The 72,089-nt window shown below is 40.4% G+C and overlaps 1 protein-coding gene and 3 long non-coding RNA genes across 12 annotated transcripts; 2 read left to right on the forward strand and 2 right to left on the reverse strand.

The window, feature by feature from the left end:
- Nucleotides 1-5,396: 5,396 nt before the first annotated feature.
- On the reverse strand, nucleotides 5,397-30,691 carry LOC136261120 (adhesion G-protein coupled receptor V1-like). The gene is made up of 61 exons (XM_066055089.1): nucleotides 30,349-30,691; nucleotides 29,803-30,189; nucleotides 29,594-29,737; nucleotides 29,332-29,538; nucleotides 29,127-29,264; nucleotides 28,454-28,660; nucleotides 27,798-28,187; nucleotides 27,252-27,638; nucleotides 27,043-27,186; nucleotides 26,781-26,987; nucleotides 26,576-26,713; nucleotides 25,905-26,111; nucleotides 25,249-25,638; nucleotides 24,703-25,089; nucleotides 24,494-24,637; nucleotides 24,232-24,438; nucleotides 24,027-24,164; nucleotides 23,356-23,562; nucleotides 22,700-23,089; nucleotides 22,154-22,540; nucleotides 21,945-22,088; nucleotides 21,683-21,889; nucleotides 21,478-21,615; nucleotides 20,807-21,013; nucleotides 20,151-20,540; nucleotides 19,605-19,991; nucleotides 19,396-19,539; nucleotides 19,134-19,340; nucleotides 18,929-19,066; nucleotides 18,258-18,464; nucleotides 17,606-17,995; nucleotides 17,060-17,446; nucleotides 16,851-16,994; nucleotides 16,589-16,795; nucleotides 16,384-16,521; nucleotides 15,719-15,925; nucleotides 15,063-15,452; nucleotides 14,517-14,903; nucleotides 14,308-14,451; nucleotides 14,046-14,252; nucleotides 13,841-13,978; nucleotides 13,170-13,376; nucleotides 12,514-12,903; nucleotides 11,968-12,354; nucleotides 11,759-11,902; nucleotides 11,497-11,703; nucleotides 11,292-11,429; nucleotides 10,621-10,827; nucleotides 9,975-10,364; nucleotides 9,429-9,815; nucleotides 9,220-9,363; nucleotides 8,958-9,164; nucleotides 8,753-8,890; nucleotides 8,082-8,288; nucleotides 7,426-7,815; nucleotides 6,880-7,266; nucleotides 6,671-6,814; nucleotides 6,409-6,615; nucleotides 6,204-6,341; nucleotides 5,484-5,739; nucleotides 5,397-5,409 (listed from the first exon to the last, which is right to left on the reverse strand). The coding sequence occupies exons 1-61, from the start codon at nucleotides 30,689-30,691 to the stop codon at nucleotides 5,397-5,399; spliced, it is 14,745 nt and encodes a 4,914-aa protein (XP_065911161.1).
- Nucleotides 30,692-37,712: 7,021 nt separating this feature from the next.
- LOC136261289 (uncharacterized) lies at nucleotides 37,713-38,249 on the forward strand. The gene is made up of 2 exons (XR_010703847.1): nucleotides 37,713-37,915; nucleotides 37,965-38,249. It is a non-coding gene; the product is annotated as an uncharacterized lncRNA (long non-coding RNA).
- A 19,215-nt stretch (nucleotides 38,250-57,464) lies between these two features.
- Nucleotides 57,465-69,861, forward strand: LOC136262160 (uncharacterized). 9 transcript variants are annotated; one of them, XR_010704145.1, is made up of 4 exons: nucleotides 61,531-62,122; nucleotides 65,371-65,483; nucleotides 66,109-66,282; nucleotides 67,715-69,861. It is a non-coding gene; the product is annotated as an uncharacterized lncRNA (long non-coding RNA). The 9 variants fall into 9 exon arrangements; XR_010704147.1 differs by lacking the exons at nucleotides 61,531-62,122; nucleotides 65,371-65,483 and adding an exon at nucleotides 57,465-57,686; XR_010704139.1 differs by having other exon boundaries at nucleotides 62,023-62,122; nucleotides 65,371-66,282.
- LOC136262162 (uncharacterized) lies at nucleotides 60,604-64,151 on the reverse strand. Its single transcript, XR_010704148.1, has 3 exons — nucleotides 63,819-64,151; nucleotides 62,633-63,046; nucleotides 60,604-61,158 (listed from the first exon to the last, which is right to left on the reverse strand). It is a non-coding gene; the product is annotated as an uncharacterized lncRNA (long non-coding RNA).
- Nucleotides 69,862-72,089: the final 2,228 nt, after the last annotated feature.

Below are 72,089 nucleotides of genomic sequence, written 5' to 3' on the forward strand. Positions count from 1 at the left end.
CACTGCTATTCACACCCGTTGCAGTGATATCATCAGTCATCACAAACACAATGACATCAAACGATGATGGGTTGCTAAACGTTAGTTCAACTTGTGCATATCCACTACCCTCATCTTCCATACCCTCACCAAGACTGTATTGAACTTGACTGAACCTCACAGTGATTGCTAGAGTAAAATAAGACCCCTTCACTCAACAACACATAATAAATGTTCAGTTGTGTTACCACCCACCCACCCACCCACGCACATCCACACCCACACCCACACATGCACTAGACAGGTTGTGTATAGTGTACTATCGTAATATTCTAATAGAACAGTGATACTTGTATGCATAGGATTTATAAGCAGGTCCAAGGTCATCGAGATGATCTCGACTTACATATAGGTGACCGAGTAGTGTGAATACCATCCGACCCCTGAAAACTCACCATCATTGTCCAGTATGGTGACCGCTGCTTCACCAAGTTCACCGATTGTCACATTATTGGGTAGTGACGATGAATTTATGTTGAGGTTGAAAGTTTCGGTTCCTTCTAAGATGTCATCGTCGGTTAACAAGACATTGAAGACTGCTTGTGTCATTCCGGCAGGGAACACGATGAAATATGGTCCACTAAAGTAGTCCTCATTTGCACCTACAATAAAGAAAATCATAAAAGTATGCTTCAGAGTCCTATTCACATCAGGTATGCACGATACAGTCCATGTTGTGTATCGTGTATCAACACATCGAGTAGACCGTTCGATACGATACAGTATCACGATATCATATTGACATGTTCATCACCATTTAGAATTACAAGCACCACAGTGCTTGCATTGTAACAAATAATGCTTGCTACTAGCCAGCCTAAACAACTGCATCTGTGCAATGGTACATGTGTAACGATGAAGAACCAATTGAGGATTCCTACACAAATTCTTTTATTCCATTAAAAGGGGCACTCTATCAGAACAATGGCTGACTGCACTATTAGATTATTTTTTGATGTGGTTATTGACCGGATACCGTATGGTATCGTAGTGTGTGTGTGTGTGTGCGTGTGTGCTTAATGAATTACTACGGAATCATTTAATCCTGGATAAGTCAATGCCTCACCAATAGCTTCTCCATCACTGGTGTCTACACGTACGATGATATCAGTGGATGACGGATTGCTCAGAACTAGCATCGGTTGTACCCGTCCGTCATTTTCTCCGACATCGTAAATTGACTTGCTGAAGTTAACAGTGATTGCTAGAAAAGTGGCGATGGTGACACACGTACGCAAACTTTAAAACTTATATGTGTAATTAACACTTACCGTTATTATCCACTATTGTCACTGTTGCGTCACTGACGCTACCCACTGTGACGCCATCGGGCAGTGAAGATGGATCGATGCTCAGCAAAAATTGTTCATTTGTTTCCAGTACGTTGTCATTCGTTATGAAAATGTTGAAGGAAGCTCCGATATCTCCACTTGACAACGTGATGTTGTATGGTCCCGGACTATAATCGTTGTCGGTACCTGTGTTTAGAACAAATACGTATGAATGATGTCTTCTTGCAGCACCACAGAATACCTTCACTGCTGGCGCCGGCATCGTTGCTGTCGACCTGAAGTGTGATGTCCACGGATGATGGGTTACTGATGAGTAGATCGATCTGTACTAATCCATTTGTTTCTCGACCAAGATAGGAAGAGCGACTAAAGTTCACTGTGATGTCTACGAAAACAAATTGTGGGGAAACAAATTGACAATCGTGTAATTTGCATTGGGCCAACTCTTACCATCATTGTCCACGATAGTAACGGTGACATGATCGGGACTGCCAATTTTCACGTCATCGGGATGCGAAATGGAAACGAGACTGATGTTGAATGTCTCATCTTCCTCAAGCACAATGTCATTGCATATCGGTATGTCCACAAATGTCACAGTTAAGCCGGCTGGAAACTGGCCAGTGTATATTCCGTGTTGGTAATCATTTTCACTGTCAGCCTCCGTACATTCACTGTTGTTCACACCAGTTGCAGTGATGTTGTTCGTCATCACGTATACAATAATTTCAATTGCTGATGGGTTGCTGAGCATTAGTAGAACTTGTGCTGCTCCACTACCCTCGTCCACATCCTCATCGAAACTATATGCAGCTTGACTGAAGTTCACTGTTAGAACTAAAACAAAAAGATTTCATGCCATGCATACTACTATTTTGATGTGTGTGCTCTGCTTGCTATGGCCAATATACGCCACTGTGAGCGTATGTAGCGGTTATCACAAATTTATCACAACACGTGTACAAAATGGTGCCTACTACACCAACAAACACTTACCATCGTTATCCACAATGGCAACGGTGACACTATCAGGGCTGCCGTTTGTCACATTGTCGGGGTGGGAATTTGAAACAATGGTAAGACTAAATGTCTCGTCTTCTTCAAGTACACTGTCATCACATATCGGAATATCCACAATCCGTACGGTAACATTAGCTGAAAAAGTGACAGCGTATACTCCATAAAGGTAATCACTTGCACCGCCGGCTTCCAAACATTCACTGCTATTCACACCCGTTGCAGTGATATCATCAGTCATCACAAACACAATGACATCAAACGATGATGGGTTGCTAAACGTTAGTTCAACTTGTGCATATCCACTACCCTCATCTTCCATACCATCACCAAGACTGTATTGAACTTGACTGAACCTCACAGTGATTGCTAGAGTAAAATAAGACCCCTTCACTCAACAACACATAATAAATGTTCAGTTGTGTTACCACCCACCCACCCACCCACGCACATCCACACCCACACCCACACATGCACTAGACAGGTTGTGTATAGTGTACTATCGTAATATTCTAATAGAACAGTGATACTTGTATGCATAGGATTTATAAGCAGGTCCAAGGTCATCGAGATGATCTCGACTTACATATAGGTGACCGAGTAGTGTGAATACCATCCGACCCCTGAAAACTCACCATCATTGTCCAGTATGGTGACCGCTGCTTCACCAAGTTCACCGATTGTCACATTATTGGGTAGTGACGATGAATTTATGTTGAGGTTGAAAGTTTCGGTTCCTTCTAAGATGTCATCGTCGGTTAACAAGACATTGAAGACTGCTTGTGTCATTCCGGCAGGGAACACGATGAAATATGGTCCACTAAAGTAGTCCTCATTTGCACCTACAATAAAGAAAATCATAAAAGTATGCTTCAGAGTCCTATTCACATCAGGTATGCACGATACAGTCCATGTTGTGTATCGTGTATCAACACATCGAGTAGACCGTTCGATACGATACAGTATCACGATATCATATTGACATGTTCATCACCATTTAGAATTACAAGCACCACAGTGCTTGCATTGTAACAAATAATGCTTGCTACTAGCCAGCCTAAACAACTGCATCTGTGCAATGGTACATGTGTAACGATGAAGAACCAATTGAGGATTCCTACACAAATTCTTTTATTCCATTAAAAGGGGCACTCTATCAGAACAATGGCTGACTGCACTATTAGATTATTTTTTGATGTGGTTATTGACCGGATACCGTATGGTATCGTAGTGTGTGTGTGTGTGTGCGTGTGTGCTTAATGAATTACTACGGAATCATTTAATCCTGGATAAGTCAATGCCTCACCAATAGCTTCTCCATCACTGGTGTCTACACGTACGATGATATCAGTGGATGACGGATTGCTCAGAACTAGCATCGGTTGTACCCGTCCGTCATTTTCTCCGACATCGTAAATTGACTTGCTGAAGTTAACAGTGATTGCTAGAAAAGTGGCGATGGTGACACACGTACGCAAACTTTAAAACTTATATGTGTAATTAACACTTACCGTTATTATCCACTATTGTCACTGTTGCGTCACTGACGCTACCCACTGTGACGCCATCGGGCAGTGAAGATGGATCGATGCTCAGCAAAAATTGTTCATTTGTTTCCAGTACGTTGTCATTCGTTATGAAAATGTTGAAGGAAGCTCCGATATCTCCACTTGACAACGTGATGTTGTATGGTCCCGGACTATAATCGTTGTCGGTACCTGTGTTTAGAACAAATACGTATGAATGATGTCTTCTTGCAGCACCACAGAATACCTTCACTGCTGGCGCCGGCATCGTTGCTGTCGACCTGAAGTGTGATGTCCACGGATGATGGGTTACTGATGAGTAGATCGATCTGTACTAATCCATTTGTTTCTCGACCAAGATAGGAAGAGCGACTAAAGTTCACTGTGATGTCTACGAAAACAAATTGTGGGGAAACAAATTGACAATCGTGTAATTTGCATTGGGCCAACTCTTACCATCATTGTCCACGATAGTAACGGTGACATGATCGGGACTGCCAATTTTCACGTCATCGGGATGCGAAATGGAAACGAGACTGATGTTGAATGTCTCATCTTCCTCAAGCACAATGTCATTGCATATCGGTATGTCCACAAATGTCACAGTTAAGCCGGCTGGAAACTGGCCAGTGTATATTCCGTGTTGGTAATCATTTTCACTGTCAGCCTCCGTACATTCACTGTTGTTCACACCAGTTGCAGTGATGTTGTTCGTCATCACGTATACAATAATTTCAATTGCTGATGGGTTGCTGAGCATTAGTAGAACTTGTGCTGCTCCACTACCCTCGTCCACATCCTCATCGAAACTATATGCAGCTTGACTGAAGTTCACTGTTAGAACTAAAACAAAAAGATTTCATGCCATGCATACTACTATTTTGATGTGTGTGCTCTGCTTGCTATGGCCAATATACGCCACTGTGAGCGTATGTAGCGGTTATCACAAATTTATCACAACACGTGTACAAAATGGTGCCTACTACACCAACAAACACTTACCATCGTTATCCACAATGGCAACGGTGACACTATCAGGGCTGCCGTTTGTCACATTGTCGGGGTGGGAATTTGAAACAATGGTAAGACTAAATGTCTCGTCTTCTTCAAGTACACTGTCATCACATATCGGAATATCCACAATCCGTACGGTAACATTAGCTGAAAAAGTGACAGCGTATACTCCATAAAGGTAATCACTTGCACCGCCGGCTTCCAAACATTCACTGCTATTCACACCCGTTGCAGTGATATCATCAGTCATCACAAACACAATGACATCAAACGATGATGGGTTGCTAAACGTTAGTTCAACTTGTGCATATCCACTACCCTCATCTTCCATACCCTCACCAAGACTGTATTGAACTTGACTGAACCTCACAGTGATTGCTAGAGTAAAATAAGACCCCTTCACTCAACAACACATAATAAATGTTCAGCTGTGTTACCACCCACCCACCCACCCACGCACATCCACACCCACACCCACACATGCACTAGACAGGTTGTGTATAGTGTACTATCGTAATATTCTAATAGAACAGTGATACTTGTATGCATAGGATTTATAAGCAGGTCCAAGGTCATCGAGATGATCTCGACTTACATATAGGTGACCGAGTAGTGTGAATACCATCCGACCCCTGAAAACTCACCATCATTGTCCAGTATGGTGACCGCTGCTTCACCAAGTTCACCGATTGTCACATTATTGGGTAGTGACGATGAATTTATGTTGAGGTTGAAAGTTTCGGTTCCTTCTAAGATGTCATCGTCGGTTAACAAGACATTGAAGACTGCTTGTGTCATTCCGGCAGGGAACACGATGAAATATGGTCCACTAAAGTAGTCCTCATTTGCACCTACAATAAAGAAAATCATAAAAGTATGCTTCAGAGTCCTATTCACATCAGGTATGCACGATACAGTCCATGTTGTGTATCGTGTATCAACACATCGAGTAGACCGTTCGATACGATACAGTATCACGATATCATATTGACATGTTCATCACCATTTAGAATTACAAGCACCACAGTGCTTGCATTGTAACAAATAATGCTTGCTACTAGCCAGCCTAAACAACTGCATCTGTGCAATGGTACATGTGTAACGATGAAGAACCAATTGAGGATTCCTACACAAATTCTTTTATTCCATTAAAAGGGGCACTCTATCAGAACAATGGCTGACTGCACTATTAGATTATTTTTTGATGTGGTTATTGACCGGATACCGTATGGTATCGTAGTGTGTGTGTGTGTGTGCGTGTGTGCTTAATGAATTACTACGGAATCATTTAATCCTGGATAAGTCAATGCCTCACCAATAGCTTCTCCATCACTGGTGTCTACACGTACGATGATATCAGTGGATGACGGATTGCTCAGAACTAGCATCGGTTGTACCCGTCCGTCATTTTCTCCGACATCGTAAATTGACTTGCTGAAGTTAACAGTGATTGCTAGAAAAGTGGCGATGGTGACACACGTACGCAAACTTTAAAACTTATATGTGTAATTAACACTTACCGTTATTATCCACTATTGTCACTGTTGCGTCACTGACGCTACCCACTGTGACGCCATCGGGCAGTGAAGATGGATCGATGCTCAGCAAAAATTGTTCATTTGTTTCCAGTACGTTGTCATTCGTTATGAAAATGTTGAAGGAAGCTCCGATATCTCCACTTGACAACGTGATGTTGTATGGTCCCGGACTATAATCGTTGTCGGTACCTGTGTTTAGAACAAATACGTATGAATGATGTCTTCTTGCAGCACCACAGAATACCTTCACTGCTGGCGCCGGCATCGTTGCTGTCGACCTGAAGTGTGATGTCCACGGATGATGGGTTACTGATGAGTAGATCGATCTGTACTAATCCATTTGTTTCTCGACCAAGATAGGAAGAGCGACTAAAGTTCACTGTGATGTCTACGAAAACAAATTGTGGGGAAACAAATTGACAATCGTGTAATTTGCATTGGGCCAACTCTTACCATCATTGTCCACGATAGTAACGGTGACATGATCGGGACTGCCAATTTTCACGTCATCGGGATGCGAAATGGAAACGAGACTGATGTTGAATGTCTCATCTTCCTCAAGCACAATGTCATTGCATATCGGTATGTCCACAAATGTCACAGTTAAGCCGGCTGGAAACTGGCCAGTGTATATTCCGTGTTGGTAATCATTTTCACTGTCAGCCTCCGTACATTCACTGTTGTTCACACCAGTTGCAGTGATGTTGTTCGTCATCACGTATACAATAATTTCAATTGCTGATGGGTTGCTGAGCATTAGTAGAACTTGTGCTGCTCCACTACCCTCGTCCACATCCTCATCGAAACTATATGCAGCTTGACTGAAGTTCACTGTTAGAACTAAAACAAAAAGATTTCATGCCATGCATACTACTATTTTGATGTGTGTGCTCTGCTTGCTATGGCCAATATACGCCACTGTGAGCGTATGTAGCGGTTATCACAAATTTATCACAACACGTGTACAAAATGGTGCCTACTACACCAACAAACACTTACCATCGTTATCCACAATGGCAACGGTGACACTATCAGGGCTGCCGTTTGTCACATTGTCGGGGTGGGAATTTGAAACAATGGTAAGACTAAATGTCTCGTCTTCTTCATGTACACTGTCATCACATATCGGAATATCCACAATCCGTACGGTAACATTAGCTGAAAAAGTGACAGCGTATACTCCATAAAGGTAATCACTTGCACCGCCGGCTTCCAAACATTCACTGCTATTCACACCCGTTGCAGTGATATCATCAGTCATCACAAACACAATGACATCAAACGATGATGGGTTGCTAAACGTTAGTTCAACTTGTGCATATCCACTACCCTCATCTTCCATACCCTCACCAAGACTGTATTGAACTTGACTGAACCTCACAGTGATTGCTAGAGTAAAATAAGACCCCTTCACTCAACAACACATAATAAATGTTCAGTTGTGTTACCACCCACCCACCCACCCACGCACATCCACACCCACACCCACACATGCACTAGACAGGTTGTGTATAGTGTACTATCGTAATATTCTAATAGAACAGTGATACTTGTATGCATAGGATTTATAAGCAGGTCCAAGGTCATCGAGATGATCTCGACTTACATATAGGTGACCGAGTAGTGTGAATACCATCCGACCCCTGAAAACTCACCATCATTGTCCAGTATGGTGACCGCTGCTTCACCAAGTTCACCGATTGTCACATTATTGGGTAGTGACGATGAATTTATGTTGAGGTTGAAAGTTTCGGTTCCTTCTAAGATGTCATCGTCGGTTAACAAGATATTGAAGACTGCTTGTGTCATTCCGGCAGGGAACACGATGAAATATGGTCCACTAAAGTAGTCCTCATTTGCACCTACAATAAAGAAAATCATAAAAGTATGCTTCAGAGTCCTATTCACATCAGGTATGCACGATACAGTCCATGTTGTGTATCGTGTATCAACACATCGAGTAGACCGTTCGATACGATACAGTATCACGATATCATATTGACATGTTCATCACCATTTAGAATTACAAGCACCACAGTGCTTGCATTGTAACAAATAATGCTTGCTACTAGCCAGCCTAAACAACTGCATCTGTGCAATGGTACATGTGTAACGATGAAGAACCAATTGAGGATTCCTACACAAATTCTTTTATTCCATTAAAAGGGGCACTCTATCAGAACAATGGCTGACTGCACTATTAGATTATTTTTTGATGTGGTTATTGACCGGATACCGTATGGTATCGTAGTGTGTGTGTGTGTGTGCGTGTGTGCTTAATGAATTACTACGGAATCATTTAATCCTGGATAAGTCAATGCCTCACCAATAGCTTCTCCATCACTGGTGTCTACACGTACGATGATATCAGTGGATGACGGATTGCTCAGAACTAGCATCGGTTGTACCCGTCCGTCATTTTCTCCGACATCGTAAATTGACTTGCTGAAGTTAACAGTGATTGCTAGAAAAGTGGCGATGGTGACACACGTACGCAAACTTTAAAACTTATATGTGTAATTAACACTTACCGTTATTATCCACTATTGTCACTGTTGCGTCACTGACGCTACCCACTGTGACGCCATCGGGCAGTGAAGATGGATCGATGCTCAGCAAAAATTGTTCATTTGTTTCCAGTACGTTGTCATTCGTTATGAAAATGTTGAAGGAAGCTCCGATATCTCCACTTGACAACGTGATGTTGTATGGTCCCGGACTATAATCGTTGTCGGTACCTGTGTTTAGAACAAATACGTATGAATGATGTCTTCTTGCAGCACCACAGAATACCTTCACTGCTGGCGCCGGCATCGTTGCTGTCGACCTGAAGTGTGATGTCCACGGATGATGGGTTACTGATGAGTAGATCGATCTGTACTAATCCATTTGTTTCTCGACCAAGATAGGAAGAGCGACTAAAGTTCACTGTGATGTCTACGAAAACAAATTGTGGGGAAACAAATTGACAATCGTGTAATTTGCATTGGGCCAACTCTTACCATCATTGTCCACGATAGTAACGGTGACATGATCGGGACTGCCAATTTTCACGTCATCGGGATGCGAAATGGAAACGAGACTGATGTTGAATGTCTCATCTTCCTCAAGCACAATGTCATTGCATATCGGTATGTCCACAAATGTCACAGTTAAGCCGGCTGGAAACTGGCCAGTGTATATTCCGTGTTGGTAATCATTTTCACTGTCAGCCTCCGTACATTCACTGTTGTTCACACCAGTTGCAGTGATGTTGTTCGTCATCACGTATACAATAATTTCAATTGCTGATGGGTTGCTGAGCATTAGTAGAACTTGTGCTGCTCCACTACCCTCGTCCACATCCTCATCGAAACTATATGCAGCTTGACTGAAGTTCACTGTTAGAACTAAAACAAAAAGATTTCATGCCATGCATACTACTATTTTGATGTGTGTGCTCTGCTTGCTATGGCCAATATACGCCACTGTGAGCGTATGTAGCGGTTATCACAAATTTATCACAACACGTGTACAAAATGGTGCCTACTACACCAACAAACACTTACCATCGTTATCCACAATGGCCACGGTGACACTATCAGGGCTGCCGTTTGTCACATTGTCGGGGTGGGAATTTGAAACAATGGTAAGACTAAATGTCTCGTCTTCTTCAAGTACACTGTCATCACATATCGGAATATCCACAATCCGTACGGTAACATTAGCTGAAAAAGTGACAGCGTATACTCCATAAAGGTAATCACTTGCACCGCCGGCTTCCAAACATTCACTGCTATTCACACCCGTTGCAGTGATATCATCAGTCATCACAAACACAATGACATCAAACGATGATGGGTTGCTAAACGTTAGTTCAACTTGTGCATATCCACTACCCTCATCTTCCATACCCTCACCAAGACTGTATTGAACTTGACTGAACCTCACAGTGATTGCTAGAGTAAAATAAGACCCCTTCACTCAACAACACATAATAAATGTTCAGTTGTGTTACCACCCACCCACCCACGCACATCCACACCCACACATGCACTAGACAGGTTGTGTATAGTGTACTATCGTAATATTCTAATAGAACAGTGATACTTGTATGCATAGGATTTATAAGCAGGTCCAAGGTCATCGAGATGATCTCGACTTACATATAGGTGACCGAGTAGTGTGAATACCATCCGACCCCTGAAAACTCACCATCATTGTCCAGTATGGTGACCGCTGCTTCACCAAGTTCACCGATTGTCACATTATTGGGTAGTGACGATGAATTTATGTTGAGGTTGAAAGTTTCGGTTCCTTCTAAGATGTCATCGTCGGTTAACAAGATATTGAAGACTGCTTGTGTCATTCCGGCAGGGAACACGATGAAATATGGTCCACTAAAGTAGTCCTCATTTGCACCTACAATAAAGAAAATCATAAAAGTATGCTTCAGAGTCCTATTCACATCAGGTATGCACGATACAGTCCATGTTGTGTATCGTGTATCAACACATCGAGTAGACCGTTCGATACGATACAGTATCACGATATCATATTGACATGTTCATCACCATTTAGAATTACAAGCACCACAGTGCTTGCATTGTAACAAATAATGCTTGCTACTAGCCAGCCTAAACAACTGCATCTGTGCAATGGTACATGTGTAACGATGAAGAACCAATTGAGGATTCCTACACAAATTCTTTTATTCCATTAAAAGGGGCACTCTATCAGAACAATGGCTGACTGCACTATTAGATTATTTTTTGATGTGGTTATTGACCGGATACCGTATGGTATCGTAGTGTGTGTGTGTGTGTGCGTGTGTGCTTAATGAATTACTACGGAATCATTTAATCCTGGATAAGTCAATGCCTCACCAATAGCTTCTCCATCACTGGTGTCTACACGTACGATGATATCAGTGGATGACGGATTGCTCAGAACTAGCATCGGTTGTACCCGTCCGTCATTTTCTCCGACATCGTAAATTGACTTGCTGAAGTTAACAGTGATTGCTAGAAAAGTGGCGATGGTGACACACGTACGCAAACTTTAAAACTTATATGTGTAATTAACACTTACCGTTATTATCCACTATTGTCACTGTTGCGTCACTGACGCTACCCACTGTGACGCCATCGGGCAGTGAAGATGGATCGATGCTCAGCAAAAATTGTTCATTTGTTTCCAGTACGTTGTCATTCGTTATGAAAATGTTGAAGGAAGCTCCGATATCTCCACTTGACAACGTGATGTTGTATGGTCCCGGACTATAATCGTTGTCGGTACCTGTGTTTAGAACAAATACGTATGAATGATGTCTTCTTGCAGCACCACAGAATACCTTCACTGCTGGCGCCGGCATCGTTGCTGTCGACCTGAAGTGTGATGTACACGGATGATGGGTTACTGATGAGTAGATCGATCTGTACTAATCCATTTGTTTCTCGACCAAGATAGGAAGAGTGACTAAAGTTCACTGTGATGTCTACGAAAACAAATTGTGGGGAAACAAATTGACAATCGTGTAATTTGCATTGGGCCAACTCTTACCATCATTGTCCACGATAGTAACGGTGACATGATCGGGACTGCCAATTTTCACGTCATCGGGATGCGAAATGGAAACGAGACTGATGTTGAATGTCTCATCTTCCTCAAGCACAATGTCATTGCATATCGGTATGTCCACAAATGTCACAGTTAAGCCGGCTGGAAACTGGCCAGTGTATATTCCGTGTTGGTAATCATTTTCACTGTCAGCCTCCGTACATTCACTGTTGTTCACACCAGTTGCAGTGATGTTGTTCGTCATCACGTATACAATAATTTCAATTGCTGATGGGTTGCTGAGCATTAGTAGAACTTGTGCTGCTCCACTACCCTCGTCCACATCCTCATCGAAACTATATGCAGCTTGACTGAAGTTCACTGTTAGAACTAAAACAAAAAGATTTCATGCCATGCATACTACTATTTTGATGTGTGTGCTCTGCTTGCTATGGCCAATATACGCCACTGTGAGCGTATGTAGCGGTTATCACAAATTTATCACAACACGTGTACAAAATGGTGCCTACTACACCAACAAACACTTACCATCGTTATCCACAATGGCAACGGTGACACTATCAGGGCTGCCGTTTGTCACATTGTCGGGGTGGGAATTTGAAACAATGGTAAGACTAAATGTCTCGTCTTCTTCAAGTACACTGTCATCACATATCGGAATATCCACAATCCGTACGGTAACATTAGCTGAAAAAGTGACAGCGTATACTCCATAAAGGTAATCACTTGCACCGCCGGCTTCCAAACATTCACTGCTATTCACACCCGTTGCAGTGATATCATCAGTCATCACAAACACAATGACATCAAACGATGATGGGTTGCTAAACGTTAGTTCAACTTGTGCATATCCACTGCCCTCATCTTCCATACCCTCACCAAGACTGTATTGAACTTGACTGAACCTCACAGTGATTGCTAGAGTAAAATAAGACCCCTTCACTCAACAACACATAATAAATGTTCAGTTGTGTTACCACCCACCCACCCACCCACGCACATCCACACCCACACCCACACATGCACTAGACAGGTTGTGTATAGTGTACTATCGTAATATTCTAATAGAACAGTGATACTTGTATGCATAGGATTTATAAGCAGGTCCAAGGTCATCGAGATGATCTCGACTTACATATAGGTGACCGAGTAGTGTGAATACCATCCGACCCCTGAAAACTCACCATCATTGTCCAGTATGGTGACCGCTGCTTCACCAAGTTCACCGATTGTCACATTATTGGGTAGTGACGATGAATTTATGTTGAGGTTGAAAGTTTCGGTTCCTTCTAAGATGTCATCGTCGGTTAACAAGACATTGAAGACTGCTTGTGTCATTCCGGCAGGGAACACGATGAAATATGGTCCACTAAAGTAGTCCTCATTTGCACCTACAATAAAGAAAATCATAAAAGTATGCTTCAGAGTCCTATTCACATCAGGTATGCACGATACAGTCCATGTTGTGTATCGTGTATCAACACATCGAGTAGACCGTTCGATACGATACAGTATCACGATATCATATTGACATGTTCATCACCATTTAGAATTACAAGCACCACAGTGCTTGCATTGTAACAAATAATGCTTGCTACTAGCCAGCCTAAACAACTGCATCTGTGCAATGGTACATGTGTAACGATGAAGAACCAATTGAGGATTCCTACACAAATTCTTTTATTCCATTAAAAGGGGCACTCTATCAGAACAATGGCTGACTGCACTATTAGATTATTTTTTGATGTGGTTATTGACCGGATACCGTATGGTATCGTAGTGTGTGTGTGTGTGTGCGTGTGTGCTTAATGAATTACTACGGAATCATTTAATCCTGGATAAGTCAATGCCTCACCAATAGCTTCTCCATCACTGGTGTCTACACGTACGATGATATCAGTGGATGACGGATTGCTCAGAACTAGCATCGGTTGTACCCGTCCGTCATTTTCTCCGACATCGTAAATTGACTTGCTGAAGTTAACAGTGATTGCTAGAAAAGTGGCGATGGTGACACACGTACGCAAACTTTAAAACTTATATGTGTAATTAACACTTACCGTTATTATCCACTATTGTCACTGTTGCGTCACTGACGCTACCCACTGTGACGCCATCGGGCAGTGAAGATGGATCGATGCTCAGCAAAAATTGTTCATTTGTTTCCAGTACGTTGTCATTCGTTATGAAAATGTTGAAGGAAGCTCCGATATCTCCACTTGACAACGTGATGTTGTATGGTCCCGGACTATAATCGTTGTCGGTACCTGTGTTTAGAACAAATACGTATGACTGATGTCTTCTTGCAGCACCACAGAATACCTTCACTGCTGGCGCCGGCATCGTTGCTGTCGACCTGAAGTGTGATGTCCACGGATGATGGGTTACTGATGAGTAGATCGATCTGTACTAATCCATTTGTTTCTCGACCAAGATAGGAAGAGCGACTAAAGTTCACTGTGATGTCTACGAAAACAAATTGTGGGGAAACAAATTGACAATCGTGTAATTTGCATTGGGCCAACTCTTACCATCATTGTCCACGATAGTAACGGTGACATGATCGGGACTGCCAATTTTCACGTCATCGGGATGCGAAATGGAAACGAGACTGATGTTGAATGTCTCATCTTCCTCAAGCACAATGTCATTGCATATCGGTATGTCCACAAATGTCACAGTTAAGCCGGCTGGAAACTGGCCAGTGTATATTCCGTGTTGGTAATCATTTTCACTGTCAGCCTCCGTACATTCACTGTTGTTCACACCAGTTGCAGTGATGTTGTTCGTCATCACGTATACAATAATTTCAATTGCTGATGGGTTGCTGAGCATTAGTAGAACTTGTGCTGCTCCACTACCCTCGTCCACATCCTCATCGAAACTATATGCAGCTTGACTGAAGTTCACTGTTAGAACTAAAACAAAAAGATTTCATGCCATGCATACTACTATTTTGATGTGTGTGCTCTGCTTGCTATGGCCAATATACGCCACTGTGAGCGTATGTAGCGGTTATCACAAATTTATCACAACACGTGTACAAAATGGTGCCTACTACACCAACAAACACTTACCATCGTTATCCACAATGGCAACGGTGACACTATCAGGGCTGCCGTTTGTCACATTGTCGGGGTGGGAATTTGAAACAATGGTAAGACTAAATGTCTCGTCTTCTTCAAGTACACTGTCATCACATATCGGAATATCCACAATCCGTACGGTAACATTAGCTGAAAAAGTGACAGCGTATACTCCATAAAGGTAATCACTTGCACCGCCGGCTTCCAAACATTCACTGCTATTCACACCCGTTGCAGTGATATCATCAGTCATCACAAACACAATGACATCAAACGATGATGGGTTGCTAAACGTTAGTTCAACTTGTGCATATCCACTACCCTCATCTTCCATACCCTCACCAAGACTGTATTGAACTTGACTGAACCTCACAGTGATTGCTAGAGTAAAATAAGACCCCTTCACTCAACAACACATAATAAATGTTCAGTTGTGTTACCACCCACCCACCCACCCACGCACATCCACACCCACACCCACACATGCACTAGACAGGTTGTGTATAGTGTACTATCGTAATATTCTAATAGAACAGTGATACTTGTATGCATAGGATTTATAAGCAGGTCCAAGGTCATCGAGATGATCTCGACTTACATATAGGTGACCGAGTAGTGTGAATACCATCCTACCCCTGAAAACTCACCATCATTGTCCAGTATGGTGACCGCTGCTTCACCAAGTTCACCGATTGTCACATTATTGGGTAGTGACGATGAATTTATGTTGAGGTTGAAAGTTTCGGTTCCTTCTAAGATGTCATCGTCGGTTAACAAGACATTGAAGACTGCTTGTGTCATTCCGGCAGGGAACACGATGAAATATGGTCCACTAAAGTAGTCCTCATTTGCACCTACAATAAAGAAAATCATAAAAGTATGCTTCAGAGTCCTATTCACATCAGGTATGCACGATACAGTCCATGTTGTGTATCGTGTATCAACACATCGAGTAGACCGTTCGATACGATACAGTATCACGATATCATATTGACATGTTCATAACCATTTAGAATTACAAGCACCACAGTGCTTGCATTGTAACAAATAATGCTTGCTACTAGCCAGCCTAAACAACTGCATCTGTGCAATGGTACATGTGTAACGATGAAGAACCAATTGAGGATTCCTACACAAATTCTTTTATTCCATTAAAAGGGGCACTCTATCAGAACAATGGCTGACTGCACTATTAGATTATTTTTTGATGTGGTTATTGACCGGATACCGTATGGTATCGTAGTGTGTGTGTGCGTGTGTGCTTAATGAATTACTACGGAATCATTTAATCCTGGATAAGTCAATGCCTCACCAATAGCTTCTCCATCACTGGTGTCTACACGTACGATGATATCAGTGGATGACGGATTGCTCAGAACTAGCATCGGTTGTACCCGTCCGTCATTTTCTCCGACATCGTAAATTGACTTGCTGAAGTTAACAGTGATTGCTAGAAAAGTGGCGATGGTGACACACGTACGCAAACTTTAAAACTTATATGTGTAATTAACACTTACCGTTATTATCCACTATTGTCACTGTTGCGTCACTGACGCTACCCACTGTGACGCCATCGGGCAGTGAAGATGGATCGATGCTCAGCAAAAATTGTTCATTTGTTTCCAGTACGTTGTCATTCGTTATGAAAATGTTGAAGGAAGCTCCGATATCTCCACTTGACAACGTGATGTTGTATGGTCCCGGACTATAATCGTTGTCGGTACCTGTGTTTAGAACAAATACGTATGAATGATGTCTTCTTGCAGCACCACAGAATACCTTCACTGCTGGCGCCGGCATCGTTGCTGTCGACCTGAAGTGTGATGTCCACGGATGATGGGTTACTGATGAGTAGATCGATCTGTACTAATCCATTTGTTTCTCGACCAAGATAGGAAGAGCGACTAAAGTTCACTGTGATGTCTACGAAAACAAATTGTGGGGAAACAAATTGACAATCGTGTAATTTGCATTGGGCCAACTCTTACCATCATTGTCCACGATAGTAACGGTGACATGATCGGGACTGCCAATTTTCACGTCATCGGGATGCGAAATGGAAACGAGACTGATGTTGAATGTCTCATCTTCCTCAAGCACAATGTCATTGCATATCGGTATGTCCACAAATGTCACAGTTAAGCCGGCTGGAAACTGGCCAGTGTATATTCCGTGTTGGTAATCATTTTCACTGTCAGCCTCCGTACATTCACTGTTGTTCACACCAGTTGCAGTGATGTTGTTCGTCATCACGTATACAATAATTTCAATTGCTGATGGGTTGCTGAGCATTAGTAGAACTTGTGCTGCTCCACTACCCTCGTCCACATCCTCATCGAAACTATATGCAGCTTGACTGAAGTTCACTGTTAGAACTAAAACAAAAAGATTTCATGCCATGCATACTACTATTTTGATGTGTGTGCTCTGCTTGCTATGGCCAATATACGCCACTGTGAGCGTATGTAGCGGTTATCACAAATTTATCACAACACGTGTACAAAATGGTGCCTACTACACCAACAAACACTTACCATCGTTATCCACAATGGCAACGGTGACACTATCAGGGCTGCCGTTTGTCACATTGTCGGGGTGGGAATTTGAAACAATGGTAAGACTAAATGTCTCGTCTTCTTCAAGTACACTGTCATCACATATCGGAATATCCACAATCCGTACGGTAACATTAGCTGAAAAAGTGACAGCGTATACTCCATAAAGGTAATCACTTGCACCGCCGGCTTCCAAACATTCACTGCTATTCACACCCGTTGCAGTGATATCATCAGTCATCACAAACACAATGACATCAAACGATGATGGGTTGCTAAACGTTAGTTCAACTTGTGCATATCCACTACCCTCATCTTCCATACCCTCACCAAGACTGTATTGAACTTGACTGAACCTCACAGTGATTGCTAGAGTAAAATAAGACCCCTTCACTCAACAACACATAATAAATGTTCAGTTGTGTTACCACCCACCCACCCACGCACATCCACACCCACACCCACACATGCACTAGACAGGTTGTGTATAGTGTACTATCGTAATATTCTAATAGAACAGTGATACTTGTATGCATAGGATTTATAAGCAGGTCCAAGGTCATCGAGATGATCTCGACTTACATATAGGTGACCGAGTAGTGTGAATACCATCCGACCCCTGAAAACTCACCATCATTGTCCAGTATGGTGACCGCTGCTTCACCAAGTTCACCGATTGTCACATTATTGGGTAGTGACGATGAATTTATGTTGAGGTTGAAAGTTTCGGTTCCTTCTAAGATGTCATCGTCGGTTAACAAGATATTGAAGACTGCTTGTGTCATTCCGGCAGGGAACACGATGAAATATGGTCCACTAAAGTAGTCCTCATTTGCACCTACAATAAAGAAAATCATAAAAGTATGCTTCAGAGTCCTATTCACATCAGGTATGCACGATACAGTCCATGTTGTGTATCGTGTATCAACACATCGAGTAGACCGTTCGATACGATACAGTATCACGATATCATATTGACATGTTCATCACCATTTAGAATTACAAGCACCACAGTGCTTGCATTGTAACAAATAATGCTTGCTACTAGCCAGCCTAAACAACTGCATCTGTGCAATGGTACATGTGTAACGATGAAGAACCAATTGAGGATTCCTACACAAATTCTTTTATTCCATTAAAAGGGGCACTCTATCAGAACAATGGCTGACTGCACTATTAGATTATTTTTTGATGTGGTTATTGACCGGATACCGTATGGTATCGTAGTGTGTGTGTGTGTGTGCGTGTGTGCTTAATGAATTACTACGGAATCATTTAATCCTGGATAAGTCAATGCCTCACCAATAGCTTCTCCATCACTGGTGTCTACACGTACGATGATATAAGTGGATGACGGATTGCTCAGAACTAGCATCGGTTGTACTCGTCCGTCATTTTCTCCGACATCGTAAAATGACTTGCTGAAGTTAACAGTGATTGCTAGAAAAGTGGCGATGGTGACACACGTACGCAAACTTTAAAACTTATATGTGTAATTAACACTTACCGTTATTATCCACTATTGTCACTGTTGCGTCACTGACGCTACCCACTGTGACGCCATCGGGCAGTGAAGATGGATCGATGCTCAGCAAAAATTGTTCATTTGTTTCCAGTACGTTGTCATTCGTTATGAAAATGTTGAAGGAAGCTCCGATATCTCCACTTGACAACGTGATGTTGTATGGTCCCGGACTATAATCGTTGTCGGTACCTGTGTTTAGAACAAATACGTATGAATGATGTCTTCTTGCAGCACCACAGAATACCTTCACTGCTGGCGCCGGCATCGTTGCTGTCGACCTGAAGTGTGATGTCCACGGATGATGGGTTACTGATGAGTAGATCGATCTGTACTAATCCATTTGTTTCTCGACCAAGATAGGAAGAGCGACTAAAGTTCACTGTGATGTCTACGAAAACAAATTGTGGGGAAACAAATTGACAATCGTGTAATTTGCATTGGGCCAACTCTTACCATCATTGTCCACGATAGTAACGGTGACATGATCGGGACTGCCAATTTTCACGTCATCGGGATGCGAAATGGAAACGAGACTGATGTTGAATGTCTCATCTTCCTCAAGCACAATGTCATTGCATATCGGTATGTCCACAAATGTCACAGTTAAGCCGGCTGGAAACTGGCCAGTGTATATTCCGTGTTGGTAATCATTTTCACTGTCAGCCTCCGTACATTCACTGTTGTTCACACCAGTTGCAGTGATGTTGTTCGTCATCACGTATACAATAATTTCAATTGCTGATGGGTTGCTGAGCATTAGTAGAACTTGTGCTGCTCCACTACCCTCGTCCACATCCTCATCGAAACTATATGCAGCTTGACTGAAGTTCACTGTTAGAACTAAAACAAAAAGATTTCATGCCATGCATACTACTATTTTGATGTGTGTGCTCTGCTTGCTATGGCCAATATACGCCACTGTGAGCGTATGTAGCGGTTATCACAAATTTATCACAACACGTGTACAAAATGGTGCCTACTACACCAACAAACACTTACCATCGTTATCCACAATGGCAACGGTGACACTATCAGGGCTGCCGTTTGTCACATTGTCGGGGTGGGAATTTGAAACAATGGTAAGACTAAATGTCTCGTCTTCTTCAAGTACACTGTCATCACATATCGGAATATCCACAATCCGTACGGTAACATTAGCTGAAAAAGTGACAGCGTATACTCCATAAAGGTAATCACTTGCACCGCCGGCTTCCAAACATTCACTGCTATTCACACCCGTTGCAGTGATATCATCAGTCATCACAAACACAATGACATCAAACGATGATGGGTTGCTAAACGTTAGTTCAACTTGTGCATATCCACTACCCTCATCTTCCATACCCTCACCAAGACTGTATTGAACTTGACTGAACCTCACAGTGATTGCTAGAGTAAAATAAGACCCCTTCACTCAACAACACATAATAAATGTTCAGTTGTGTTACCACCCACCCACCCACCCACGCACATCCACACCCACACCCACACATGCACTAGACAGGTTGTGTATAGTGTACTATCGTAATATTCTAATAGAACAGTGATACTTGTATGCATAGGATTTATAAGCAGGTCCAAGGTCATCGAGATGATCTCGACTTACATATAGGTGACCGAGTAGTGTGAATACCATCCGACCCCTGAAAACTCACCATCATTGTCCAGTATGGTGACCGCTGCTTCACCAAGTTCACCGATTGTCACATTATTGGGTAGTGACGATGAATTTATGTTGAGGTTGAAAGTTTCGGTTCCTTCTAAGATGTCATCGTCGGTTAACAAGACATTGAAGACTGCTTGTGTCATTCCGGCAGGGAACACGATGAAATATGGTCCACTAAAGTAGTCCTCATTTGCACCTACAATAAAGAAAATCATAAAAGTATGCTTCAGAGTCCTATTCACATCAGGTATGCACGATACAGTCCATGTTGTGTATCGTGTATCAACACATCGAGTAGACCGTTCGATACGATACAGTATCACGATATCATATTGACATGTTCATCACCATTTAGAATTACAAGCACCACAGTGCTTGCATTGTAACAAATAATGCTTGCTACTAGCCAGCCTAAACAACTGCATCTGTGCAATGGTACATGTGTAATGATGAAGAACCAATTGAGGATTCCTACACAAATTCTTTTATTCCATTAAAAGGGGCACTCTATCAGAACAATGGCTGACTGCACTATTAGATTATTTTTTGATGTGGTTATTGACCGGATACCGTATGGTATCGTAGTGTGTGTGTGTGTGTGCGTGTGTGCTTAATGAATTACTACGGAATCATTTAATCCTGGATAAGTCAATGCCTCACCAATAGCTTCTCCATCACTGGTGTCTACACGTACGATGATATCAGTGGATGACGGATTGCTCAGAACTAGCATCGGTTGTACCCGTCCGTCATTTTCTCCGACATCGTAAATTGACTTGCTGAAGTTAACAGTGATTGCTAGAAAAGTGGCGATGGTGACACACGTACGCAAACTTTAAAACTTATATGTGTAATTAACACTTACCGTTATTATCCACTATTGTCACTGTTGCGTCACTGACGCTACCCACTGTGACGCCATCGGGCAGTGAAGATGGATCGATGCTCAGCAAAAATTGTTCATTTGTTTCCAGTACGTTGTCATTCGTTATGAAAATGTTGAAGGAAGCTCCGATATCTCCACTTGACAACGTGATGTTGTATGGTCCCGGACTATAATCGTTGTCGGTACCTGTGTTTAGAACAAATACGTATGAATGATGTCTTCTTGCAGCACCACAGAATACCTTCACTGCTGGCGCCGGCATCGTTGCTGTCGACCTGAAGTGTGATGTCCACGGATGATGGGTTACTGATGAGTAGATCGATCTGTACTAATCCATTTGTTTCTCGACCAAGATAGGAAGAGCGACTAAAGTTCACTGTGATGTCTACGAAAACAAATTGTGGGGAAACAAATTGACAATCGTGTAATTTGCATTGGGCCAACTCTTACCATCATTGTCCACGATAGTAACGGTGACATGATCGGGACTGCCAATTTTCACGTCATCGGGATGCGAAATGGAAACGAGACTGATGTTGAATGTCTCATCTTCCTCAAGCACAATGTCATTGCATATCGGTATGTCCACAAATGTCACAGTTAAGCCGGCTGGAAACTGGCCAGTGTATATTCCGTGTTGGTAATCATTTTCACTGTCAGCCTCCGTACATTCACTGTTGTTCACACCAGTTGCAGTGATGTTGTTCGTCATCACGTATACAATAATTTCAATTGCTGATGGGTTGCTGAGCATTAGTAGAACTTGTGCTGCTCCACTACCCTCGTCCACATCCTCATCGAAACTATATGCAGCTTGACTGAAGTTCACTGTTAGAACTAAAACAAAAAGATTTCATGCCATGCATACTACTATTTTGATGTGTGTGCTCTGCTTGCTATGGCCAATATACGCCACTGTGAGCGTATGTAGCGGTTATCACAAATTTATCACAACACGTGTACAAAATGGTGCCTACTACACCAACAAACACTTACCATCGTTATCCACAATGGCAACGGTGACACTATCAGGGCTGCCGTTTGTCACATTGTCGGGGTGGGAATTTGAAACAATGGTAAGACTAAATGTCTCGTCTTCTTCAAGTACACTGTCATCACATATCGGAATATCCACAATCCGTACGGTAACATTAGCTGAAAAAGTGACAGCGTATACTCCATAAAGGTAATCACTTGCACCGCCGGCTTCCAAACATTCACTGCTATTCACACCCGTTGCAGTGATATCATCAGTCATCACAAACACAATGACATCAAACGATGATGGGTTGCTAAACGTTAGTTCAACTTGTGCATATCCACTACCCTCATCTTCCATACCCTCACCAAGACTGTATTGAACTTGACTGAACCTCACAGTGATTGCTAGAGTAAAATAAGACCCCTTCACTCAACAACACATAATAAATGTTCAGCTGTGTTACCACCCACCCACCCACCCACGCACATCCACACCCACACCCACACATGCACTAGACAGGTTGTGTATAGTGTACTATCGTAATATTCTAATAGAACAGTGATACTTGTATGCATAGGATTTATAAGCAGGTCCAAGGTCATCGAGATGATCTCGACTTACATATAGGTGACCGAGTAGTGTGAATACCATCCGACCCCTGAAAACTCACCATCATTGTCCAGTATGGTGACCGCTGCTTCACCAAGTTCACCGATTGTCACATTATTGGGTAGTGACGATGAATTTATGTTGAGGTTGAAAGTTTCGGTTCCTTCTAAGATGTCATCGTCGGTTAACAAGACATTGAAGACTGCTTGTGTCATTCCGGCAGGGAACACGATGAAATATGGTCCACTAAAGTAGTCCTCATTTGCACCTACAATAAAGAAAATCATAAAAGTATGCTTCAGAGTCCTATTCACATCAGGTATGCACGATACAGTCCATGTTGTGTATCGTGTATCAACACATCGAGTAGACCGTTCGATACGATACAGTATCACGATATCATATTGACATGTTCATCACCATTTAGAATTACAAGCACCACAGTGCTTGCATTGTAACAAATAATGCTTGCTACTAGCCAGCCTAAACAACTGCATCTGTGCAATGGTACATGTGTAACGATGAAGAACCAATTGAGGATTCCTACACAAATTCTTTTATTCCATTAAAAGGGGCACTCTATCAGAACAATGGCTGACTGCACTATTAGATTATTTTTTGATGTGGTTATTGACCGGATACCGTATGGTATCGTAGTGTGTGTGTGTGTGTGCGTGTGTGCTTAATGAATTACTACGGAATCATTTAATCCTGGATAAGTCAATGCCTCACCAATAGCTTCTCCATCACTGGTGTCTACACGTACGATGATATCAGTGGATGACGGATTGCTCAGAACTAGCATCGGTTGTACCCGTCCGTCATTTTCTCCGACATCGTAAATTGACTTGCTGAAGTTAACAGTGATTGCTAGAAAAGTGGCGATGGTGACACACGTACGCAAACTTTAAAACTTATATGTGTAATTAACACTTACCGTTATTATCCACTATTGTCACTGTTGCGTCACTGACGCTACCCACTGTGACGCCATCGGGCAGTGAAGATGGATCGATGCTCAGCAAAAATTGTTCATTTGTTTCCAGTACGTTGTCATTCGTTATGAAAATGTTGAAGGAAGCTCCGATATCTCCACTTGACAACGTGATGTTGTATGGTCCCGGACTATAATCGTTGTCGGTACCTGTGTTTAGAACAAATACGTATGAATGATGTCTTCTTGCAGCACCACAGAATACCTTCACTGCTGGCGCCGGCATCGTTGCTGTCGACCTGAAGTGTGATGTCCACGGATGATGGGTTACTGATGAGTAGATCGATCTGTACTAATCCATTTGTTTCTCGACCAAGATAGGAAGAGCGACTAAAGTTCACTGTGATGTCTACGAAAACAAATTGTGGGGAAACAAATTGACAATCGTGTAATTTGCATTGGGCCAACTCTTACCATCATTGTCCACGATAGTAACGGTGACATGATCGGGACTGCCAATTTTCACGTCATCGGGATGCGAAATGGAAACGAGACTGATGTTGAATGTCTCATCTTCCTCAAGCACAATGTCATTGCATATCGGTATGTCCACAAATGTCACAGTTAAGCCGGCTGGAAACTGGCCAGTGTATATTCCGTGTTGGTAATCATTTTCACTGTCAGCCTCCGTACATTCACTGTTGTTCACACCAGTTGCAGTGATGTTGTTCGTCATCACGTATACAATAATTTCAATTGCTGATGGGTTGCTGAGCATTAGTAGAACTTGTGCTGCTCCACTACCCTCGTCCACATCCTCATCGAAACTATATGCAGCTTGACTGAAGTTCACTGTTAGAACTAAAACAAAAAGATTTCATGCCATGCATACTACTATTTTGATGTGTGTGCTCTGCTTGCTATGGCCAATATACGCCACTGTGAGCGTATGTAGCGGTTATCACAAATTTATCACAACACGTGTACAAAATGGTGCCTACTACACCAACAAACACTTACCATCGTTATCCACAATGGCAACGGTGACACTATCAGGGCTGCCGTTTGTCACATTGTCGGGGTGGGAATTTGAAACAATGGTAAGACTAAATGTCTCGTCTTCTTCATGTACACTGTCATCACATATCGGAATATCCACAATCCGTACGGTAACATTAGCTGAAAAAGTGACAGCGTATACTCCATAAAGGTAATCACTTGCACCGCCGGCTTCCAAACATTCACTGCTATTCACACCCGTTGCAGTGATATCATCAGTCATCACAAACACAATGACATCAAACGATGATGGGTTGCTAAACGTTAGTTCAACTTGTGCATATCCACTACCCTCATCTTCCATACCCTCACCAAGACTGTATTGAACTTGACTGAACCTCACAGTGATTGCTAGAGTAAAATAAGACCCCTTCACTCAACAACACATAATAAATGTTCAGTTGTGTTACCACCCACCCACCCACCCACGCACATCCACACCCACACCCACACATGCACTAGACAGGTTGTGTATAGTGTACTATCGTAATATTCTAATAGAACAGTGATACTTGTATGCATAGGATTTATAAGCAGGTCCAAGGTCATCGAGATGATCTCGACTTACATATAGGTGACCGAGTAGTGTGAATACCATCCGACCCCTGAAAACTCACCATCATTGTCCAGTATGGTGACCGCTGCTTCACCAAGTTCACCGATTGTCACATTATTGGGTAGTGACGATGAATTTATGTTGAGGTTGAAAGTTTCGGTTCCTTCTAAGATGTCATCGTCGGTTAACAAGATATTGAAGACTGCTTGTGTCATTCCGGCAGGGAACACGATGAAATATGGTCCACTAAAGTAGTCCTCATTTGCACCTACAATAAAGAAAATCATAAAAGTATGCTTCAGAGTCCTATTCACATCAGGTATGCACGATACAGTCCATGTTGTGTATCGTGTATCAACACATCGAGTAGACCGTTCGATACGATACAGTATCACGATATCATATTGACATGTTCATCACCATTTAGAATTACAAGCACCACAGTGCTTGCATTGTAACAAATAATGCTTGCTACTAGCCAGCCTAAACAACTGCATCTGTGCAATGGTACATGTGTAACGATGAAGAACCAATTGAGGATTCCTACACAAATTCTTTTATTCCATTAAAAGGGGCACTCTATCAGAACAATGGCTGACTGCACTATTAGATTATTTTTTGATGTGGTTATTGACCGGATACCGTATGGTATCGTAGTGTGTGTGTGTGTGTGCGTGTGTGCTTAATGAATTACTACGGAATCATTTAATCCTGGATAAGTCAATGCCTCACCAATAGCTTCTCCATCACTGGTGTCTACACGTACGATGATATCAGTGGATGACGGATTGCTCAGAACTAGCATCGGTTGTACCCGTCCGTCATTTTCTCCGACATCGTAAATTGACTTGCTGAAGTTAACAGTGATTGCTAGAAAAGTGGCGATGGTGACACACGTACGCAAACTTTAAAACTTATATGTGTAATTAACACTTACCGTTATTATCCACTATTGTCACTGTTGCGTCACTGACGCTACCCACTGTGACGCCATCGGGCAGTGAAGATGGATCGATGCTCAGCAAAAATTGTTCATTTGTTTCCAGTACGTTGTCATTCGTTATGAAAATGTTGAAGGAAGCTCCGATATCTCCACTTGACAACGTGATGTTGTATGGTCCCGGACTATAATCGTTGTCGGTACCTGTGTTTAGAACAAATACGTATGAATGATGTCTTCTTGCAGCACCACAGAATACCTTCACTGCTGGCGCCGGCATCGTTGCTGTCGACCTGAAGTGTGATGTCCACGGATGATGGGTTACTGATGAGTAGATCGATCTGTACTAATCCATTTGTTTCTCGACCAAGATAGGAAGAGCGACTAAAGTTCACTGTGATGTCTACGAAAACAAATTGTGGGGAAACAAATTGACAATCGTGTAATTTGCATTGGGCCAACTCTTACCATCATTGTCCACGATAGTAACGGTGACATGATCGGGACTGCCAATTTTCACGTCATCGGGATGCGAAATGGAAACGAGACTGATGTTGAATGTCTCATCTTCCTCAAGCACAATGTCATTGCATATCGGTATGTCCACAAATGTCACAGTTAAGCCGGCTGGAAACTGGCCAGTGTATATTCCGTGTTGGTAATCATTTTCACTGTCAGCCTCCGTACATTCACTGTTGTTCACACCAGTTGCAGTGATGTTGTTCGTCATCACGTATACAATAATTTCAATTGCTGATGGGTTGCTGAGCATTAGTAGAACTTGTGCTGCTCCACTACCCTCGTCCACATCCTCATCGAAACTATATGCAGCTTGACTGAAGTTCACTGTTAGAACTAAAACAAAAAGATTTCATGCCATGCATACTACTATTTTGATGTGTGTGCTCTGCTTGCTATGGCCAATATACGCCACTGTGAGCGTATGTAGCGGTTATCACAAATTTATCACAACACGTGTACAAAATGGTGCCTACTACACCAACAAACACTTACCATCGTTATCCACAATGGCAACGGTGACACTATCAGGGCTGCCGTTTGTCACATTGTCGGGGTGGGAATTTGAAACAATGGTAAGGCTAAATGTCTCGTCTTCTTCAAGTACACTGTCATCACATATCGGAATATCCACAATCCATACGGTAACATTAGCTGAAAAAGTGACAGCGTATACTCCATAAAGGTAATCACTTGCACCGCCGGCTTCCAAACATTCACTGCTATTCACACCCGTTGCAGTGATATCATCAGTCATCACAAACACAATGACATCAAACGATGATGGGTTGCTAAACGTTAGTTCAACTTGTGCATATCCACTACCCTCATCTTCCATACCCTCACCAAGACTGTATTGAACTTGACTGAACCTCACAGTGATTGCTAGAGTAAAATAAGACCCCTTCACTCAACAACACATAATAAATGTTCAGTTGTGTTACCACCCACCCACCCACCCACGCACATCCACACCCACACCCACACATGCACTAGACAGGTTGTGTATAGTGTACTATCGTAATATTCTAATAGAACAGTGATACTTGTATGCATAGGATTTATAAGCAGGTCCAAGGTCATCGAGATGATCTCGACTTACATATAGGTGACCGAGTAGTGTGAATACCATCCGACCCCTGAAAACTCACCATCATTGTCCAGTATGGTGACCGCTGCTTCACCAAGTTCACCGATTGTCACATTATTGGGTAGTGACGATGAATTTATGTTGAGGTTGAAAGTTTCGGTTCCTTCTAAGATGTCATCGTCGGTTAACAAGATATTGAAGACTGCTTGTGTCATTCCGGCAGGGAACACGATGAAATATGGTCCACTAAAGTAGTCCTCATTTGCACCTACAATAAAGAAAATCATAAAAGTATGCTTCAGAGTCCTATTCACATCAGGTATGCACGATACAGTCCATGTTGTGTATCGTGTATCAACACATCGAGTAGACCGTTCGATACGATACAGTATCACGATATCATATTGACATGTTCATCACCATTTAGAATTACAAGCACCACAGTGCTTGCATTGTAACAAATAATGCTTGCTACTAGCCAGCCTAAACAACTGCATCTGTGCAATGGTACATGTGTAACGATGAAGAACCAATTGAGGATTCCTACACAAATTCTTTTATTCCATTAAAAGGGGCACTCTATCAGAACAATGGCTGACTGCACTATTAGATTATTTTTTGATGTGGTTATTGACCGGATACCGTATGGTATCGTAGTGTGTGTGTGTGTGTGTGCGTGTGTGCTTAATGAATTACTACGGAATCATTTAATCCTGGATAAGTCAATGCCTCACCAATAGCTTCTCCATCACTGGTGTCTACACGTACGATGATATCAGTGGATGACGGATTGCTCAGAACTAGCATCGGTTGTACCCGTCCGTCATTTTCTCCGACATCGTAAATTGACTTGCTGAAGTTAACAGTGATTGCTAGAAAAGTGGCGATGGTGACACACGTACGCAAACTTTAAAACTTATATGTGTAATTAACACTTACCGTTATTATCCACTATTGTCACTGTTGCGTCACTGACGCTACCCACTGTGACGCCATCGGGCAGTGAAGATGGATCGATGCTCAGCAAAAATTGTTCATTTGTTTCCAGTACGTTGTCATTCGTTATGAAAATGTTGAAGGAAGCTCCGATATCTCCACTTGACAACGTGATGTTGTATGGTCCCGGACTATAATCGTTGTCGGTACCTGTGTTTAGAACAAATACGTATGAATGATGTCTTCTTGCAGCACCACAGAATACCTTCACTGCTGGCGCCGGCATCGTTGCTGTCGACCTGAAGTGTGATGTCCACGGATGATGGGTTACTGATGAGTAGATCGATCTGTACTAATCCATTTGTTTCTCGACCAAGATAGGAAGAGCGACTAAAGTTCACTGTGATGTCTACGAAAACAAATTGTGGGGAAACAAATTGACAATCGTGTAATTTGCATTGGGCCAACTCTTACCATCATTGTCCACGATAGTAACGGTGACATGATCGGGACTGCCAATTTTCACGTCATCGGGATGCGAAATGGAAAAGAGACTGATGTTGAATGTCTCATCTTCCTCAAGCACAATGTCATTGCATATCGGTATGTCCACAAATGTCACAGTTAAGCCGGCTGGAAACTGGCCAGTGTATATTCCGTGTAGGTAATCATTTTCACTGTCAGCCTCCGTACATTCACTGTTGTTCACACCAGTTGCAGTGATGTTGTTCGTCATCACGTATACAATAATTTCAATTGCTGATGGGTTGCTGAGCATTAGTAGAACTTGTGCTGCTCCACTACCCTCGTCCACATCCTCATCGAAACTATATGCAGCTTGACTGAAGTTCACTGTTAGAACTAAAACAAAAAGATTTCATGCCATGCATACTACTATTTTGATGTGTGTGCTCTGCTTGCTATGGCCAATATACGCCACTGTGAGCGTATGTAGCGGTTATCACAAATTTATCACAACACGTGTACAAAATGGTGCCTACTACACCAACAAACACTTACCATCGTTATCCACAATGGCAACGGTGACACTATCAGGGCTGCCGTTTGTCACATTGTCGGGGTGGGAATTTGAAACAATGGTAAGACTAAATGTCTCGTCTTCTTCAAGTACACTGTCATCACATATCGGAATATCCACAATCCGTACGGTAACATTAGCTGAAAAAGTGACAGCGTATACTCCATAAAGGTAATCACTTGCACCGCCGGCTTCCAAACATTCACTGCTATTCACACCCGTTGCAGTGATATCATCAGTCATCACAAACACAATGACATCAAACAATGATGGGTTGCTAAATGTTAGTTCAACTTGTGCATATCCACTACCCTCATCTTCCATACCCTCACCAAGACTGTATTGAACTTGACTGAACCTCACAGTGATTGCTAGAGGAAAATAAGACCCGTTCACTCAAAAATACATAACAAATGCATGTCTGTGTACCCGCCCATGCATACACACACATGCACTAGACAGATTGTGTAAAGTATACTACCGTAATATTCTAATAGAATAGTTACTAGGCAGGAGCCTATTATTCTTTTTTAGCTTACGATTATTCTTTTAGGCAATTCTGTTTAAATTTACCTATTATTCCCAAAATTATGCTCACATTCACCTATTATTCCCAAAATAATTCTCAACAATTTAAAAGCACACACATTATTTATTGTAAATATAACAATCCTGAACAGTATACAATGTACAATACATACAAAAATCATTAATTTTTATACTGAGTATTGTACAATGCTACTTGTTTTTACGGTTATTGTATCTTAACATGGTGGATACTTCAATGTAATCTTGCATTGAGTTTTGTTGTTGATCTTTAAAAGCATTGTTTAACATTGAAAAAACTCTTTCAACAGCTGCTGATGATGGCTGCACTACTAGTATTTTTTAGCAGCTACAGCCCATAATGGTAGAGTAGATTCAGAGCTTTTCCAAAACTTTATATCAGAAGAATCATCGTTATCAATGGTTTCAATTTTAGCTAGGTAGCTTGGAAATTCTTTCTTTAGAGCTGTTATGTCTTCTTGATTGGAAAAGGGAATGGCAGAAAAAGCATCCACTGAGGATGCATCAGGATTCTGGAGCTTAACTGTATTTGGATTAAAAAGTCGTGATGCTTTAAAAGCAGCAAGTGGAGCTTTAAGACTTGAAGTAAGTTGTTGTTTGAAATAGTTGAGTTCTGGTTCGACACAACTTTTTGCATGTGCAATTAGTTGCTGTTGAACTGCAGAGGATGGTGATATACTCTTGGCAATTGCTTCCACATTTGGAATGTTTCCAACTTGTATGGAAGATTTGACCTCCTGAATTGTCTGATAACATGTTAAAGCTAAAGGACCATCACCCTCCAAATTGTATGTTGCTTTAACAAACACTTCACCCCAGTCTACTACCGCTGCTAATTCAATCTTCAAATGATTTAGCTTTCGTGAATCCTCAAAAAAAGCTAGGAGCTTTGGTCTAGTAGAAGGACCAATATCTGTAATTTTTTGTAAGAATGGCTTAACGTCACCAAATTGTACCAAAATTTGATTCATAAGTTCCCATTTACTCCACCATCTCGTGTGGCTGTATGTAGCCATCATTTTCCCAGTTTGCTCTTGCCATAAAAATTTACATTTTACACTGTGTGAGAATAACAAAAGCCAATTATTGAGAAACTCCATTAGATTTGGTACCTTGAAGTGATTTCCAACCAGATCTAGAGTATGAGAAAAACAGCCAACAATTAGAATGTTTGAGTAAATCACTTTCAATGTGCTCATCACAACGTTGTTTGCTGAGGCTCGATCTCTCATTGCAGAAATAAGATGATTTGGTCCAATGCCAAATTTGGTTGAAAGCAAGGTAATCACCTCACGTGCAATCTCCTCACCTGAAAGGCTTTTAGCAAGCAGCTGGATTCCAATCAAGCGTTGCTCTATGACCCAAGAATCGCTAACAAATCTAATTATTACAACGGCTAAAGCTTCACATGTGTGGGTGGTGCCATCAAATACAACACCAAGAAACTTTCCACTGATTTCAGTTTTAATTCTAGTTATTTCTTCGCTTAGATTGAAAGGAATCAAATCAAATAGATACCGTCTGGTGCACAAACGATAACCATTCTCTTCCAGTAATTCCTTGAATGTATCCAGTTTGCCTAAGGGCACACCTACTTGTAAAAAAGTCTTCATCACTTTCACACGATACACTTGTTGAGCCTCAGGTAATGTTTCACCTCTAAGATGCTCCACGTTGTTGTACTGTTTCAGTGAAATAGCCAAGTCCTTCTCCTTTGCTGTCTTTTCCCGAAGCCTTTCTATTCCTTTCTTGTGCTTCACAGAGGCTATATGGTTTTTAACACTGCTTTTCTTTATGCACAGCTCTTCACGGCAACCATTGCAAAATAACTTACTATTTGATACAACAAATGGTTCGTCTGGGTACTCTTTTACACGGTGCATTGGTTTAATATTCATGGGGTCATTATCATGGTTTAATATTCGTTGAGCTACCTCGACACTTCCTCTTCTCTCGAGGAGGATTTCAAAAAACAGAACGCTTCCTTGACAAGTCAGAAGGCTTAGGTGCTTTAAGAACGCTTAATAGTGATACTGCTGCTGAATTCATTCGGTCAATTCACTTACAGAGCTTGATATTACGGAAGGATTAGTTTCAGTTTCCTGATTGTCCACGTGTATCACACTTCGCCTGCCTGGATCTTCGTCATCATTACTAGAGTCACTGCTAATATTTTGTATATTATCATCAGAGGAGAAATCATCTTGTTCTCTATCAACTTCGCTATCGACTTCACTGTCCAATACTTCACGTAATACATTAGCCATTTTTTATTCCCGGAAGTTTACCGATTATGCTTTTTATTCCCAGAAAGTTACTGATTATTGCGGAATTATTCTTTATGCTTTTATATTCCAATTATTCCTAAAATTATTCCAGCATAATAGACGCGTCCCTAACAGTGACCATTGTATGCATTGGATTTATAAGCAGGTCCAAGATCATCAAGATGATCAAGACTTACATATAGGTGACAGAGTAGTGTGAATGCCATCCAAAATTTAAGAAAATGTTACAGAGTAAAGAAAGACTCAAATGTGGATGAAATCAGGTCCACCGTTTTCTTCCATTTTTGGAAGTGGAACATACCTCAATGCACTGTGTTTGCAACATTTTAGATCAGAATACTTAGTAAGCCTAAAGCCACTTTCATGCATGGTTGTAATTATGTAAATCATAGTACTAATGTCAAGCTAAGATAACTTTGTGTGCTTGTGTTCTGTCATATCACATTATAATTAATCAAGTAAACGATAGCTGTGAAGGTTGTGTGGTTACTCAAATTAAAGGTGCAGTAAGCCAAACCATACTAGTGCTAAAACCATACAAGTGTGACAAGCATCTTTTGTTGTTTTACATAATTACTGAGCGATTGTGGTCAGGAAATGAACAACAATTCTCTCTTCTATATAGCCTGCTACAAAGACTTGGAATCATTTTGGTGTGGAATTACATGTCTAGACAGGTTATTTAAGCCAAGTAGAAGATTGTAAATGGTGTAAATGCTAGTATATATATATATATATAATGCAACGACACAGAGCACTTGGAAATGTAGCCACAAGACAGTGTTTATTCTAGGGCTGTTAGGGGAACTTCCCCCCTAAAATCTCAGACTCCCCCTAAAACTTTTGAGTGACAGCTACACTGTATACTGATTTAAAATGGCACACAAAACTGTCAAAAATGACTTCAGATTCAATCTCAGACAGTCCAATCTGTAAAATTTTCTGGGGCAAAAAATTGCATACACTACCTTAAAATAGAATTTCAAAGGGTATATGTATGACTCTCAAAAATTCCTACACAGTAAACTATTTGACATTTGCAGAGCCTGTATTTACCCTGTTTCTTAAATTAAGCTTGTTTTCAAAATAGCACACTCAACTTTCAAAACTGTACCTTAAATTCAATCTCAGTAAGTCTAGTCTTAATTATTTTCCAAGCCAGTTTACCTTTAAATAGCATGCACAACCAGCAAAACTACCATCAAATTTAATCTCAGAAAGCTTGATCTTAAAAATTAATAATTCTTGTTTTGAGAATGGTCCTATAGCAGCAACACCTGACTGATGTATGAAACTCTAGTAGCTACTCTACCAACCATAGCATCTGGCTTCACCCGGTAAATCACAGGTTGTAAACTTGAATTGGATATGTGTGGCTAGCTGCTATATAGACTTTCACCTGGTCACCCCCCAAATTCCTGATCCCTCCCCCAAAAGAGAAATCCTAGAATAAACACTGCCACAAGAACAACAGCGCTAGCCCATTGTAGACCTCTGATTAACTGAACAGGCTTGTTTACTACAAGTTCTTGTCAGTGCTACAATCCTGACAACATCATCACAAGTTTTGTACCAGCTGCTACAGTGTGCTAGAGCCTGGCTGATGCTGCTGTTTGATTCACACAGGGTGAAACTTTATAGAACGATTCTTTTTGCTACCTAACGACGATGCGAACTGCAGGGGAGATAGTAAAACAGCATAAATTTATACCATTACCATCACTTTGTTTACAATTATCCTGTTAGAATATCACTAATAGTTTGCCATTTTGTTGCATGATGTAATAAAATGCAACAAGTTATTACATCATGAACATATTTCACAGGATGCAAAATTAGCACTTCTATGGCTTGGCACACTGTTCCTTTAATCCAGAGGTTTCCCTTCTGTTAAACACTATGAAATCCTTTTAGACTATCAAACTTGGCATTTTGATAACATTGAGTGTACTATTACAGGATACATTCATCAATAAGGCTGCCTATACAAATGCACAATTGCTATGCCTTCACTACAGAATAAATGTTTCCTTTAAAGGCTATACTGATAATAATATTATTAAAGTCTTGTTCAAATAGCTAGCTCCAAGAGTACTTATATTACAATAATCATGCCGCCTGCTGCATTGTGGTGTTTTGTGTACTATGATTATATGAATATGCAGCTTTCGATAATGGGAGTTCAATGCTAAGAGGGTAGAATTAACTGATCATGTTTTTCTATATACTAAAGCACTATAGCTGAGGCCTTGACCAATGATTTGAAGTAAGGCTACCAATTACATACCCTAACATAATAGTTACGTAAATGTCACAATGAGCTCATAGGAAACCATAATTTATACAAATGGCTTCAGAATTGTGCTACTCAGCTAGCTACGTATAGCTACAAGTACATGCCTCTAGAGATGATCAAAAATTAGTCGACACATGCAGTCCCACACCAGCACCTTCTGACAAACTCAGAGCATCAACAACTGTTAATTTCATGATTTACTGAACATGCACAATGTGTGCTAATGGTGTATCCTTGAGTGCCACCAAGAAACATACTTAACTACATAAATGGGAACATCATGATCATGCACCTCTTTGGACTTATTATGTATACTCAGGGAGAATAATATTATCATTCTTCAGTTACTGCAGTATAAGCTCTTCACATTTTATTAGAATGAACCGGTAGCTACAGATACAAACTTCAACTTCACAAATTCCCGTACCTCTGCCCCTGCATGCAGTTCTTGTATCAACCACTCATTCATGAACTTTGATCATATCTAGTTCTGTTAATAACTTGTCAACTATTAATTTATTTAGCATCAATTAATAAATTTTATTTCATTATGGTAAACTGAATTTTGAATTTGCAAGTTATGTAATCATAACCAGTATTCCATCAGCATAATAGCTAGTCTGTTATTTTGTACCTATATAGTTTATCTGCCAATGTATCTTACACCGTAAAGTTTTAATTAATAATAAGATACGTAAGGCAGCTAGTAGCTATGTGTAATAACCTTGCCTTCATATGCCATGAACTTAAAGTATAAATGACCACAGGTAATTACACTTAATATTTTGACCCAATATACTGTAGCTAGTAGCTACTTAGCTAGGTATTGGAATACTTAATGTAGGCATTCCAGTATCCGAGATTTTTTAATAAAAAATTTCTCCGTATATTCCCCAATAGAACCCTGGCACAAACAACAACTCGCGTTTAACTTGGGATTGCTTCGTAGTCCAGGCTCCAATGAAGATGAAAATCGCTATGGGGTTTGTCCACACGCTGATCATCATGAAAATCTTAGTTTTGTCGTGTGCGTTACATATAAGTAAGTTTTGTGTTGTTTTGTAATCTTTTCAAGCCTTGTAGTGTATGTAGAATACTTTAAAACTTTTAAAAACATAGTGTCAGGTGGAAGGTAGTCACTGATGCTTACTTTAAAGTGCGTAGTTACTTCGCTCGGGTTAGCGATTTTCAGCTCCAGAGCAATTTTCTGATGGCTGTGTCATCAGCTCAAAAATACAAACCACTTCAAAGTCAGCATAACAATGCCATAATTGAAACCACAACTCCACCTTAGGTATTGTTACATCATTGTGGCACCACCACTTTAGCTGTTTACCTTTATAAGTTGTTAACTTGATGTTTTTACTTACTTAGCTACTTACTTGAGATAGTCACTTACCTATGGATAATACCATTGTATTGAGAAGTGTGCAGTAGGTGAAACATATTTGCTCACCACAAAGTATACAAAGATCACTGAGATCCGATAACTTGCAGCTACAAGCAACTGCAGTTTCAAGACAGTCCAGATTGCTAGATGGCTTCCTGATTCAATTGTGCCATTTTTCCCTTTAAAATATATGGGGAGCCCCGGAGAAAAATGTACCTTTTTTCAGTTTTAAAGCACTGTGCATGCCAAAGTAGTTAATTCCAACCCACCAAACTACATATTTTTAAGATCGGCAATAAATACTCTATCTATTGAGCATATAAAAAGTCCATTTTTCCAAAATTTAAAAATCGGGCTGGAATGCCTACTTAATGGTATAGGTGTCATATTGGTAGCTTGATATCTCAGTTGCACCTCACACTGCAGTGCAATTAGTGACACAACAATGACACAATTATAGCTAACCATACATAAAGTGTATATGGCATTATTCTTGTACTGTATAGCTAACTACATGTCACGTAGTTTGGTATGCGATATTACTCATTACCTCCTTCACTCTGAAGCGGGACAGCCTGAACACCTAGTACAAAGCAGCACATTATCGTCCTAAATAACACCATGGTCAGGTATCGTTTCTTCATTTCGTATCAAGCTGCAGATCCCACAAGCACATCGTTAGTTGTTAGTCTCGCGCAGCCAGACACCTGCTTCGCACGCGAGGTAAATCCGCGTCAGACTAGTAAATATCTAGGTGGCGCTGAAGTAATCAAATGAAGCCTTACAAGGCCAATGGGACATCATGTTTGTGGTAATGCGCGAAAAAACACAGAAAACTAGTAGAACAGAGCGAAGCGCTTCGAAATATTGAAAGAATCAGCTCTCTCAGACTGTCAGACTACTATATTGCTGATACAAGTAACGATATGCTGCTGTTGGTGAGATAGCTAAGGACACTCAATACCAGGACATTGTAAATGATAATGGAGATTTTATCCCTCCGGCTTGTATGTGAGACCTTTGGTGTTTGGTCACCATATGCCCTATCAATTTTAGGATCCATAGCTGACAGAACAACTGTTAGAAACGGTTTACCTCGAAAGTTTGCTAGGCGCCAACTTCTCCAGCAACTGTCTGACTTTGTGGAGGTACAATGCGAAAATGATACTCCGCCAGTATTCGCTTACTGCTGAGGACGAATTTCCTGACTTTGACATTGGTAGTTAAGTATGTAGCTAGTAATAAGTATATAGTTAGGTAATAAATAGTAGTATATGGTGTAGTTTTCAGTATGTACGTGTGTTTCTACTTGTAATCTTCCATTACGCTTCAGTAACGGTATTCACGTACTAACTTCATCACCTTGTCAAAACTCTGGTAACTTCACAGAGAACAACACCAGCTGTCATCGCGTGATTACTGCTTTACGGAGCGCGCATTTATATAATTAAAAATAATAAATTATTAATCTATATAATTATATAAAGCTGAAAAGCCGTATAACCGTCTACAATTCCGATGGCGTCCAATGATTTTCTCGCCAGCTGATGCACGTATCGAAGCGTTTTTTGTGCCAAACGAAGCGCTCATCATCTAAGAATTAACTCACTTTTAAATGAAGCTTCTAACTGCCGTCGTTCATCATTTACAGCGCGATTAGTGCAAGGGTGTAGACAAAAATTCGCTTGAATTCTTTCTGTAAACCGCAAGTAAACCCCTATTCCGTTCAACTTAAGCATGCCTTTATAAACAACTTTTAAAGAAACTGTAACCACAAGTGACATTTAGTCCAAGTGGTAGAGCGTGAGGCTTGAAACTGATAGGGTGTGAGTTTTGTATCGCTCTTTTTCTTTTTCCAACCTTTTTGTTAGCTACAACTTTTCTTCAACAACCTTTTTTGCTACAATTTTTTTTTCATTTTGGCAACATGTTTTTCTCACTCCACAGTGAAAGCTGTGTATTAGGGACTGACCAAGTGTCCTGGTTATCAAGGTTTCCTGAATTTTCAGTTCAGTTACATGCTAAGGGATACTCTAGGAGCATTACTAGATTATATTATGCAGGTGCCCTCATTTTCAAGTGTCCTGATTAACAGGTAACACTGTATTATAGTTAGTAGTAGCTGTACAAAGGTGATAACAATAGGTGATAATAGTCAGTAATAGCTTACTCACACAATACTGTCAAATGTAGGAATCATGGAGGTTATATATATATATAGGTGATGACAATAGATATAGGTTGTAGTGCAGTAAAGGGAACAGGAGGGAGTGCTGTAGTATTGTTAACATGCTCAACCTACACCATGTACTGCACCCTACATTATGTAGTTTCTTTTTGTTGTCATGCATGCAGTAAGTCAAGTGTCATATATGTATGGCCTACATGACAGGTACTATACTACTATCACATAATATGTAGTTTGCGCCTGTGTGGTAGACATAATATTAAAGGTATGGACATGCAGTATATAGTACAATATTACAGTTGTCTTTGCTTATGTAGCTCTGCTGTTTAATATTATCTGTTTGCTCACATCATTCCAGTGTACTTGCAGGATGGCCTAATGGTTTTTAAAAGTGACATTCATTATACATGCAACATACATAGTTACATAAATTTTAATGCATGGTTTCTATTACATTATGTGCATGCCCACAATATAATACGCAGTAGGGAAAATTTTGCATTGTAGGGCAGGTACCAATAAATAATGTCTTTTGTGGTCAATCTTTTATCAAATGATGCTACTTGTATAGCCTGCATAATAGGACAGGTACTACTAACCTCCACATTGTTCACACCTGTGTGTTAAGCATACACATTACTACAGTAGTTTAGCCACTGCAGTTCTGTAAGTCCTGGAGTACCTGCATGCTCATTCCCATGTTTTTGGCAGGATGTTAGTATTAAAAATGTTACCACCATGCATGCTGCAGGGCATGAATGGCACTGATGTTTAATGCTTAGTTGTTATTATAATGTGGTCCCTGCACGTAGGGCAGGTGCCAACGCTAGTCTATATATATAAAGCTGAAAAGCCGTCTGACCGTCTATAATTCCGATGGTGTCCAACGATTTTTCTGCCAGTTGATGCACGTATCGAAGCGCTTTTTGTGCCAAACGAAGCGCTCATCATCTAAACAATACCTCGCTTTTAAATGAAGCTTCTAACTACCGTCGTTCGTCATTTACAGCGCAATTAGAGCAAGGGTGTAGACAAATATTCGCTTGAATTCTTTCTGTAAACTGCAAGTAAACACCTACTTAAGCATGCATTTATAAATAACTTTTAAAGTCAGTGTAACCACAAGTGACATTTAGTCCATGTGGTAGAGCGTGAGGCTTGAAACTGGTAGGGTGTGAGTTCAAATCCCAGTTGTATTACCTTTTTTTCTTTTTCCAAACCTATTAGTTACAACTTTTCTTCAACAACCTTTTTTGCTACAACTTTTTTTTAATTTTGGCAGCCTTTTTGGTAACAGGTTTTTCTCACTCTACAGTGAAAGCTGTGTATTAGGGACTGACCAAAAGTGTCCTGATAATCAAATCTAATCCAAAACAGCCAAGCTGTAAAAAAAGTGTGCGGCCCTCAGAAAGGCTATGGTGAAAAAAGATGTGAAATCCAAGGTGGCGGCCAAGAAATGGCTGTGATGGTAGGTTAATGGTAAAAATTTTAATAACGACAATTCAGGTGAATTTTTGTGCCGCTTCACAAAATTTACCTAAATTGTCATTATTAAAATTTTTACCATTAACCTACCATCACAGCCATTTCTTGGCCGCCACCTTGGATTTCACATCTTTTTTCACCATAGCCTTTCTGAGGGCCGCACACTTTTTTTACAGCTTGGCTGTTTTGGATTAGATTTCATTTCTTTTTGTATTTGTATACCCCAAAGCCGGCCTATGGCCAGCTTTGGGACTTTTTTAACCTATGTTTTTTTCTTTACTACAGGAAGAAGAAAAGATGAAGTAGATGTACTTTAAATATTTTACCAGTAAATGTACAAATTATATATACTGTATAATACATATGTGACCGGATTTGCGAAAAGGGGTCTTCCACACACATCCAATTTGCCAACTTTGACAATTGATAACTTCAGATTGGAAAGAGCTATTGCCTTGAAGTTTGGGCAGTGGTGAGCACCACTATAGCTGAATACATGGTGAAATTTTCAGGTTAATATGTTACTTGAACACTGAGTTATGGTCTCCAACGTTTACGGAATTGGATGTGTGTGGAAGACCCCTTTTCGCAAATCCGGTCACATATATTGATTACAGAAATCTCCATGGTGGTTTCTTTGTAACTGAACACTCTACAAGGTGACTTCTTCTAATTGCTCTCTCTACAGGGTGAATTGTTTGTAGCTGAACGATCTACAAGGTAACTTCTTCTAGCTGATCTCTCTACAGGGTGATGTATTTGTAGCTGAATTCTGTATAGGTGATTTGTTTGCAGCTGAGCTCTTTACAGAATGGTTTCTTTGTAGCTGAACTCTCTAAAAGGTAACTTCTTCTAACTGATCTTTCTACAGGGCAATTTGTTTCTGGCAGAATTTTCTACAGGGTGATTTCTTTGCAGCTGAACTCTCTACATGGTGGTTTCTTTGTAGCTGAACTCTCTACAAGGTAATTTCTTCTAGCTGATCTCTCTACAGGGAGATTTGTTTGTAGCTGAACTATCTACAAGGTAACTTCTTATAGCTGATCTCTCTACAGGGTGATTTGTTCGTAGTTGAACTCTGTACAGGTGATTTGTTTGCAGCTGAGCTCTTTACAAAATGGTTTCTTTGTAGCTGAACTTTCTCCAAGGTAACTTCTTCTAACTGATCTTTCTACAGGGTGATTTGATTGTAGCTGAACTATCTGCAAGGTAATTTCTTCTAGCTGATCTCTCTACAGGGTGATTTGTTTGTAGCTGAATTCTGTACAGTTGATTTGTTTGCAGCTGAGCTCTTTACAGAATGGTTTCTTTGTAGCTGAACTCTCTACAGGGTGATTTGTTTGTAGCTGAAATCCCTACAAGGTAACTTCTTCTAGCTGATCTTTCTACAGGGCGATTTGTTTGTAGCTGAAATCTCTACAGGGTGTTTGTTTGCAGCTGAATTCTCTACATGGTGGTTTCTTTATAGCTGAACTCTCTACAAGGTGACTTCTTCTAGCTGATCTCTCCACAGGGTGATTTGTTTGTAGCTGAACTCTCTACAGGTGATTTGTTTGTAGCTGAACTCTCTACAAGGCGATACTTCTAGGTGATCTCTCTACAGGATTCCTTGTTTCTAACTGAACTCTCAACAGGGTGATCTGTTCATAGCTGAACTTTCTACTGGGTGATTTGTTTGCAGCTGAACTCTCTAATGGTGGTTTCTTTGTAGCTGAACTCTCTACAACGTGACTTCTTCTAGCTGAACTCTCTACAAGGTGACTTGTTTCTAGCTGATCTCTCTACAGGGTGACCTGAACTCTCTACAGGTGATGTGTTTGTAGCTGAACTCTCTACATGGTGGTTTCGTTGTAGCTGAACTCTCTACATGGTAACTTCTTCTAGCTGATCTTTTTACACTGCATATTTGTTTGTAGCTGAGTTCTCTACAGGGTGATTTGTTTGCAGCTGAACTCTCTACATGGGAGTTTCATTGTAACTGAACTCTCTACAATGTGACTTCTTCTAGCTGAACTCTCTACAGGGTGACTTGTTTCTAGCTGAACTCTCTATAGGTGATTTGTTTGCAGCTGAACTCTCTACATGGTGGTTTCTTTGTAGCTGAACTCTCTACAAGGTAACTTCTTCTAGCCGATCTTTCTACAAGGTGATTGAGTTTTTTGCAGCTGAACTCTTTACATGGTGGTTGCTTTGTAGCTGAACTCTCTAAAAGGTGACTTCTTCTAGCTGAACTCTCTACAGGATGATTTGTTTGCAGCTGAACTCTCTACGTGGTAGTTTCTTTGTAGCTGAACTCTCTACAATGTGACTTCTTCTAGCTGAACTCTCTACAGGGTGACTTGTTTTTAGCTGATCTCTCTACAGGGTGACTTGTTTCTAGCTGAACTCTCTACAGGTGATTTGTTTGCAGCTGAACTCTCTACATGGTGGTTTCTTTGTAGCTGAACTCTCTACAAGGTAACTTCTTCTAGCTGATCTTTCTACAGGGTGATTTGTTTGTAGCTGAATTCTCTACAGGGTGATTTATTTGCAGCTTAACTCTCTACAAGGTGACTTCTTCTAGCTGAACTCTCAACAGAGTGATTGATTTTTTTTGCAGCTGAACTCTCTACATGCATGGTGGTTTCTTTGTAACTGAACTCTCTACAGGGTGATTTGTTTGTAGAACTCTCTACAGGGTGATTTGTTTGTAGCTGAACTCTCTACAGGGCGATCTGTTCATAGCTGAACTCCCTATAAGGTAACTTCTTCTAGCTAATCTTTCTACAGGGCGATTTGTTTGTAGCTGAGTTCTCTACAGGGTGATTTGTTTGCAGCTGAACTCTACATGGTAGTTTCTTTGTAGCTCTACAATGTGACTTCTTCTAGCTGAACTCTCTACAAGGTGACTTGTTTCTAGCTGATCTCTCTACAGGGTGACTTGTTTCTAGCTAAACTCTCTACAGGTGATTTGTTTGCAGCTGAACTCTCTACATGGTTTATTTCTTTGTAACTGAACTCCCTGCAAGGTGACTTCTTCTAGCTGATCTCTCTACAGGGAGATTTGTTTGTAGCTTAACTCTCTACAGGTGATTTGTTTGCAGCTGAACTCTCTACATGATGGTTTCTTTGTAGCTGAACTCTCTACAAGGTAATTTCTTCTAGCTGATCTCTCTACAGGCCGATTTGTTTGTAGCTGAACTCTCTACATGATGGTTTCTTTGTAGCTGAACTCTCTACAAGGTGATTTCTTCTATAGCTGATCTCTCTACAGGGTGATTTGTTTGTAGTTGAACTCTCTACATGATAGTTTCTTTGTAGCTGAACTCTCTACAAGGTGATTTATTATTATTAACACTTTACAGTGACCAGCACTGAAGGTCTACAACAACATGTGTTGCAGCCTTAGGATTACCTAACCTAGTTTCAAGGACTTAGACTTAATGACTTATACAGTAGCTGGAAAGGTGTAACAGAAAATTTCTTCTATAGCTGATCTTTCTACAGGGTGATTTGTTTGTACCTGAACTATCTACATGATGGTTTCTTTGTAGCTGAACTCTCTACAAGGTAACTTCTTCTAGCTGATCTCTCTACAGGACAATTTGTTTGTACCTGAACTCTCACATGATTGTTTCTTTGTAGCTGAACTCTCTACAAGGTAATTTCTTCTAGCTGATCTCTCTACAGGCCGATTTGTTTGTAGCTGAACTCTCTACATGATGGTTTCTTTGTAGCTGAACTCTCTACAAGGTGATTTCTTCTATAGCTGATCTCTCTACAGGGTGATTTGTTTGTAGTTGAACTCTCTACATGATAGTTTCTTTGTAGCTGAACTCTCTACAAGGTGATTTCTTCTATAGCTGATCTTTCTACAGGGTGATTTGTTTGTACCTGAACTATCTACATGATGGTTTCTTTGTAGCTGAACTCTCTACAAGGCAACTTCTTCTAGCTGATCTCTCTACAGGACAATTTGTTTGTACCTGAACTCTCACATGATTGTTTCTTTGAAGCTGAACTCTCTACAAGATGATTTCTTCTAGCTGATCTTTCTACAGGGTGATTTGTTTGTAGCAGAACTCTCTACAAGGAAACTTCTTCTAGCTGATCTCTCTACAGGGAGATTTGTCTGTAGCTGAACTCTCTACAAGGAAACCTCTTTTAACTGAGCTCTGTACAGGGTGAATTGTTTGTAGCTGAACTATCTACAAGGTAACTTCTTCTAGCTGATCTCTCTACAGGATGATTTGTTTGTAGCTGAACTATCTACAAGGTAACTTCTTCTAGCTGATCTCTCTACAGGGTGATTTGTTTGTAGCTGAATTCTGTATAGGTGATTTGTTTGCAGCTGAGCTCTTTACGCAATGGTTTCTTTGTAGCTGAACTCTCTACAAGGTAACTTCTTCTAGCTGATGTATCTACAGGGTCACTAGTTTGTAGCTGAATTCTCTACATGGTGGTTTCTTTGTAACTGAACTATCTATAAGGTGACATCTTCTAGCTGATCTTTCAACAGGGTGATTTGTTTGTAACTGAACTCTCTACAAGAAAACTTCTTCTAACTGATGTCTGAACAGGGTGAATTGTTTGTAGCTGAACTCTCTACAGGGTGATTTGTTTGTAGCTGATCTCTATACAGGTTACTTATTTCTAACTGATCTCTTGAATTCTGTTCAGGGTGACTGCTCTATTAGGATGACTGCTCTATTAGAGTATCTCGATCTCGCACTTGCTACACCAAGTTGGATTTCGTGTTATAACTCCGTGGCTTTAAGTCTGATTCTTCTACACCATTGAAGAGCCTTTCTAAGATGATAACTCCATCTGTACAGCGATTTTCAAAGCATTACCCCAAGTGGTTTATCTGGTAGGCGTGGCAAGCATAATAATAATAATAATAATAATAAATTAGCTAATCTCGATTGCGTAATTGTTACACACTGTTGATTTTTTCGCTGTATCTTCCTGGTTTTTAGCTCGATTTCTTTCAAACCACAAAAGGTTTGAGGTTCAATAGTTAACCTATTCACCCACCGATTTTCAGCTTCTTCCCATACGCGGTTTACCCTGTAGGCGTGACAACATATTGGTGTTATTTTTCGTGCATAATCGGTCATAACTCAGCCTGTTTATGGTATTCCAGCCAAAGTTGGTACAGAGATGCGCCTTTATACCCCCCTTCTGTGTGCCAAATTTCAAGGCAATCGGATAACGCGTTCGCGTTTTACAGCAGTTTTTGTAAGTGTGCGAAAAGAGGAAGAAAAATAAGAAGAAAAAAACGAAGAAACTAAGCCAATTTTTGAAGTCGCATATCTCAGGAATGCCTGAAGCGATTTGTCTTGTTTCATCAAGGCAGCACAGAGCTACGGAGGTGCGAAAATTGCGTTTTCTTTCTTCCTGTCAATATACTCACGGGGTTGCGCGCTGGCTTCTTGGGCCGCACGACACACTACCGAGTGTCTTGATTTCTTGAATTTTCAGTTCAATTACGTGCTCAGAGATACTTTAGGAGCATAGCCAAGTGTCCAAATTATGTAGGTGTCCTCATTTTCAAGTGTCCTGATTAACAGGTTCCACTACATTGGTTGATATTAGTAGCTAATTTAACTGTACAAAGGTGATGACAATAGGTGATAATAGTCAGTAGTAGCTTACTCATACAGTACTGTAAATGTAGGGATCATAGAGGTTATAGAGGTGATGTCAATAGGTTGTAGTGGGAACAGGAGGGAGTGTTGTAGTATTGTTAACATACAAAGCTCGGCCTGCACTGTAGGCATGTACTGCACCCTACATTCTGTAGTTTCTTTTTGTTGTCAGTAAGTTAAATGTCATGTGTATGGCGTACATGACAGGTACTATACTAATATCACATAATATATAGTTTGTGCCTGTGTGGTAGACATAATATTATAGGAATGGACAGTAGTACAATATTACAGTTGTCTTTGCTTATGTAGCTACGTACACACAGCTTTCCTGTTTATCTGTATGCTCACATCATTCCAGTGTACTTGCAGGATGGCCTTATGGTATTTAATGGTCTTACAAGTGACATTCATTATACATGCAATGTAGTTACATGAGTTTTAATACATGGATTCCATTACATGATGTGCATGCCCACATATAATATGCAATATGGCAATTTCTACATTGTAGGGCAGGCACCAATAAGCACTGTTGGGCAAGTTACTTTGTAAAAGTAACTAGTTACATATTACATATTACTTGCAACAGAACTATTTAGTTACAGTTACATATTACCCATAAAATAAAGTAACTGTAATAATATTACATATTATATTACTTTGTGTCCACAGCCTTAAGCTGTCACGTGTGAAACTACCACCTTATCACGTGACATGATTGCGTTGTTGGACAATGTGCAAACCTTGGTTATAAGTAAGAAGCTAGTGAATAAGCTTCATTCAGTAGGCCTCGTTACTTCGTTGTGGTTAGGCGTTACTCAGAGGATTACTAACGAGATTAGTAACTTCGCTACTTTTAATAATAATATTACGTAATATTAGACTCGTTACAGTAATTATATTACTTAGGTAACGCGTTACGTTTGTAAGTAAAGTATCTTGCGTTATATTACCTGTTTTCATAGCGTATTTCGTTATATTACTTTGTTACCACAAAAGTAATAATATTACGTAACGCGTTACATAAGTAGCGCGTTACTCCCAACACTGCCAATAAGTAATGTCTTTTGTGGTCAATCTTTTATCAAATGATGCTACATGTAGTTATAGCCTGCATAATAGGACAGGTATACTACTAACCATCCACACTGTTCACACCTATGTGTTATAAGCATACACATTACTACAGTAGTTTAGCTACTGTAATTCTGCAGGTTCAGGAGTACCTGTGTGCTTCCCATGATTTTGGCAAGATGTTGGTATTAAAAATGTTACCACCATGCATGCTGCAGGGCATGAATGGCACTGATGTTTAATGCTTGGTTGTTATTATAAAGTGGTCCCTGCACATAGGGCAGGTAACAATGCTAGTAACTCCATATTTATGTACCATAGACCCTCAAAATTTGGCAGAGGCACTGGTGAAGCGGTTCTTTACAGGGTTATGGAACAATTTTTCGCGATTCGCTGTTGACAGGCGTGATATCACATGTTGAAAAATGCAGGTTTGCGTTGTAACCAGTTTCCACGTTGTTATCGTTAAAAAGGATTCCATAGAGTTGTTGTACAATGTGAGAAACCATAAGCAGGGGCGGATCTATACACCTCCAATGCTGATCCGGGTCCTTGTTGCATAACCTTTAGCATAAATCCACTAATAATGCCTTGGAAAGATGTTTATAAGGTGGATTTATGAATATTTGTATTATTAGTGATCATATAATTATGCTAAGACAAAATTTCATTATATTATAAATCCTCAGCATATTGATCAAGTAAAGCCTAAAAGTGAAGGGGAGGCTTCAGCCCCCAAAGCCCACCCCCCAAGATCGAGGTACTCTAATAGAACAGTCACCTAGCTACTCTAATAGAACATTCAGTGTAAGTATAAAAGTTGGTTCTGTTATAGAATTTTTCCAAATCTGCCTGCGCCTATACATACAGTGAAGTGCATTGGTCTGTTGTTCATCTACTTGTGTAGTTATTACCGGTACTGGTATCAAGACATACGGTAGTGTGTCGTGTGGCCCAAGAAGCCGGCGCGCCATACCGTGAGTATATTAACAGGAAGAAAGAAAACGCAATTTTCGCACCTATGTAGCTGTGATTCCTAATCCGATTGAACCAAATTTGCTAGAGAAGTGCCGGCCAGTTAGAGGAGTCTACATACCAAATTTGAAAAAATCGCTCCAGCCATTTCCGAGATACGAGCGAACAAAATTTCTTTTTAATTTCTTTGTTTTAATTTCTTCGTTTTTTTTTTCTTCTTCATTTCGCACACTTCGCAAAATCCGCCATAAAACACGAATGCGTGCTCCAATCGGGCTGCAATTTGGCACACGTGAAGGGCTCATTAAGGCGGATCTCAGTACCAACTTTGGTAGGAATCCGATGAACATTCACGGAGTTATGATCGATTATTCGCGTAAAATAAGGTCAAAGGTCTGTCACGCCCACAGCGTAAACCCCTTGAAGGAATGAGTTGAAAATTGCTATGTAGATGGAATTGCCATCGTGGGAGTGCCTTTTTGTGGTTTGAAAAGAATCGAGATAAAAACCATGGAGATATGACACAAAATCCAACTGTGTCACAATTACGCAATCAATTTTTTAATGAATAAAAAAACTATTAGTTTTCACGCCTACCAGGCAAACCGCTTAGAGCAATGAGCTGAAAATCGGTGTGTAGCTGGGATAATCATCATAGAAAGTCCTTGCAGTAGTACAGAAGAATCGGATTACAAACCACTGAGTTATGATTCGAAAGCCAACTACGTGTTGCAAATGCGAGATCGAGATACTCTAATAGAACAGTCACCCTAATAGAGCATTCGGCTAAGTTTATAACTTACTCCATTAAAGAATTATATTACATTGCAAGTTATTCTGTAGGAAGTTCAGCTACAAACAGTTAATCTTATAGACAGCTAGAAACAAGTCACCCTGTAGAGAGTTCAGCTAGAAGAAGCCACCTTGTAGAGAGTTCAGCTATAAAGAAACCACTACGTAGAGAGTTCAGCTGCAAACAAATCATCCTGTAGAGAATTCAGCTACAAGTAATCACCCTGTAGAGAGATCAGCTAGAAACAAGTCACGCTGTAGAGAGATTAGCTAGAAGAAGTCACCTTGTAGAGAGTTCAGCTACAAAGAACCACCCGGTAGAGAGTTCAGCTGCAAACAAATCACTCTGTAGAGAGTTCAGCTATGAACAGATCACCCTGTAGAGAGTTCAGCTACAAACAATTCACCCTGTAGAGAGATCAGCTAGAAAAAAGAATTTACTTTGTAGAGAGTTCAGCTACAAATGTAGAGAGTTCAGCTGCAAACAAATCACACTGTAGAGAGTTCATCTACGAAAAGATCACCCTGTAGAGAGTTCAGCTAGAAGAAGTCACCTTGCAGAGAGTTCAGCTACAAAGAAACCACCATGCAGGAAGTTCAGCTGCATGCAAACAAATAATTCTGTAGAGAGTTCAGCTACAAACAAATCACCCTGTAGAGAGATCAGCTAGAAACAAGTCACTCTGTAGACAAATCAGCTAGAAGAAGTTACCTTGTAGAGAGTCCAGCTACAAAGAAACCATCATGTAGAGAGTTCAGCTGCAAACAAATCACCCTGTAGGGAGTTCAGCTACGAACAGATCACCCTGTAGATAGTTCAGTTAAAAACAAATCACCCTGTACAGAGATCAGCTGGAAGAAGTCACCTTGCAGGAATTCAGCTGCAAGCAAATCACCCTGTAGAAAGTTCAGCTAGAAACAAGTCATCCTGTAGAGAATTCAGCTACAAAGAATCACCCTGCAGATAGTTCAGCTACAAACAAGTCATCCTGTAGAGAGATCAGCTAGAAGAAGTTACCTTGTAGAGAATTCAGCTACAAAGAAACCATCATGTAGAGAGTTCAGCTGCAAACAAATCACCCTGTAAAGAGGTCAGCTACGAACAGATCACCCTGTAGAGAGTTCAGATACAAACAATTCACCCTGTAGAGAGATCAGCTAGAAGAAGTGTACCTTGTAGAAAGTTCAGCTACAAACAGATCACTCTGTAGAGAGTTCAGCTATGAATATAGATCACCCTATAGGGAGTTCAGCTACAAGCAATTCACCCTGTAGAGAGTTCAGTTACAAAGAAACCATCATGTAGAGAGTTCAGCTGCAAACAAATCACTCTGTAGAGAGTTCAGCTATGAAATGATCACCCTGTAGAGAGTTCAGCTAGAAGAAGTCACCTTTTAGAGATTACAGCTCCAAAGAAACCACCATGTAGAGAGTTCAGCTGCAAACAAATCACCCTGTAGAGAATTCAGCTACAAACCAATCGCTCTGTAGAGAGACCAGCTAGAAACAAGTCACCCTGTAGACAGATCAGCTAGAAGAAGTTACCTTGTAGAGAGTTCAGCTGCAAACAAATCACCCTGTAGAGAGTTCAACTACAAACAGATAACCCTGCAGAGAGTTCAGCTAGAGTCAAGTCACCCTGCAGAAAGAATCCTGTAAAGATTTCATCTACGTACAAGCAAATCACCCTGTAGAAAGTTCAGCTACATTTCAAGTCACCCAATAGAGAGATCAACTGCAAAATTATTAAAATAATTATCCTGTAGGGATTAATTGACATGTAATAAATATATGCATTATAAATATAATTTGTACATTTACTGATAAAATCAGAATGAGTTAAAGTATTTATAAAATCTGCTTCTTCTTTTTCTTTTTCCTGTGGTAGAGAAAAAAATATAGGTTAAAAATCCCAAAGCTGGCCATAGGCCAGCTTTGGGGTATACAAATACAAAAAGAAGTGAAATCTAATCAAAAACAGCCAAGCTGTAAAAAAAGGAGTGTGGCCCTTGAAAAGGCTATGGTGAAAAAGATGTGAAATCCAAGGTGGCGGCCAAGAAATGGCTGTGATGGTAGGTTAATGGTAAAAATTTAATAACGGCAATTCAGGTGAATTTTGTGCCAAGACCAAGCGGCACCAAATTCACCTGAATTGTCATTATTAAAATTTTTACCATTAACCTACCATTACAGCCAATTCTTGGCCGTCACCTTGGATTTCACATCTTTTTTCACCATAGCCTTTTCAAGGGCCGCACTCCTTTTTTAACAGCTTGGCTGTTTTTGATTAGATACTTAATTCAGGTACACAATTTCCATTGAAAATGCTCTCAGATTCAATCTCGTATCATTCAAATTTCAAAATTTTCCAGTTGCAACATTATTATTCTATCATGCATGCAATTGTGAGAGAGTACATTATGTGCTTGATTGTCTGAACCTACCCAAACCTTTCCATTAGCAAATGCTGCAGAGAGCCATATATATCTAAAGGCAGTATATAAAATATCTACAGGCCGAAATATGCATTTTATGTAGAAATGTCTCCAAATTGCAGTATTTTAGCATCTATTTTTCAAACATTTCCTGGGGAGGGGCATTCCCCCAGACCCCCCTAGTTCCAGCATGCTGGAAGGTGTACTTCGCACACCTCCACCCAAGAGATTAGTACCTTGAGTTAGCCCCCCCTTTTATAAATCCTAGATCCGCCCCTGATAAGAGCCAAGGCGGCTTAGCGTTAGGTTGTTTATGGGGTGAGTTTTTTTTATTTTTTACATGAGATATTTACAAGCTATACAACCACAAAGATAATAATATCTAATCAAAAACAGCTAAGCTGTAAAAAAAGGTGCGGCCCCAAAAAGGCCATGGTGAAAAAGATGTGAAATCCAAGGTGGCGGCCAAGAAATGGCTGTGATGGTAGGTTAATGGTAAAAATTTTAATAACGACAATTCAGGTAAATTTTGTGCCAAGACCAAGCGGCACCAAATTCACCTGAATTGTCGTTATTAAAATTTTTACCATTAACCTACCATCACAGCCATTTCTTGGCCGCCACCTTGGATTTCACATCTTTTTTCACCATGGCCTTTTTGGGGCCGCACCTTTTTTTACAGCTTAGCTGTTTTTGATTAGATTTCACTTCTTTTTGTATTTTTATACCCCAAAGCCGGCCATAGGCTGGCTTTGGGGTATAAAAATACAAAAAGAAGTGAAATCTAAGACTTTTTTAAACTATCTTTTTTTTCTTTACCACAGGAAGAAGAAAAGATGAAGCAGATGTACTTTAAATATTTTATCAGTAAATGTATACAAATTATATATATGACTATATAAAATACATAATATTATATTTATTACAGAACTGTCCAAGGTGGTTTTCTTTATAACTGAACACTCTACAAAGTGACTTCTTCTAGCTGATATTTCTACAGGGTGATTTGTTTGTAGCTGAACTCTCTTCATGATGGTTTCTTCGCAGCTGAACTCTCTACAAGGTAAATTCTTCTAGCTGATGTCTCTACAGGGTCACTTGTTTGTAGTTGAACTCTCTACATTATGGTTTCTTTGTAGCTGAATTCTCTAAAAGGTAATTTCTTCTAGCTGATCTTTCTACAGGGTGATTTGTTTGTAGCTGAACTCTCTACATGATGGTTTCTTTGTAGCTGAACTCTCTACAAAGTAACTTCTTCTAGATGATGTCTCTATACAGGGTCACTAGTTTGTAGCTGAACTCTCTACATGGTGGTTTCTTTGTAACTGAACTCTCTACAAGGTGACTTCTTCTAGCTGATCTTTCTACAAGGTGATTTGTTTATAGTTGAACTCTCTACATAATGGTTTCTTTGCAGCTGAACTCTCTACAAGGTAACTTCTTTAGCTGATCTCTGTACAGGGTGAATTGTTTGTAGCTGAGCTCTCTACAAGGTAACTTCTTTAGCTGATCTCTGTACAGGGTGATTTGTTTGTAGCTGAACTCTCTACAGGTGATTTGTTTGCAGCTGAACTCTCTACATGATGGCTTCTTTGTAGCTGAACTCTCCACAAGGTAATTTCTTCTATCTGATCTCTGTACAGGGTGAATTGTTTGTAGCTGAACTCTCTACAAGGTAGCTTCTTCTAGCTGATCTCTCTATACAGGGTGATTTGTTTGTAGCTGAACTCTCTACAGGTGATTTGTTTGTAGCTGAACTCTCTACGTGGTAGTTTCTTTGTAACTGAACTCTCTACAAGGTGACTTCTTCTAGCTGATCTTTCTACAGGGTGATTTGTTTGTAGCTGAACTCTCTACAAAGAGCTTCTTCAAACCGATCTCTGTACAGGGTGAATTGTTTGTAGCTGAACTCTCTATACAAAGTGACTTCTTCTTGCTGAACTCTCTACAGGGTGAATTGTTTGTAGCTGATCTCTCTACAAGATAGTTTCTTTGTAGCTGAACTCTCTACAAGGTAACTTCTTCTAGATGATCTTTCTACAGAGCAATTTGTTTGTAGCTGATTTCTCTACAGGATGATTTGTTTGCAGCTGACTCTCTACATGGTGGTTTCTTTGTAGCTGAACTCTCTACAAGGTGACTTCTTCTAGCTGAACTCTCTACAGGGTGATCTTTTCGTAGATGATCTCTCTACAGAGTGATTTGTTTGCAGCTGACCTCTCTACATGATGGTTTCTTTGTAGCTGAACGCTCTACAAGGTAACTTCTTCTAGCTGATCTCTCTACAGGGTGAATTGTTTGCAGCCGAACTCTCTGCAGGGTGATTTAAATGCTCTACAGGGTGATTTCTTTGCAGCTGAACTCTCTTCATGATGGTTTCTTTGTAGCTGAACTCTCTACAAGGTGACTTCTTCTAGCTGATCTCTCTACAGGGTGATTTGTTTGCAGCTGAACTCTCTACATGGTGCATAGTTTCTTTGTAACTGAACTCTCTACAAGGTGTCTTCTTCTAGCTGATCTCTCTACAAGGTTTTTTGTTATTTTTATCATTACTATTATTATGATAATTGCAAAACCTCGCAAGCGAGTATGTAAGTGCAATATATGTACAAAATTAATTAATATTAAGTAAGTAAGTAAAAGGGTGAATTGTTTCTAGGTGAACTCTCTACAGGATGACTTGCCTGTAGCTGAATTGTCTATCAGATTAACTGGTTGTAGCTGAATTCCCTACAGAACAACTTGCAATGTAATATAATTCTTTAATGGAGGAAGTTATAAACGTAGCCGAATGCTCTATTAGGGTGACTGTTCTATTAGAGTATCTCGATCTCGCATTTGCAACACATAGTTGGCTTTCAAATCCTGACTCAGTGGTTTGTAATCCGATTCTTCTGTACTACTACAAGGACTTTCTATGATGATTATTCCAGCTACACACCGATTTTCAGCTCATTGCTCTAGGCGGTTTGCCTGTTACGCGTGAAAACTAATAGTTTTTTTATTCATAAAAATCGATTGCGTAATTGTGACACAGGTTGGGTTTTGTGTCATATCTCCATGGTCTTTATATCGATTCTTTTCAAACCACAAAAAGACACTCCTACGATGGTTACTCCATCTACATAGCAATTTTCAACTCATTCCTTCAAGGGGTTTACCCTGTGGGCGTGACAGACCCTCGACCACATTTTACGCGAATAATCGATCATAACTCCGTGAATCTCAATCGGATTCCTACCAAAGTTGGTACTGAGATCCGCCTTAATGAGCCCTTCAAGTGTGCCAAATTTCAGCCGGATTGGAGCACGCATTCGTGTTTTATGGCGGATTTTGCGAAGTGTGCGAAATGAAGAAGAAAAAAACGAAGAAATTAAAACGAAATTTTGTTCGTTCGTATCTCGGAAATGGCTGGACCGATTTTCTTAAAATTTGGTATGTAGACTCCCATAACTGGTCGGCACTTCTGTAGCAAATTTGGTTCCAATCGGATAAGGGATCACAGAGCTACATAGGTGTGAAAATTGCGTTTTCTTTCTTCCTGTTAATATACTCACGGTGTGGCGCGCCGGCTTCTTGGGCCGCACGACACGCTATCGTGTGTCTTGATAAAACACTCAAACAGTGGAGAGAGACAAACTCTGCCCAGTCCTGGGATGATAGTATCGTTGCCATTACAGAAGCAGCATTGCCACGTTGAACATGAATGGCAACTTTCTGAATCAAAAATTGGGTGGCCCTATTATCACCAAACTGTTCCATTACCCGGGAACCTATCCGCCTCACTAATGAGCGTGCACATGATCCCCAAGCACCCAGAGTCTCAACACATAAAGGGGAGAAGTGAAATGATGGAATCAGAGAAGAATACTTTCTGAACTTAGCTGACTCTGCAGAGTTTGCCAGCCGGCTGGCACCACTTGCAGAAGTAGATAAATTAGATGGGGCCAGGGTGTCTGAACAGGTAAAGTCCCAGAGCAAAGGTAAACCCCGTGACCAAGGAATCAATGACATGCCATCTGGCCCCTTACCATCATTACGACACACACCGACTGGCTCCAAAACAGCAGGTACACCTCCAGACACCAGAGCATGGCAAATAGTTTCATTCACTGCAGCATGCCGAGGAATACGGCCTCCACTATGCCTGCAAGATAAACCGTGAGTTCCAAAAACATCAACTTTACTGCCACAAACACACGTATGCTCGACAACGATGGGAACACCAAGACGTAGACCAAAAGCAATCCTCAAAGATTTATTATCCAGCTTAGTGCCCAAGGAAGGTACAGGTAGAGCACCAAGCCACGCACTAGACTCTGAGGAGGAAACTAACAATAGACGGGCCTTTGTTTTAGCATCAGAGGCAGAGTCCAAAAGAGATGAAAAATGGTGTTCATAAAGCAGTTCGTCCCAATTATGTTGATAATGTCTGCAGTCTTCAGGGGGCATAGGATACTCAGCAGACCATTGCTCAAGAGCCTCGTGGAGGAGAGAAGATTCAAAAGTTAAGCCAGAAGGAGTCAAGATGGAAGAAACTAGTTCAGAGGTGCTATGAAGGGAAGAAAGATAACTCGGCAGACTTAAATCAATAGCACTACAGATCCCCAAACCTCCTTTGGCAGCAGGGAGAATAGACTGAGCCCACACAGAAGAACTGATGTTTATGTTGGTAACAGTCTGGAGGGAAGTGCGGATTAACTCATCAAACTTCACTAAAAGTCCAGAAACCCTCCAGGATGGAGAAGTGCGCAGGAGATAAAGGAGTTTGGGGATGGAAAAACAATGACGCAGCAGATAAAAGGCATCATGAGCAAATAAAGTCTCCAGACGTGAAATAAGAGTCTGAATACATCCAAGCTTGGATTCGAAACTTGAAGGTAGTGCATCAAGAGTAATAGGGGAACCCAACAAAGTCACCTCTGAAGAATCAAGGAGACGGACACCAGGTGCAACAGATTGTAGTTCGTCAACAAAGGGGGTGGAAGATGTACCTGCAATGTATGCTTCACATTTGGAAAGGTTCAAGGAGAGCCCTAGGGAAGAAGATTGTTCCAGAATAGTTGTAAAATCTGCTAAAACAGACTGGTGAGCCACCAAGAGTGCCATCATCAAGATACCAAACATTAAATGTTGATACAAACTCACTAGCCAAGGAATGGATGGACTGAAAAGGACTGGACCCAAGGAGTCACCTTGCTGCACACCAGTAGCAGATGGAATGATGGAGTCACCAAAAAACAGGTGAGCTGAGGTACGATAAGCAAGCCAGACAAAGGGAAATAAACAAGTAAACTTCTCCCTCACAACGTGAAGAAAGCGGTCACGCCTGACGCTATTGAAAGCATTGCGGTAGTCCACCTTGAGTAGAACTAGTGGACGACTGTAAGAACTTGATGACAAAAACTGACGGGCAGCATGAACCGCTGCCCCACACCCACCTGAGGTTCCAAAACCTAACTGCACTGGGCGAAAGAAAAGTCCCAACTCACTCCCTAAACAAAGGCAAGCAGTTTTTGCAGCAAGACGACGAAAAACACTACCAACAGCAATAGGGCGGAGACCACCCCCAGGCTTTCGTAAAGCCACAAGGTTTGCCCCAAAAAAGAATGGTTGAAAAACAGGATGGAACTTCCCTGATAGCATGTAGTTGACCAAGAAGGTAAGTGACTTCAACAAACAAACCCCATGCAGCTTCCCCAGCAGACTTGGAAATCAACTCCTTGAAATGCTGGGGGCGCAGTCGATCTAAACCACCTGCAGAACCAGCTTTAAAGCTACGGATAGCACGAGTAACAACAGCACACGAAACTGACAGAACCTCTGAAGAATCATCCTGAGGTGGTTCAGGAACTCTAAGTCAGAAGGATAGGACGGATGTTTCGACTGAAGACCAGATAATGTCTCATCATCAAAAGGTGCCAAAGTATCATTGGAACTAGCAAGGCGTACTGCACCAGTAACATCACCATCCGAGAGTTTGGCCTCCACTCGGCGACGCAGAGTTGAGTCATTAGACGAAGATGGGTCAGGCCTTGTAGGAGAGCGCTGGTTGTACAGAAGAGGGAAAAATCCATAGACCTGGAAGCAACTTGATGCTTTACAATAGTGATAAGAGAAGGGCCAGATGAATCATTACTAGATGTGTCAGGGATAGCTAAAGCTGTGCAGCCAAAAAACAGAAGTTTCCACCAAGGTAAGACACCAGCATCACCAGAAATACAGTCATTAATGATAGTTGTGAGTGCTTGAGTAGTCTGTATACGGGCCCCCTCTTTGGAACAGTGTCAAAGAACTTGCACTGAACGGGTATTCTTGATGGAACAACTCAAACAAATCCACTCACCCGTAGGAACGTCACTAACACCAGCACAGTCGTAGTGAGTTATTTTTAAAATCGGCTCGTAAGTTCTGAGTTTAATAACCAAGAAATTAAAGCGGTTGATTTCACGAAACTTGCTAGGCTACAACATTACAGGCTATCATAAGAACCCTTTAAACGTAGACTACATGGTTCACAAGCGGAGTTCTCCACCACCCTAAAATAGCTAATTAAGCACGTGGGCTAATTATAATTGTGACAAATTGGCATTGTACGGCTTTGCATAATTACTTCAGCGCTACCTTTATAAGGCAGACCATAGATACAAGGGGGTGTCATGTCGGCTCACGCTGTAGGTAGATCTGCGACCGCGGTCAAAGTCTTGACCGGGGAAAATTTCACCTTGACCCTTGACTTGCAGCGCTTATCGTCTTTGACCTGTGACTTTAGCGTTTCTTGTCGAACTTTTGACCTACACTTATTTCTCTATTTTCCTATACGCACCTGCGCTTGTAACCTAGCATAATATTTTCTTAGTGCGTGCTACCAGCAGCTGGGAGAGAAAAATCATTATAATTACGGCGAAATGCCTGTTGGAGCTTTAAAACATCTTCTTGGAGATCCTTACTTCTTGTGAGTTACGTATAATCCCGTAAACTTGGTAATAGCTACGTATAGTTTTCGATTGTGGGTTTCGAACCTTCCGTATCGTCTTGACCCTTGACCCACTGTAAGAGCTATTTAGTGGCCTTGACCGTTGACTTAGAGTTTGACTGCGGTCGCAGATCTACCTACAGCAAGAGCCTGAGTGACACCCCCTTGTAGATAGTATATTCTACGCACCCATGGGCAGACCGGGTACCCGGCAGACCTCTCAACTCTCACGATTTGATCGTGAGACACACGATTTCAGCCTTCATATCACGACCGCTTGCTGATCTCACGATTTCTCACGATTTTCAATAAAATTTCCTAAAGCACGCTAAATCTCCTTGATTTAAGCCCCAAAACGTCTTGTAGCAGGTATCACGTGATCAGTTAATTAGAATAGTGGGGCGCCTCTGTATTTTGAGCTAGAAATTTTGGCGGTTTCCCGTATTTTTGAATGTGTCACTTCGCTGTCAAACTCAATGAACTGAACATTATTTGAACGTGAAATCCTTTGAGAAAAGACTCAGCACACATGGAAGGTGAAGAATAAGGCGAAATCCTACCAATAGACTCTTTCCAAAACCACGCCCACTTTTCGGCCGCCATTTTGAATGGGGCTGCCATGCCCGAGACCATGCCATGCGCATGGCGTATTCAGTCTTTGCAGTGAAGTTGTTTCGTGTATTTTAAAGAAAAGAAATAGGAAAAGGAAACCACGGATGCTTCTGACGAAATTTAAGACGATGGCCATGATTCTCGGATTCTAGCAAGTATAATTTCAGTCAATTTTCCACTCTCCATGGCTTTGTTATGAGCATAAATTGTTACTTGTGACAATCATTGTGAGTAAGGACAAGGAGCGGAATGTACAGACCGTAGATACTACTTTTTCAGTGTCAGTGTGAAGTTTCAATCTGGCAGATCAATTCAGTGCTACCCTTCTGATCTTACTATTAAAGGATAGGGACGGAGACCGGGAGCTCACGAAGTCTGGAACTCTTGATATGACAGATGCTGAGTTGTGCTGTAAACTGAATTTCTGAGACAAAGACAACATCATTTGAGGTGAAACTGCTGCCTCAGCAAACAGTATAGTGGGTACATCATTTCATAATATGACTTGTTAAGTAACTAAGGCATTGTAACTAGTGTGCAGTGGTTAACTGTGCATTTGTAAGAACACATACAGAACTGGTAAATCACATTTCCATGTACGTAGCTTATATAATGTGGCATGATCACCTTATGTGACATCGTTATACATACAGTAATGTATGATTGTGAAAGTGAAAGTTTCATGTTAGTATGTATCTTCCAGTACAGTGATGGCTGACTAACTAGACTCAGTTACTAGTGCTACAGACATAAAGTCCAATTAGACTGAACAGTTTAGATATCTTTTCTCTCTCAGAATGGATACCCGCATTGCACAAATTCTAACCATATGATTATGTCACTCAGTGTTAAGTTTAATCCAAAGAGATATCCAGTGATGTCATCCTTGATACAGTACCATATAGACCTTAAAAACATTTTGATGAGAAAACACTCCACTGGTATTATACTCTTTGATAATATGACTTACTGTTGATAATCAGGGAGCTTGCATGAGTCAGTATGACCAACATTATATACTTGTAGCAGATTAGTAAAGTGTAGTATTTGATAGTTGTATAGCACACATTTTAATCTGACATGTATCTAGCAGTCACATGTGAATGTTGTACTATACAGTGAAAATACTGGGATTTCATTGGCCGTAATTCTTTTCATATGAAGCACTAGGTATGATCGCATGAACACCTTGGGATGAACTGAACAGAATACAAATGGGACCATGGAAAAGTATCCTTAGTAGAGGGTATCCTAATTTCTTGAGAGTTTAAATGTGTGTATATACAAATGGGAGTGCTGGCAAACACTTTTTAGGTGAATGGTACCATTGTAGTAGGTTGTACTTCTGCTTCAACAATTGTCCAGTGGAGTGTGGCGTTTGGCCGGTATCCGAGTGGCCTGTAGATCAAAGTCAGGCTATAGGGATAGATTTTTTAAAACCCCTTTTAGGTATTTGTCCCGTTTCACATTAGTCAACAATTTTCGTCTAGGTTCCCTGTCTCATGGTAAACACCTCGTACAGGCTTTGCCTCCAGTGCCTAACTGGTATTATTATTATTATTACTGTGTAAACCTCATGCAGAGTATACAACACAGATAATCATACAAATGAGTGCTATAACAAATAGTGTGCTAGTTTATCTTTAAATTCATCTAAATTGTTGATCATCACCACTGACTCGGGGAGATTATTCCACATCTTGATAGTTGAGGGTAGGTAGGAGTGTGCAAAGGTTTCAGTTCTGATGGAAGGGATGGTATAGCGGCAGGAGTGACCTCGTGTGACTGAATCCAATGGTGTCAAGCTTATGGTGGGTCTTCTCAATTTTGTAAAACAATAATAGTTTTAGGTAAGCTCGCCTGTTTGCTAGTGTGGGCCAGGATAAATGGTTTAACATACTTGTAACACTACTGTATCGGGAGTAGTCATTCATCACAAATCGTGCCATATTACGCTGTATTCTCTCTATTTGATATATTCTGGTAAAGCAGATAAAAACAAACTGTTAAAAGTACTGTATAATAAGAAACCAAAGTTTGTTGATTCTGAAACTGTTGTTGCACACCCCTTATAATACTTCTGAAATGAGTATATACATGTGAATTAAAATTTTGCATTTTGACTATATATTCAATAACCACATTACTATGGTAGTTACTTGTATATCAGTAACTAGCTGAAACAGTATAAGCTGTAGACCCAAGTGAATTATATTAACCATTTATATTCCTCACTGACTCTTGTACTGATAATAGTGACTGTAGCGGCAGTTGATCATGCAAACTTAATTGTATAGGCTGACAAAACCTCTGACATAGTAATTACTGTTGTTGACTGCTGTCGATGTCTCATGCCTTGTTCAGCCATGATAACCAGTAGTCTCGCGTGCCAGACGATTTGTGTGGGGGCGGTAAATAAACCGTCTGGTCACTGTTGCACACATTCCGGGACCACTGCCGGAATGTTGGCAGAGCCAATCAGATCGCTTCGCGGACTCTGTGACAAAACAAACACTAATAATTCAAATTCTTAGTGTAATAAAGAACTGAATCTCGGCTACAGATTACTTTTTCGAAAGTTTAACAACGCCATGGGCTTAGGATCTTTGTTTCCCTAGTACAGGGCTCTTAAAAGCATTGGTATAAGAACGATTATGGTTCACTACGGATTTGTGAAACGGCGGAATTGTAGAGTAGGACGTTCAGCAATGTTTCGAATACGTCACCAGGACAATACCAGTACAATTATCGTCTTAGTCTGCTCACAGAGGTGATTGGAACGATTATTACATCATCCTTGGTGCAAAACAATGCCGTGATGTAATCTAATTGCATTCCAGTGAGTTCACGGAAAGTGTGCAACAGTGACCAGACGGTTTATTTGCCGCCCCCACACAAACCGTCTGGCACGCGAGACTAGATAACCAGCTGCCTTTAAGGTTACGGTATAGTCACGGGCAATCATTCAAAATTTTGAATGACTATCGATACTTTTTGAGAAGCCCATAAAACCAGTCTAGCAGTGTGAAAAGTTTTAAATGAAGGTGAAGTCCTTCATATTTAATGTTTTTATGTAGCTACAGTGTAGTTTGAGGCAGGTAGAACACTACAATTTGTTGTAGTAACACAAGTAAGCCAGCCCGTACATCGCTCAGCTCCAGCTGTCACTACCATGTTTTTCCGCCGCCAAATACAGCAAAAGCTGTAGGCTCTATTGGCTTTTCTGGGGCATAGTGATACTGTATATTAAATTTGATAGGTCCTGTGGAAGCGTTTTTGGCATGTTTCTCCCCAGCATATCCAACAATTAAGCGACTTTTAATAAAAAAATTTTTATTGGCAAGATACACGCGTCTACATTGGAAGCAGGTTTTCAAGGCTCTGTTATGGATCGTCAGATAACTTTTAAACCCTTTCCAGGTTCTAGCAGGAATGGCCAGCATGACATCTACTTTCACGTAAAATGTAACAGCTTAATACGGCCTTCTTCATGGTACAAAGTAGGGGGTTTAACATTACACATAGAACCATTGGCCATGAAAATATTGGCTCACCTCAACAATCCAGGCGCGAACTTTTTAACGATTCCAGGTTATACCAGGCTAGATCTATCCTTTCTTGAATACTTCAGCTAGCTATACCGTTCGTGACGAACGTTTTACACGGTACAAATAATTTTATAAAAATCACTATCTCAATCCAATAGTCGCATACCCTGGCTGAGCACTGATTATTAATGACGCGCGCGCTATATTGCGTGGGCGAGTTGCAATGGAGAAGTATTACGTTCTTGAATGTTTAATTCATCAACTTTTCAATGGTCAATAGTCCTTGTACATCATGCTAATAACTTTTTTTGATCACGTGATACATCTTTGTATTGTGTACATGTAATCAAATAAATATTTTGAAAAATGGTCATTATAAAAATTTCAAGTTACTTGTTTGCAGTTCTCCAACGTATAAACCTGTGGAAAAACAGTCACATTTAAATTGGTGAATTTAAAAAAAATCTTTATCACGCACACACTACACACACACTACACACACACACACACACACACACACACACACACACTACACACACACACACACACACACACACACTACACACACACACTTCACTACATATTCACATAAAAATAAAACACTACAAGGTATGGTAATGGTTGTTTACATTGGTTAATTTTGTGGTGTGCCACATATAGCAACAAAGGAAATGTGTATCTGTGATCAAGAATTTAATTTAGTTTGTAATATCAATCTTTGTCAACTAGAGATGAACTGGCTATTGGTAAAAAGCGAGGGGTAGCCAATGCCTTGGGAATCTTGTATGCTATGTGAGAAATCCAATCAGAAATACACAAATATATTAGAAACCAAATCCTAAATCCAAAATCATGTAAAAATAAAGGAGAAAGTGAGTTTAACAAAGTAGACAATGATCGATCATGAATAACTAGAACAAGATGTAGATCAACAACTGTACAGGTAGTTACTAGTTAGCAATATCACTAAATGCTTTTAAAAATACATAAAGATTGGGAGTCTCGTATACGCCAGTTTGGTGCTTTGCTTGGGCATTGGCAACCCCTCTGGTACACCATTTCTGTGTTTTGCGTGGGCGTTGGCTACCCCTCGGGAAAAATAAAATAATGAAAGACTATACAGAAGCTGATCTGTACAGAAGATGAGCCCTGCACAGCTACGTGGGCTTCTTTTTACAAAGCATACACTCACCTTATTTGCACATTGCCCAATCATCATCATGGACGCTTCCACCTCCCACCGTGCACTAAAGTAATAGAAACAAACATCATTAAATAATATAAGCATTAATATTATTATAGCATAACACAGCAGCACAATATTACAGCATGATAAACAAACCAAAGTATTTATACAGAAAACTATGTCATAGACATTTAATCGTCTTTGAGCAAGGCCATTTTAACGAAGGCGCAAATTGGGCGTGGGCGGGCAATTCATTACATTCTTTTCGCCGTTTATAACTATCACTGGCAAACTAATGCATATATTATATCAAAGAACGTATATATTTAAACAGTTGTATGATACTTATAGACTGTTTTTTCACTGTCAACCACTTCTTGCGCGTGGGCGGTCCACCACCCCTCCCCTCCGCACCCTCCCACTCACCCACCCCCTATATGATATACGTGCTATACAGCTGAGCATATAAAAGTTGCTAAAATTAACAGGTTTTTGTAGAATCAGTTTTATTTTTAAAATTCTAATTGAACAAGCAGTACATTTTCATACTGTAGCTGAATGACATTAAAATACATTGAATTGTCTGATATGCAGGATGATACAGGCGAATGATTGTTACATGGAAAGCCTAGAATGCAATATTGGTGGGGTTAATTCTATCAACTGCTTATCTCACATGACCACATACACCATTGGTAGTACCAATGGTTACCTCTTACCACATTTCAAGCAAAAAAAAAAAGTGAAACCGGCAGGATGATACAGGCGAATGATTGTTACATGGAAAGCCTAGAATGGAATATTAGTGAGGTCAATTCTATCAACTACTTATCTCACATGACCACATACACCATTGGTAGTACCAATGGTTACCCCTTACCACATTTCAAGCAAAAAAAAAAGTGAAACTGAGTGACTCGGATACAAGTCTTCAAAGAGCTTGTTTCACCCGAAAAAACTACTAAAAGTTCAATAAAACGTCCATACTACCAGTAACTTAAAAAATCGCTTCCACAGGACCTAGATATTTTAGTTGTTTAGCCACTTGTGTTGAAATTATAAGGATTCAGTAATCTGTTAGTCTGGTTTTTGGCGGCGCGTTTTTATAAAACATCGCTCTATTGTAGACCACACACCCAAGAACAGTCGTTGTTCTGTAGTAAAAACAAACAAGCACAATTAGTTGTATTGCTAACACAACACAGTTGCTGAAATTATTATCCCTGCTTGGTTTAAAGCAGGTTTTGTAATTTGTTCCGCCGACGCATTTAAAACTATTCCGTAACCTTAACCAGAAACACTAATTCTACCACCCCAAAGGTATTGATGGGTAGTCCCTCAACATTACGGCTCTGTTCAAGCTGCTGTTAACACCAGATTTCAATGGAGCGCAATCGAGATTATTTACCGTGGCCCCATTCAAAATGGCGGAAAGGTGTTGCCATAGCAATGACGTACTTTTGGAAAGAGTCTATTGTGTTATTACAAATGTTTATTGCTTAATTTCGGCTCATGATGTACTTGTGCGGAAATTTTGTGTTGAACGCTAAATCCACAGCTGGATACTGATTACTCAAGAAATGAGAAGTGATTTCAACAATGAATCACTGGTGAACCAGTACAACTGATTTGAAAGACTGATATCACGTGATTCAATGATGGAGCAAAATAGTAGGTTCTTGTCGTATAGTAGGCTACACTATAGCATAGAGAGATTATAAGCTGCGGTAAACAGCAGTATTGCACCCACATAGCTAGCTAGTTGTACCTTTTACAACAATTTTTGTTAAAACAAATGTATGTGCATGAGTGCCATCACAAAGATGGTAGGCTTTACAGCTGCATGGGGATGGGTGGCTGGCTTTCTCACGACCAGATCTGCTTCCAGGTTGAGAGGTCTGCTTAAGGTAGTTAACCGGTAAATACCTGTGTCACATGTTACAGGTTTAGTCGTAAGTCACTGTGGGTACCGAATAAAAATATACTCATGATTGAGTTTGTACATTAACAAATATATATAAAAGGCACTATGCTAGATCAGTCTGCACACGATGGGTTGGGGATGATTATCCAGTCGAGGGTGATATACAGTACCTGGGAAGTTTGATGTACACCTTTAGCCATTAGCAGGGAAGGGACTCAGCCTGTCAGCAGATGAAACTGACTACGAGGAGACTTTATAAAAGTATAGTCTTTAACTGTCAAACGCTCGTATGTACGTAGTACACCTCAGTGTCACCTATAGCTTGGCAGGGCCGGGAATCATGTTTTTTTTCTTGTTTCTTTTATTCATGAGATTATCAGCCGTGACCCGTTTCCACCACCGGCTCTAGCACTGAGATGGCCTGTCAGGAGATGAAATCGACTACAGGAGAGATGTAAAGTAAATCATTGAGTGATCAAGTATTGCTGTACATAGTTTGGCAGGGAGGAAACTCAACCTGTCATCAACTGCAAGAAGAGTTTTAAAGTTAGTCATAACCTATCAAATAGCTATTTGTTTGTATTACACCTGTAGTAAGTACCAGGGGACATGGCATAGAAGGGACCGTTACTATACAAGTCATACCGTAGGTGATCATTAGGCCTTGGATTACAGTAGTTCTTGTAGATTAACTAGTAAATCAAGTTGTGATGCATAGCAGCTAAGTATATGTATAGGCAAGGCATGGTGTAAAGGGATCTATGGGCAAGGTAAGATTACAATCCTTCCATGACTACAATCACAGTTACAATAATAGAATAATTGTTTTCAACTACCATACGTACTGTACATGCCAGTTGTAGTTATGCAGTGGCATAATGCATGCTTTTCATGTTTATGTGATCTCTCCATTTCTATCTGGTGGTAAAAATGATAACGGCATGGGTGTGTAGAATGTGATCAGGAGCTGTGGTTTAAAGTGGATATTGTTTATGGTCACTTTGACCATTATGACTTATTGATCCAGCTTTCCTATGACACTTGTGAAGGAAGCTGGTGTCACAGCAGTATACATAGCATCTGGCCATTGGATAGCACGTCACTTAGTTGAGTTAGATGTCTGGTGGTAGCTGCCTCCAGGGTGATTGATTTAGAGAGCCGTATGACTATTGGCAGCATTCGTATTCCTGACCATGTTGTGGGGGTTAGGGTTCCTTGCATTGGTTTAGAGAAACCCTACACATAAACTTCATGTTTTTAGCGCAAGAAAAACAACTCAAAAGCATTTTAGCTAAGATTTTTGGAGCCAGTCCCCTCTGAGGCATTTGTACATGCCAGTGTTGCTTTGCTGGCCAAAATTAAAGACTTCTAGTTGGTTATAAAATTCAGTGTCCGTAGATCTGGGGATGTATATTGTACTTTTCTGTGTATGCACTGCAGTGTTTGTGAGTGTGAGACAGAGACAGAGAGACACACACACGGAGAGAGAGACAAAGAGAGCAAACATTATGGTGTAGTAGTAGCAAAGTAGTTCGTCTGCAGCTGGTAATGAATGTATTCCACAGTTGACCTAACCTGGGGCCATGCCCCACAGACACCCTCACCTAGGTGAGCATTTGTGTATCTACACTGTCATCAGTAAGAGATGATCCTGATAGGAAAATTATTTGGTTGCTCACCGTGTTATGTAGTACCTGCATGTATATTTGTACATGAAGTGCATGTAATTTTTGAGTATGTTTGTGTGACCAACACCTCAAGACTTTACTTTAATCTCTTTCTTATTTGTTTATGTGTTTCGTTATTTATCTGACTGATTATATATTAAGGGCATCACCAGAGCCTGTAATTGATAACACCCTTCTCTTTGCTGTTAGCACTTTCTGTTGAGCTCATATGACCAACCATTTCCCAATCAATCACTACCATACACATCCTTGTAAAATCTTTGAAGTGTGACCTATATTTATTGCTATAGTAATGGCTATATGCTGATCTAGACACACAACCAAGTACCACTATGAAGATTCAGAACACATTTGCACAGAAGGCACCATGTGATCTGATCTTCTAGTGCAGTGAACAGTGTGGAAGATACGTACATGTGTACTCGATGAGCCTTTCAAGTAAGCAACATGTGTCCTAGTGTACACTGATTATATGTCACCCTTGTGTGAAAAATGACAAGAAGGAGAATTTAATCACGGCTTAAATCAACATCATTTGATGAGTGAGTAGAAGTACACACTGTATTCATGCACTTGTACCACATGTATATGAGAGGACGTGTTAAGTGTAAAGTAATTTTTTTTAAGTAGCAATTTATTGCTCTAAGATCACACTTTTTAATTAGTGCAAGATGTACAGTTGTATACATTATATTTGAGTAAATTGCCTAATGTGGCAGCTTATATTAATAATCTCACTGTTGGGGCTATTGGGTTTGTATAGAACTCCTTTTGCATCTATCACTGTTCTTCAATTCAGTTGGTGTGACTTTACGCTTCATAGGGAATGTAATACTGAATCGCATGTACAATATCATTGCACACAGGCAGTTTCACAACTTGAGGGTGCCACTAAAGGTCATGTTTACTGTATATATGTAACAAGTGTCCAGGTATTCAGAGGCTTTAAGCCTTCTCATAGATTCCTAGTGGGATAGCATTCACAGAATGTATATTATAATTTAAGCAAGTGCCCCATTTATAATATATATATATATATATATATCATGTTACGCAATGATGTTAGTATATGAAAAATTGTGTAACATCAGTACAAGGATGCACATCAAGTTTAGATTAGCTATCGAGATCACATTAAATATTACCATGGAATGGTGCCACCTTTATCAATCAGCTTCTAAGGTACCGCATCTAAAGATTGCTCACATATAATTGAACAGTATTGTGTGTGCATAGAAAGCAACAAGTACTGCAACACTATAGTACCATGCTCCAAATGTCACTATAGATTCTCATACAGCTTGTAGTAAGGAGGCTTTGTCTTCTGAACATGCCCTCCAGTATCTAACTAGTGCAAGTAATAAACCACTATTGCGGCTATATAAGACATTTCCTGCCTGCAAGTGCACATGAAATGCAGCTATATAATGCAATTTATAAATACATGTAAAAGTATTCCCGACCTCCATTAGTTAGGGACATGTTGAATACTGGGAAAACAAATATTCAACTGCTTATATCTTGCCATGATGGATTGTAAAGTTTTGTTTTTTTTCCCGGAGTGATCAGCACCCCTTGCCACCACCCCCAGCACCAGATGGTAAGATGCTGGACAATGATGTTTAAATGAAGCACCTGAGTGACCTTCAGATGTTGTAAGGTCAAGTGCTCTAATCACTACAGGGCTGCCACAGATGGATCTAGCTTCACATAGGCAGGTTATAGCAGACCGCAGTAAGGAAAACTAATGGATTGTAAGGTCTATGTGATATGTGCTTTAGGATCAACAACTTACATTCATGAGGCACAGTGTAGTCTTCCTAGCCCTGTCCCAGGATTATTTTTCTTGTACTTAGTCATTTAACCTGAGCAGTGCACAAGTGGGTTATTCATTGAGCTAAGCTGCCCAAACTTACTTTTGGTTGTGCTTGTATACGTATTAATGGCTGGTATGCTAAGCTGTAATTACTTTTTGCATGTTAGCTTGAGCAATCGTGATTTATTGTAGAAGAGAATAAATTTGTGAGTGTATATGCATGCATACTGTATGTACAATGATAGTCTTGGTGGTATTTTTCTTATAGGGGAACAATTGTAGCTGGAGTTATGGTTGTCGCCATGGTCATTACAACAAACAGGTACTGTACATATACAGTATGTTCATTCATACATGTAGCCACACCCATTCATCCTTACTATAGTGGTCTGTACAGATGCACAAATTCATATCCGTTGTTGTCTGTGCAGCCTTGTGGAGCCACAACCACTAATCAAAATTAATTGTGACATGTGTACTTGTAGAGACATGGTCTAGTCTTATGGTAGTCATGCTCACTTTAATATGGTATGCACAAAGCCACACCCACTTACAGGAAACACATATTTCTGTCTTCAAACACACGTGGAATCACACCGACTGACTGATCATTAATTATAAATCATACACTGTTAAAAATAGGGTGTAATCCAATCACCTTTGGGGGAGTTCTAACTGCTGTTTAAATTAAACTCCTTTGAAGGGAGTTGTAGTACTCCCCAGGGGTGCTCTAGGAACAACTAAAAGGTGTTACAAGGGCATTGCAACACTCCCTAAGGGTGTTCTAGGAATAGCTATAAAGGTGTTCTAGTGCTCTCCATGGTGGCATTTTGTTGAAAAGAAATGTAGGCTTGCTATAGCATTCCAGTAACCTTCATGTTGATTTCAATTTATACTCAATGACTACCAACAACAAAGCACATTAGCAGTACGCAATAATATATTTGCAACACCTTATACTTACCACATAGTTGTTTCCAAGTCACTCTTATAGAAGTTAGCAAACTGTACTTATAACCTAATTTTCAATAGAAGCATCCAATTGTGGGTTTCAATATACCTAGGTGTAGGCAAACACCCTTACAGTGGCTTAGCTATTATTGGGGAGTAAAATGACATTGTGGTGTTCAACAACACCCCAAGTGCTACAATACTCCCCTAGGGTGTTGTAAATACCATGGGTGTACATGGGTGTACATGACTGCTTTAGGAGCTAGCTACACAGCCAAGTAGTCTGTATTATCAATTCAATGCCTACATTCCAACAAGTCAGAGGCAAATGTACTGAAGAAAACCATTAAAACCTGAACACTGATCATACGATAGCTATCACATCAACATTTTTATAGCATGCTTTTGGGTATAGAAGGGAAGGGGTAACAAAAAGAGTACCAGTGCTCTCTGTATACGCTTGTGAAAATACTGAAAATTATGGAATTATGTGCATGCATTGTTATGAGTCAATAATATAATTACTAATGATTGAGTAATAAACTAGTACATGTATTTGTATAACCCATTCTGGATCTGTGGTATATGCAATTGAAACTGTAGCAGGTTATGTAATGGCACTTCCATTGTGCTGTAGCTATTAATGATATTTGCAGCTAGGCATGTGTTTCTTAATGCAAACTGATGTAGGTGATATTTGAAGCATTTGTGGAAGTTATGTGAAAGTTATGTGAAAGTTATGGTGCACACACACACACACACATGTACATGCATCACTGAAATCAGAGGACACCTTACTACTAATAACATAACACTTCATGATCAGCTTCCCCACCCAATTATACACTTTCAAACAGTCGGGATTCCATGTAAGAACGAAACAAACATGTACATAGTGTACCAATATAGCAAACATAATGTAAATCATACACAGTGCATAAGTATATGTATATAATAATAAAAATGTTCAAAGTTAGAAGTAGCAATCATCCAGCAGACCAGGGTGATGGGAACATCTATGTCAACAAGTGATACATAATGTGTAATGTATTAGTGGTGGCATAGCATACCTTAATGTACATATGGAAAAAGTGTAATTCCATGTCTACACCACAAGAAGTTTATTGTGTAGCTACAACAAAATATAGACAAGAGTGTAATCAATGTAGTCATTCCACAAATATAGTAAAAATAATTGTATATATATACGAGTCAGGATTGGCACAAGTTGGGTCATCGAGATTCCTCTGGGTCATTTGAGTCACATTATAATTAGGTCAAGTACAATATACACTAATCCGGACCTTTGTGATAGTAAATTAGCAAGCTCAACTGAAAATGGACGTGTATAATTTTGTGACCACATCTGCAAGAACCCCACATGCTCATGCATTTGTCAAATACCATTTTGTTTTGTCAAATACCATTTTATTACGTTTTCTTTATTTAGATGGCCAAAAGAATGGTAAACCAAAGTTTCAGGTTTAGAAGCCAGTAGTTACAGCCCTACAAAATGGTATCAGCAGAAAAATCAATTTGTACAGTGACAATAAGGCAAATAAACTATAGGTGTGTAAATTAACAGTCATAACTTATGAATGCAGTCAGCTACCAAGATGAAACTTACACCACTGGGTTCTCCATGAATAGGTGAATCCATTGCTACAGGTCCTTACTACGACCAGGGCTAAGGAGAAAATGTGGAAAAAGATAGTGAACTGCTCATCCAATGCGAGGCAGATTATTGGTCATATGTATTTAGGAGTACTGACACGACACAAAGGTTTTGGAATTCCTCTTGCTTTGGGGATCATAATGTTACCAAGGGTTTTGCCGTTAGCACTTTGCAAACAAGAATCAAAAAATTTACAGATTTTTTTTTTACTTACGTAAACATT

The sequence above is a fragment of the Dysidea avara genome, chromosome 7 (genome assembly GCF_963678975.1).
Source record: "Dysidea avara chromosome 7, odDysAvar1.4, whole genome shotgun sequence".
In the NCBI taxonomy this organism is placed as follows: Eukaryota; Metazoa; Porifera; class Demospongiae; order Dictyoceratida; family Dysideidae; genus Dysidea; species Dysidea avara.

Coding starts and splice junctions, on each gene's coding strand:
- LOC136261120 (XM_066055089.1), bottom strand. CDS start 30,691: ATGGAAGATGAGGGTAGTGGATATGCACAAGTTGAACTAACATTTAGC. Junction 26,112..26,575: donor CAGTGATGGAGAAGCTATTG/GTGAGGCATTGA, acceptor TCTTTATTGTAG/GTGCAAATGAGGACTACTTT. Junction 7,816..8,081: donor CACCATACTGGACAATGATG/GTGAGTTTTCAG, acceptor ATTTTACTCTAG/CAATCACTGTGAGGTTCAGT.